This window comes from Apodemus sylvaticus, chromosome 3, assembly GCF_947179515.1.
Source record: "Apodemus sylvaticus chromosome 3, mApoSyl1.1, whole genome shotgun sequence".
In the NCBI taxonomy this organism is placed as follows: Eukaryota; Metazoa; Chordata; class Mammalia; order Rodentia; family Muridae; genus Apodemus; species Apodemus sylvaticus.
The window spans coordinates 46,805,611-46,875,320 of NC_067474.1; the positions used below are offsets into that span (position 1 = coordinate 46,805,611).

The 69,710-nt window shown below is 45.8% G+C and overlaps 2 protein-coding genes across 2 annotated transcripts in view; one reads left to right on the forward strand and one right to left on the reverse strand.

Annotated features, from left to right (window-relative positions):
* The first annotated feature begins 10,673 nt into the window (after positions 1 to 10,673).
* LOC127680622 (gamma-aminobutyric acid receptor subunit rho-1) lies at positions 10,674 to 41,334 on the forward strand. Its single transcript, XM_052176213.1, has 10 exons — positions 10,674 to 10,911; positions 23,568 to 23,621; positions 25,558 to 25,664; positions 28,136 to 28,203; positions 29,172 to 29,395; positions 33,491 to 33,573; positions 34,515 to 34,655; positions 36,973 to 37,125; positions 38,507 to 38,703; positions 40,552 to 41,334. Exons 1-10 carry the CDS (start codon positions 10,790 to 10,792, stop codon positions 40,843 to 40,845), a joined length of 1,443 nt encoding a protein of 480 aa, XP_052032173.1. The 5' UTR covers positions 10,674 to 10,789; the 3' UTR covers positions 40,846 to 41,334.
* Positions 41,335 to 53,192: 11,858 nt separating this feature from the next.
* Pm20d2 (peptidase M20 domain containing 2) overlaps positions 53,193 to 69,710 on the reverse strand; it is a 17,600-nt gene continuing 1,082 nt past the window's right edge. Inside the window, exons 2-7 of the mRNA XM_052176207.1 lie at positions 68,011 to 68,159; positions 63,108 to 63,250; positions 60,987 to 61,141; positions 58,424 to 58,559; positions 54,042 to 54,149; positions 53,193 to 53,836 (exon numbers count right to left, since the gene is read on the reverse strand). Coding sequence (XP_052032167.1) covers positions 53,682 to 53,836; positions 54,042 to 54,149; positions 58,424 to 58,559; positions 60,987 to 61,141; positions 63,108 to 63,250; positions 68,011 to 68,159 — 846 coding nt within the window. The 3' untranslated portion in view covers positions 53,193 to 53,681. The remainder of the gene's footprint in view (positions 53,837 to 54,041; positions 54,150 to 58,423; positions 58,560 to 60,986; positions 61,142 to 63,107; positions 63,251 to 68,010; positions 68,160 to 69,710) is intronic.

Sequence of the window (69,710 nt, forward strand, 5' to 3'; positions counted from 1 at the left end):
ATACCCCAAACCTTATACAGTACATGAGTCATATCTTTGTTGTATCTATTTGCCTGCCGGATCTCCAATCTTACTTTAACCAAGACTTAATGTCTAAAAAGATCCTGTAGGTACAAGGGAAAATATGTAGGCACCCAGGGAACCATGGAGCTGGCCTGGCCTAGCTAGCGACCTTGAGAGGCATGCATCACAGGGGTTTCATGTGTGCATTCATACATGAACACACAGACACATAGACACACACAGTCATAGACATATACACACACAAACACTCACACAACAAAGCATAACAAAACCAAACCCCCTAACAGGCAAGCAAACAATAAGCCTGCTCTCTTCTGCCTCTGGCTCTTTCTCTCCCTCTTCCCCCCCTTCCCTCTCATCCTCCTTCCTTCCTCTCCCTCCCCTCTTATAAATGCACACAAGAACATTCGTCTTGTAAACAAAATAATTTAATAGATTTCTTCCCTTGTATTATTAAGTCATCATCATCATCATAAAAATCGAAATGTAAAATGTAGCGCGTGAAGTACAGTTCAGCCTTCCTCCCACACACCATGAGACTGCTCTGCACACAGCAGGACTCTATGGGGTGTAACAAGTGGGAAACTGATCAGGACTGTGGTAAGCAGACTAGGCTAATTTTCAGAATTGTTATTAGCACATATTAGTTGTATAAAATGGTAGGATGTAAAACCCTGCTAAGAAGTTTGGTAAGGCAGAGCAGGTTGAGACTCAGTGGGCACACACCTGAGCCTTAGGTGACTCCTGGGCTGGAATATGTGCCATGCTCCTCACACGAAGGAAACGTGTCCTATGGTCAGGCAGGCCCAAAACAGAGGTCTCCATGCTAGTGAGGTACCTAGAGGTCCGAGGGCTTAGCTGCAAAAGGAATTTAATCTCAGGCCCGCCCCAAGAAGTGAGTATGACTTAATGCATTCATTTTCCACCATGAACAACTAATAAACAACCATGTTTAGAACCATGGACTGTCTCTCTTACAGAGATCTGCCATAGAGAGCCATGGAGAAGGCATTCGACTGCAGAACCTCAGCCTGATCTCCTGTAGAAGGCCTCACTGTGCTCCCAGCTACAACTGCCACCAAGCCTGCCTCTGCCAAGCTAAGGACAATCGCCCATGGGACAAGCCACCCATGGGAAAGCTCCCCTTTACCCCCAGTCCCAGGCCTCAGGCCCTGGCTCCGTTCCCATCCCTTCCACCACTCCCAGTGGTGCCTGGGCGTCCCAGAGTCTGAGAACCCCACGACCCTGACCTCATCGCAGGCCTGGGGACCCCTGAACCAACTCTGGTTTTCCCTCATCTCAGACTGTGCTTTCCCACTTTCGGTGTCTCTGCGCTTCCCTCCAGTCCTGCGTGGGGTAAGCGCAAACTCCCCACATTCCGCCTCCCCAAGCGGCCGTGCCCACATAAAATAATGGGTTTCAGGGTGACGTTTTCTACATGTGCATAGCATGTTTTGATCCTGTCCCCGCTCCATGACCGTTCTCATCCTCTGCGCTCTTCTCCTGGCTCTCTTGCTCTTCCCAAAATCCCTCTCACACTTTCATGGGTTTTTTTGTTTGTTTGTTTTGCTTTGTTTTAAATCTAGATTCCTTTTCATGTGCCAATTGTCCTTCTGAGTTGGTCTCATTTCACTCAACATGAACTCTGGTTCCACCCCCTTTCCTGAAAACAGCATGGTCTCCTTCCTACTTAGGGCTGAGTTACACGTGTGTATGTGCGTAGTAGGTGTGTGACAGTTTATCCAGTCGGGAAGCACTGATGAGGATTTAAGCTGACTCCATATGGAATTCCACACCCCGGTCCCGTTAGAATCTCTAGGCGTCATATGGCTACTGTCACAATACTTCTGGGCGCGCCGGCATCTCACACCCAGCGTATGTATGGTGACTTTGATTTCCTTCTAGTACGGATCAGAGTCATTTGGGGGACCATAGGACTCAGTATGGAGGTTCAAAAATAGCAGCAGTTCTCTGAGCTCTTGCAATTGCAGAAATCCGCCAGGGCCCAAGGCAGAAAGGGCTCCAACAAGCCTCTCTCCTCTCATTTCTGTGAGGGGAGCCTCCTAGTGGAGGAAGAGGCCTTATTGGGAAATCTCCACAGATGGTATAAGCCTGTCCTTCCTGTAGACTGTTCTGGCTCAAACTTGTCTTCAAGCTGACTGACTCAGTCTGGTTTCTCTCAGTGTCTTACTGAGTTGCTCTGCTTGGCCTCATACTAACTCTGGTAATTTGTTCTAATCTTCTGGCTCCTTCTCCTTCTCTGGCTTATTCTGTTGTCACCTGTGCCTAGCCTGTTCTCTGTCTGCAACCTGTCTCAGGAAACCTGCTTCCTTCTTCCTTTTCTCTCTGTCTTCCTCTCTGAAGTAGCTTCCCTCTCCTCTCTCTTCTCCTGAGAGTCAGGCTTATCCTAGTCTGTCAAATCTTTCTCTGATTTGTCACCGTGTCTCCCACTCAATTACCTCAGAAGAATAGAAATTACATTAACATTTCAGTCTTCCCGAAGACCTCAAAGCATGTGCAGTTAGGGCAGAATTGCATTCAGCTGATTAGGAGGGGTGGCCGGATACTCGGGTAAGGGACTTAGTACCCTCCCTGCCTTTCTTCTGTGAGGGGAGGTAAGTGGTCAACTATCCAGCTATGATAATCATATTGTTTGTTTGCCAGCCGCCCCAGCAGAATTCCTGAAGATGGTACCAGTCACCTGGAGGATGTCCTGTATGACGGAGGTGTGTGTGTAGGGTGTGTGCAGTGCCTGTGGAGGCCAGAGCGTAAGGCTCAATACTTTCCGTTGTGACTCTTCACCTTATTACTATTATTTTTTAAATCGGGTATCCCGTTGACCCTGGCATGGCTAAACTGGTTAGTGAGCTCTAGGAATCCACTTGTCTAAACTGTCTCCCCAGTGCCCAGGTTCTATACCCACTACCAGGCCTAGGCCTTGTGTGAACCCTGGACACTCAGATTCAGGGCCCTGGGCTCATGCAGCAGGCACTGCAGCAAGGGACTCATCTACGAAGCCCTAGGAAGTTTCTAATCTAGCATCCAAGAATCTCTTCTCGCTCACACTCCCCGAAGATGTGTGGCATCATCCTAGATATTTGGGTGCATTCAGTCCCAGAACATCTCCCCCTCTGTCGCTCATTCTTGAAATCGGCAAGGCATGGCAGCTCACCAACCACACTGTGCCCACACTGAGCCCGCACTGAGCCCGCACTGAGTCCGCACTGAGCCCACACTGAGCCCGCACTGAGGTCGCACTGAGCCCGCACTGAGCTCTGGAGGCGTCACACCCTCGGCCTCTATTTCTGTACTTTGAATGGTTGTCAGGAGTGCTGACATTTAGTTCGATTGGGTCTTTCCTTAAGTCCATCCAAGCTCATTATTCTCCATAGAAGCCTCTTTCAGTTTGCTTAGCAAAATTGAGCCACATGGCATTGAACAATTCCAAATTTGCCTCTGTCATTTTTTTTTCCCCCTGAGACAGGGTTTCTCTGTGTAGCCCTGGCTGTCCTGGAACTCACTCTGTAGACCAGGCTGGCCTCGAACTCAGAAATCCTCCTGCCTCTGCCTTCCAGCGTGCTGGGATTACAGGCGTGCGCCACCACCACCCGGCTTGCCTCTGTCAAATTTATCCTTAGTTATCAGAAGGATTCCTGGACTGAACTTTAGAAATTGTCTATTGTTCGATATCCTAATGAGACAAGGAAACCAAGGCCCAGAAACTCTGTCGAATTTGCCTCTAGTATGTAACATTCAGGAGAATTCCTTTTTTTGGAGGGGGGGGTCTCAAAATAACCCTACCACATATTTATATATGACATATTTATATATTTAGAAATTATACATATATTATATATGTATATACAGGGACACTATATATGTTCACTTCCTAAATACATAAATACGGCTGCTCAGTCTGTATAATATTACCTGTAAGTGTGTTTTCCAGGTTAATCATTTGATATTGAGAACCATTGGTGTGCTGTTTCCTGAAGAAGACTATTTTTATTATTCCCAGCATTCCTTGCTTGGCTGTAGTTCTTTGTGTAGGGTTAAGGCTCACTATCACCCACCCACTGTGTCACAGAAAATTCCCTGATCCTCTGGCTCCTACAGTCTGTCTTAGGGTTTCATTGCTGTGAAGAGACACCATGATGAAGGCAGCTCTTACAAAGGACAGTGTCAGAAGTCCAGTCCCTTATCTCCATGATGGAAGTCTTGGCAGCATGCTGGCTGACATGGTGCTGGAGAGGGAGCTGAGAGCTCTACATTTTGATCTGAAAGCAGTGGAAGGAAACTGTCACTGGGTGTAGCTTGAACTTATATCAGACCCTCCCCGTCCCTTTCTCCAACATGGCCCCATCTATTCCAGGGCCATACCTTCTAGTAGTGCCATTCTCCATGGGCCAAGCATTCAAACACATGAGTCTGTGGGGGCCATTCCTGTTCAAACCACCACACAGTCCTTCCACCTCCTCTTCCAAAAGGATCCCTGGGTCTTACGTACAGAGTATTTCAGAGATGTATGAGTTAGGACTGGACGCCACACTCTGCATTTTGATTGGTTGTGGTTTTCTGTAGTGGTCTCTGTCGCAAAGAGAATTTTTCTTGATAAAGGATGAGGACTACACTTATCTATATATCTAAGGACAAATACTTAAATCATAGTTAGGGATTCTGCTGGTTTAGTAGAGCAGCAGAAGTAGGTTTTTCTCTAATATCCATGACTTCATGAGGCCTTAGAGTTTGGCTGCGTTTCCAGGACCAGGTATGATTTCACTCTTGCTGAGCTGGTCTGAAGTCCAGTGGAAGAGCTGTTGGTTACTACTACGGTGTGTGTGCCGCTACTGCACCCCTGGTGTTCTCATGCCATACTGGTTGGTACTGCAGTTCATAGGCATCAGAGTTGGGCAGGACTCTTCCTCCTTTGGAAACTTCATGTTGCCTTCTGGTCCTCAAGGAGGAGGCTTTACAATAGTTCCAGCTCAGGAGCTCTGTGTTTCTGTGTCTGAACAGACGTGACGTACCTTCTACTCTACAGGGCAACCAAGGGCAATAGCAGTAGTCTGTAATGTTTGGAGACTCTCTCAGAGAACCCTGACTAATAGCTCCACAGAAGCCTTCTCATGCCTGATGCTGGGGGTTTGGTTGATAGACTTTAGCTCTTGAAGGAAGCATTATCAGCCCAAACTATGTATTTATATACAGATTTAAGTGTAAATTAAATAGTATAACTCCTTATGACTTTCTCAGACTTTTTACTGTTTTTTTTTTTTTTTTTTTTACCCTTTCCTGTATTTATCTCCCTTTCCTTCCCTAGTTAGACACCCACTCCCATTTTGCCCAGTCAGATCACGTGTGCCCCAGGATGCCCCTCTTTATTGCCTGATCACCAACAAAGGTCCCCTTTTCTTTTTACTTTTCTGGTTTCTGCAGTTATTACAAGAAAGACACTCATATTTGAAGATATTGAGCTAGAAGTCACAGATGACAGAGAACATTTGATATTTGTCTTTCTGGGTCTGGGTTACCTCACTTAATATGATCTTTTCTAGTTCCATTAATTTCTTTGCAAAATTCATGATTTCATCTTTCTTTACAGTGGAATAGTATGACACACTGTATTATACTACAGTGTGGGTTCCTAGGAGAGATAAGGGATGATAGACCATTGCTTTCCCTCAGACATTTCTCAGAGAGCACGGCAGGAGTGGGACCTCTCCCTACCTGAATGAGGCTCGGACCTACTCACTTCCATAGAGACAAAAGCCACATCTCCATAGAGACAGATTGGCTACTGTTGCCCCCCAGAGAACTGGCTTCTCAGAATCATCTACAGGCAGTCTGCTAATGTAGCTGACACACTTGGAAGGTCCCTACCTCTGCTGCAGTTCCTCCCCCTTGCCCTCTCTCTTTCTTTCTCTCTCCCCTGACTCGAGCTATATGAGCCAGCCCCACTATTTCAGCAAACAAGCCTCTCTCTAAAACAGTCTCTCAGGTCATTCGTACTCACCCCCTCCTGAAACCCTGCTCCCCAGCTCCTCCTGTTCCTGAGCCCTCTGGCTGATCAGGGCAGGGGACCCACACTGCACCCCACACTGCATTGTCATTATCCATTCATCTTTGAAGGGCATTTAGGTTGTTATTAATAGGGCAGCAACAAACATGGCCAAGTCAATATCTGTGAGTAGGATAGCAAGTACTTTGGGTGTGTGCCAAGGAGTGTTATAGCTAGATCAGATGGTAGAATTATTTTTAGCTTTGTGAGGATTCTCCACACTGATTTCCACCAACAGAGAATGAGGGTTTCCTTTCCCCCCATATCCCCTCCTGTATTTGTTGTCAGTTGTTTTGCTGATCTTTGCCATTCAAACTGGGATAAGATGAAATCTCAGTTTTTTTTTTTTTATTTAAATTTCCCTAATTGCTAGAGATGCTGAATATGTTTTGGATATTTTTAGCCACTTTTTTTTCTTATTTTGAGAACTTTCTGTTCATACCCCAGGCCCATTTTTTAATGGGTCCTTCCTTCTTTCCTTCTTTCCTTCCTTCCTTCCTTCTTCCTTCCTTCCTTTCTTTCCTCCCTCCTTCCCTCCCTCCCTCCCTTCTTTCTTTCTTTCTTTCTTTCTTTCTTTCTTTCTTTCTTTCTTTCTTTCTTTCTTTCTTTCTTTCTTTCTTTCTTTCTTTCTTTCTTCCTTCCTTCCTTCCTTCCTTCCTTCCTTCCTTCCTTCCTTCCTTTCTTCTTTCTTTGTTTCTTTGTTTCTTTCTTTCTTTCTCTCTTTCTTTCTGTTCTTTATATATTCTGGATATCAATCCTCTGTCAGATGTAGAGTTGACAAAGATTCTCTCCAACTCTGTGGACTTCCTCTTCACTGGGGTGATTCTTATTTCCTTAGCTGTGCAGAGTTTTTAGTTTCAATGCAAAGTTGTTGACTTTAATTATTGGGCAAATGAGAGCTTTTCACAAGTCCTTTCCTACACCTATGTCATGAAAGGTATTGCCTGTGTTTTGTTCTAGAAGTTTTGGTGTTTCAAGTTTCAGGCTTAGGTCTTTGATCTATTTGCAGTTTGTTTTCATACAAGATGATAGATTTGTGTCTGATTTTGTCCTGGGTGTGGCATCTATCTCCCCGGCAGTATTTGCTGACGATGCTTTCTTTTCTTCAGCACACGTTCTTGGCATCTTTGGTAAATATTAAATGGCTGAAGTCATGTGTACTCATGTTTGGGCCTTCAGTTCTGTTCCATTGGTCTACATGTCTGTTTTTGCGCCAGGACCATATTATTGTTATTACTGTGGGTCTGTAACATAGCTTAAGATATGGAATGGTGGGATAGGAAAGATGCCTCAGTGGTAAGAGCACTGGCTGCCCTTTCAGAGGTCCTGAGTTCAATTCCCAGCAACAATAAGTTAGCTTCAATCTTCTCATTGTTATATGTCTGTGATGTTTCAAGTGGGAATGGCCCCCATAGGATCCTATGTTTGATTTCACGCTTTTCAGTTGGTAGAAATGTTTGGGAAGTGGCCTTGTTGGAGGAGGCATGTCAGTTCAGGAAGGCTTGAGGTTTCAAAAGTTCACACCATTCCCATTTAGTTCTCTCTCTCTCTCTCTCTCTCTCTCTCTCTCTCTCTCTCTCTCTATATATATATATATATATATATATATATATATATGCCTTATGCTTATGATTCAGTTTTAAGGTCTCAGCTATAGCTTCAGTGATACGCCCACGTGCCTGCTGCCATGATCTCTGTGGTGATGGTCACGGACTCTAACCCTCTGCAACCATGATCCCCAAATTAAATACTCCCTTTTGTAAGTTCCCTTGATCATGATGTTTTGTCACAGTAATAGAAAAATAACTCAGATGGTATTTGTTCATGCTGTTGGCCTCTGTTGGTTTAATTTTAGTTGTTTGGATGAATCTAAAAAAAGTATCCATTTCTTTTAGGGTTTCCAACTTAATGGAATACAGGTTTTAAAGGCATCTCCTTATAATACTTTGAATGCCGTTGGTCTCTCTTGTAATGGCTCCCTGTTCATTTCTGATTTTCTTAGTTTGGTTTCTTTCTTTCTTTTGGCTAGTTAGGACAAAGGTCTGTAGATCTTGTTTATCTTCTCAAAGAACTAGCATTAGGTTCCTTGATTCTTTGTTTTGTTTTGTTTTTTCTATCTCATTGATTTATCTTCTGATTTTTATTTTATTTATGTCTGTTGACTGTCTTGGATTTGGTTTTTTACTTGTTTTTCCAAATTTTTGAGGTGCATCATTAAGTCATTTACGCTCTTTCTGATTTTTTTTTTAAATATAGGCACTTAGAACTATAAATTTCTCTCATAGGCCTGCTTTCAAAATCAAGAGATCTTGTTGTGTTGTGTTTTCTTCTTCATTAAGTTCTAGAATTTTTTTTTATTTCTTTTTAAATTTCTTTTTGACCCATTCATCATTTACTAATGAGTTGTTTAAACTCCACAAGTTTGTATTTATTAGAGATTTGTTTGTTGTTGATTTTAAGTTTTATTACACTGTGGTTAGATAGTACATAGAATTATTTAAATCTTTTGAATTCATAGGTTTTGTTTTGTGTTCTTGGATATGGTCTATTTAGAGAGTCTTCTATAAGCTAGTTAATGGAATGTATATTTTTTGGTGTTTGGATGGAATATTCTGTATCTGTTAGGTCCATATTATGTATGATGCCATTTAATTCTGTTTCTTTGTTTATTTTTTTGTCTAGATGACCTGTCTAGTGGAGAAAGTGGGATACTGAAATCACTTATTATTAATGACTAGTTTTAATCTGTGTCTTTAAAACCAGTAGTACATTTTTTAAATATTAAAACTGGGTGTGTCAGAATCTGGTGCATTTATGTTTAGGATTGTCATGTCTTCTTAGTTAACTACTCCCTTGATGAGAATGAAGTATTTCTCTTTATCCCTTCTGATTAATTTTAATTTGAAGTCTATTTTGTCAGATATTAGGCTAACAATACCTGCTTGCTTTCTGGTTCCGTTTTATCAGAGCATATTTGTTTATTCTTTAAGGCAGTTTCTATCTGGAAAGCTATGTTCTTTATGCTCTACTGACTGAGTAAGCAGGCCCCACATTAGGCGCCACCTGTTGTGGGAAATATTAAAAATGATCCTGCCAACTTTCCACACTCCTGCTTCTCTCAACCCACCGACTCCCCGACGGGGCCTGACCATGCTCCTGTGCTCCAGCCAGCCTCCGCATTATCTAGCTCTCTTGTCCCTGAAAGCTGCTAGTTCCCTCTCCGCCATCTGCTGTCCCACATTTCAGTAACCAAGTAAAGCAAAACTCTTGAAGCTTATAATTAACCAATCAGATTTATGTATCAATACATTCTCAATTTACAAGATGCCAATACAATAATTTCAGAGCCAATTGATAATCATAAAAGCTTTATCCCAATTATTCCAACCTTATGATATCATAACTACCTGTGGCTGGTTAAAGCCACGTTGGTTCATGTCTACCACCATCTTCCTTTCTTCCCTCTCTCTCCCTGATGCTCTTTGTCTCTGCAACTCTTCGACCCGCCTCCCTTTTCCCTGTCCAATCACAGGCCTCCTGCTGCCCTAATGTAATTGGACAGGAAAACTCCTGCAACACCTACCTCATCCTCTTCTGCCTTCTCATCTTTCTCTTCCTCCTCTAGTTATTCTTTCTTTTCATTTAGCTCCTTGGTTCTTCAATGAAGTCTTGCCATGTAGCCTAGGCTGGTCTCAAATGTAAAATCATCCTGCCTTCCAGAATACTGAAAGTATAGCTATACACAGCAACACCTGGCCTAAGCCCTATCTCTTTGAGTCTATCCATCTAGAGACAGGAAGATCAGGAGTTCAAAACCAACCTTGGCTATATAGAGAGGGTTCAAGTCTAGCCCAGGTTGCCTGGGTTTCGGGTTGCCTTTCCAGCAGGGGAGTGCTAAGAATTCTAAGTCCGTTTGTTGACACAGTCTGAACGTCTCAACTGTCTGAGCTCAGCTTGGAGGAGCCAATAATTTGGAGTCCTGGATGTAGTCCTACTTCCATGGGACTCTGACCCTGTCCTGTGACGGAGATAGACCTGGGCCTATAGATTCTGTGCCAAGGTTTCTGAGCAGATATCAAAGGAGACATACTACTTGACTGCGGTTTATTCATGTCCAGGCATTTCCAAATGGAAAAGTATAATAAGGCTGGTACAGGAGTATTGCAACTAACAAGGGCTTTAGCTTTTTCTTTACACTCTGTGGGGGAGGCTTTTCCCCATGTGACCTCTTAACCAGCTGCTCACAGGTATCAACCCCAAGGTTACAGAAGCCATGGGCAACTAGAAGCATCTAGGAGCATCAATAGATCAGGGGAGGAACAAAGCAAGCGGACAGACAGACAGACAGACAGAGTCTCTGCCTTTTTGCAATTACTTCCTTCTTTCTATTCAGTCAACTTGAAAATACAAACCCTCACCCACCACATTTGATGATGAACTAATTTAGACAAGCCCCAGGAACTGTCTCGCGGGACATAGGAATTCAACCTCAGTTTAGAAAATCCCTGACATCTGACGCAGGAGGATTTGCGGGGTTAGTGGAAATTGCTTTCTCCCGCTGGCCAGATTACAGACTGCGGCTTCAGTTTTGCAGGGTAAACATCCTTCTAATAACAAACACAGCAATGATGCCTTAAGGGAGGACGGACGGCAGCTCCTCACCGGCTCCTCACGGCTTCTCGGGAGAACTGTTTGATTTGGAAATCTATGTTGGCTGTCCAGAATATGAATTTTGGCGTATTCCTTCTGTGGTGGGGATGGATTCTGGCTGCTGAGAGCACAGTGCACTGGCCAGGAAGAGAAGTTCATGAGACATCTAGGAAAGGCAGGTGAGTGGCATGCGAGGCAAAGGCCTTGGGGACAGTATGGACAGCAGGTTCTCCATGGTCGTGTCTTAGCGGCAGCCTTTCTGGATCTGGGTGGAAACACCTCCTCCCCTCTCCTTCCTTCTCTTCCTCTTTCAGGAAGCTGGAATGCTGTTTTCCTTTGTAATAGTACTACACATGATAGTATTAGCATATTTTCTTAAATTTGTTGTTTATTATCTAAAACAATATTCTGGAAAAGAGATTATTATACATTTTCTGAAAACCAAGGATGACTGATATCTGCACAAATTCTCAAGGGACTGATGGAAGTTTTGATCTGCGGGAATGAGTCACAAAAAATGAATTACAAAACTAATTCCATGTTTTGTTTTTAAAACAGTCTTCTTTGGGATGTACTGCTAGCAGCATCAGTTGGTTGTCCAACTGCAACCTGGGAGGGCTTGGGGTGGTAGTGCTGCCTCTGCTGTAGCTGCCTCAGGGGTGGAGCTCAGGCAGCGGGGGGCCTGGCCTTTGGCCTCACCTGGCTCCAAGGCCTCCTGAGCTTGGTTGCATCTTTCACACAGACCCACCCAGCATCAGTCAGTAAACCAGGCACTGGAGACAGTCAGGCTCCTCACTCCGTCAGTGCTGAGGTCATCAGCATTTCCAGCTGAACCTAAGTTTTCCTTCTATTCGGATGTAAATATGCAGAGTAAGAAAGACCTGCTAACGTGAGGGAAGTGCTTTTCCCGAAAGTCTGGATCCAGGAGACCCCTGTCTTGTTCATCTGTGCTCCCTCCTGAGGTCAGAGTCCTCCCCTAAGCAGATGCGCTCACGTCTCTAGTTTCTGTCTGCTTCTACACTGTCACTAGACTAGGTTCTCAGACATCCAGTGGTCACAGCGAGCCTGGGGTACTGAGGAGGACCGCTGTGCCCAGCAGGGAGGGTCAGAAATTGCTTGGGCAAATGAAATTTGTGCAGTGATGTACCCTCAAAATGCAGCGATTTTTTGACCCAAATGTGCTCGTGGGAATTAAAACCAACTAACACTGCCAATTGACCCCCAAACCGTCAGGCTGTTCCCCAAGACACCATTAGAATAGCAGCCTGTTTAGAGAAGTCATAAAGACTGGGTAGACTCTTTTAGAAAGTTAATTTTAATTAATTAAATTTAAATTAACTTTAAAGATGAAAGTATTTTAAACCGATTGTTAAACGGTATAGAGCATTATATAGACATAAATGTGGAATAATTAAATCAGACTAGTTAATGTGTGTGTCACCTCAGATACTCAGGGTTTCTTTTTTATATTTTATTTATTTTCTTTATGTATAATGGGTATTTTGTCTGTATATCTGTGTGTCTGTGTGTCTGTGTGTGCTCAGTGCCACAGGGGTGAGAAGAAGGCATTGGATCCCCTAGGATTGGGGTTAAAGACAGCTGTGTGCTGCCATGTTGGAGGCCCGTGCGTTTGACCACTGAGCCATCCCTCCAGCTCCCTTGGGGGTCTGTTTTGGTGAGAAAACACAAGTGAACGCTGGCGGCTCTCCAACCCACGGCACACTGTGCTGCAGTCAGCTTGCTGACAGGATTTCAGCACGAGCTTGTCCTCCCTTCACCCAGCATCTCCAAACCCAGCCTTGAGCAACGCCCTTCCGCCGTCTGCTTCTGTGCACTGGGGTCCGTCTGTGAGTGAGATGAGCAGTCAGTGTGAGAAATTGTGCCTGGGAGTGCAGGGTCGCACACCTGTAATGCCAGCACTTGAGAGGTCAAGGCAGGTCATCCTCAAATACACAGCGGGGTGGAGGCCAGTCTGGGCTCATGAAACCCAGTCTCAAAGCCAACCAAGAGGATGGGGTGGAGGGGGAGAGAGTGGGAGTGGGCTGGAGCATGAGGGAGACAAGAAGAAATAAATTGGTTCTATATGCTGTGGAGATCGCTTCCTGGCATTTAAAAGCAGGGAATTAGATTCAGGTCAGATTTTGGGCCTATGAGGGAGGCTGAGAATATTTGGCTTAGGTATTTGTCTGGTGTTTAGCTTCTTAACTTAGGATAACACCTGCAGGTTTGTTCCTGTTGTCACAAACAGCAGTCCCCTTTTGTAACGACTGTCCTGTTAAAGCCACACCACATCCTCTTCACTTGTCCTCATGGACACTGCGGTTGGTACCGTACCGTGGCTGAACAGTGCCCTGGTGAATGTGGAGATGCAGACATCTGGTCAGAGCACTGGATTCAAAACCTTTGCTTGTAACCTCTGAAGAGTGGCAGCGTGGCAGGTCATTCCGCATTCACAGCTTGCTCACACTCGCCTTCCCGGTTCCCACCAGTCACTGGGATGGCTCCTCTAGAGAGAGAAAATGGCAGTCATGGTGTGTCTTCTCCCTGTTTTAAATCCAGCTGTTTGCTTTCTCATTGACTGAATTTCCTGTGAAAGTTTGGTGACAGCCTTCTCAGATGCAGGCCTTGCTCATAGTGTCTTCAAGCCCACAGGTTACTTCTTTGCCCCTAATGTCTCCTCCACCGTGGAGAAGCTGTGGGTTCGATGTAATCTCACTGGTTTGGCTTCTGTTGTGTGAACATTTGAGGTCACATCCAAAATTCTATCACCAAGCTCAGGGGCCCGAGTTCTCCTTGTTGTCTCTCAGTAGTTTCATAATTCTGGGCCTTACACCTAAGTCTTTAACCCATTCTGAGTTCATCCTTGTATCCAGTGTGAGGCAAGAATCCATATTATTCTTCTGCATGTGGATATCCAGTTGTCCTGACACTCATTATGGAGCAGACTGTCACTTTTCTGTTGCGTGTTCTCTGGGCCTTAGCTGACTGGAAAGGCGGAGGCTCAGGCGGAACTACTGCTTCAGGGGAGAGCAGAGGTCATAAGGACTGGATTTTCTGCTGCCATTATAAAGGCGATTGCTTTACTGGCTTCTGTTTTGAACAGTTCCTCACTAGAGTGCAGAAACAAGCTTTTATGTCTCCTCTAGGTTTACTCCTTCCTTCCTCCCTCCCTTCCTTCCTTCCTTCCTTCCTTCCTTCCTTCCTTCCTTCCTTCCTTCCTTCCTTCCTTCCTCCCCCCTCTCATTTCTAGTAGTTTTGAGTGGACTCTGGGTCATAGGAACATGTTATCATCAAGCAATCGCAGCTCTAGCTAAGAACTAACACATACTTAGCTCATGAACAGAAATCATGAATGTTCATCTTAGTCTTATTTCTACAGAGTGAAATAGACTTTTTAAAAAGTTATTTTCAAACTTTTTCATTTTTTATATTGGAAGACACACATGGCACTGTTTTTATTCTGTGAATGTATTTTTGCAACTTTATTGTATCTAATATAATTTTGCCTACCCTACATATTTACTTATTTTAAACCCACAGAATGATCATTTAGTTGACTGAATAATAATGTATAATATGCATAATATACTACTTTTTAAGCATTTTCCTTTATTTATTAACATTTGGTTTCTTCCTATTTATTATTACATATATACTTTAAAAGATGTATTGTTTATTTTTTTGTGTACAAATTATTTGCCTGTATGTATGTATATATGTATATATGTGTATGTGTGTATGTGTATATATATATATATATGTGTGTGTGTGTGTGTGTGTGTATGATCACCACATGTATATACTGTCCATAGAGATCAGGGAATGTATTGAAGATTGTGAGTTACCATATGAGATCTAGGAATCATTGGGTGCCAAACCTGGATTCCCTGCAAGGGCAGCAAATGTTCCTAACCACTGAGCCATTTCTTTAGCCTCTACTATTACAAATATTATACATGGTTGCTTAGTTAGGATAGACTCTTGAAAGTGTCCTGGATCAACCAGGTGTGCCTCAAGAAGCAGAGGCAGGAGGATCGTTGTAAGTTCAAGGCCAGCCTGGTCTATATAGTGAGTTCCAGGACAGCCAGAGCTATATAGTGAGACATTGTTGCAGAATAGGAACAACAACAAAATAATAAAATAAAGACAGTGTCCTGGATCAACTAATATGCAGACACTTAGAACTCTAGGTGTAGGTTTGGAGATGTTTGAGTGAGGAAAGTCTCTTGTTGCTTAGAGGCGTCTGAGGGGCTGAGTTCTATCCCTGGGTCCTGCAGGGTAAAGGAGGAGAAACAACTAATGTCTACAAGTTGTCCTCCAACTTCCATATGTGCACTATTGCGAGTACACCCACCACACACACACACACACACACACACACAAATAAATAAATGTAATAAAAACTAAAATCCTAGGTAGATTTGATTACATTTCTTTACAAACGGAAAGTGGACCAATTTATATCCCATCATCCAAGTTGAATTTTGCTTTTATGTAGTTTAAGCTTTTAAAAGACATGCCACCGAGATTTGAAGTCTCTCTGCAGGCGCGTCCCAATGTGCTCACTTCCCTGTAGCACATAGGACTCAGAGCAGAGTTCCTAGAATGGACAGAGTCCTAGATGCACACAGTATCTCAGTTGGTCGTGGAAGGCTGGAAGCATGTGCTGCAGCCCTCGGGATGCGAGTCCAGGCTCTGCAGCATGAGCTCATCCTGCCGGAAGCCAGAGTCTGACAGTTCTATCACTTCCGGCCAGACTAAAGTCCACACTTCCTGTGGAGCAAAGGAAACCCAGCTGCCTTCAGCAGAATTCCATCCCAGAGAGACCACATTTGCTTGCACATCAAGAGTTGCAGTAGATAGGTAGGAAGGGTCCCAGGAGGGAGACAGAAGAGAGAGAAGGTGAGAGATTGTGCGTGGTCTGGGCCAGTAGCGGGAGGAACAGGGGTGGAGAGATGGAACCCTGAGCATTTTAGCATGTCCAGGATTTGCGTGGCATAAGAAAGCAGTTTCAGGTAGATACCCAGCAGGCACTGGGGTGGCTGGTGTGGGAAAGAGGTCACTTCAGGGGCAGGGGAGCAGGGAGAGTGGTGTGAAGAAAGGACACAGCCCCGATTCACTTAGAGGCTGTGGAGAGACTCCTGCACATTTTCAGGCAGGGTTAGGCAGCTCAGGGAGAAATGGGCTTGTGGACACAGATTCAAAGGAGGTGGTCAAGGGGCCCTGAGAGAGAAAACGGCGTGAGATAAGAGTGGGAACGAGGGCAGAAGAAGAGGAACGTTAAAGAACTCAGAGGAAGTGGATATGGTGCTGTATGTAGGCCTGAAATCGCAGCAACTCAGGAGGCTGAGGCAGGAGGATCACAAGTTCACAGGTGGGCTACATAGCAAATTCAAAGTCAGTGCGAACACCTCAGTGAAGGGGGGTTTGGGGGCAGTGGGGTGGCACATGCCTGTGATCCCAGCACTTGGTAGGTAGATCATTTTAACCACATAATGAGTTTGAGGTCAGTCTGGGCTTCTGAGGAAGGGAAAGAGAGGGGCTGGGTATATGTTTCAGTGGAAAAAAATGCTTTCCTAGCTTGCATAAGGCCCTGGGTTCAATGTTCAGTGCCAGCCTTCAGCTCCCCACATGTAACAAAAGGAAGTTGTTTGAGGAAGAAGACTGTGGAGGGAGTGGAACTCAGGACCAGGCAGGTGAGTGTAGAGAGAGTAGAGAGGGGTCAAGGACACTAAGAAGTACTTGGTGGTGTTCACGTGTTTGTTGTAGCAGTTACTAAGTGGGCATTCACCAGCCTCTGGAGGCCTCAGACTGGGGAGCTGTCCTAGAGAGGTGCCGGGGCCTTCCTGAGGATGGACGCGTCAGTGGGGTTTACATCAAGGTAGAGACTCAGAGTTAACACAGGATAGAGGAGCCCCCCCACTCCCACCCCCCCCAGCCCCACCCCCCAGCCCCACCCCCCCTTTAACAGCCCCACCCCCTTTAACAGCCCCACCCCCTTTAACAGCCCTCACAAGAGACAGACGGGTGTAGCAGCGGAGTTCATAGCTCACTACTTCAATCCCTGGGGCAGCAGTGGGGCTGCAACTCTGTGGAGAACTCGGCAAGTTCACCTCTGACAGCACTGTACTACAGGCTCTCACCATGACAGGCATACTCTTGTTGTACGTTTCTAACGCCTAAAACACTTCCTCAGCGAGGGACGGCTCAGTGGCTAGGAGCACTTGCTCCTGTAGAGGACCCAAGTTTGGCTCCTAGAACCTACATGGTCACTCACAACCAATTGTCACTTCAGTTCCAGGTCTGATGCCCTCTTCTGACCTCTGTGGGCATCAGGCACACATGTGGTGCACATACAACCATGCAGATAATCATATACATAAAATGTGTGTGTGTGTGTGTGTGTGAGGCACAGACCAGGCAAACCCATTCTCAGTGGGTGCTTCCTATGGAAGGATAATGACTAGAAGGTCTTTGTGTTAGGACTTCACCAGATTCCTGGGAACAGGTATTAGTGATAGTGGCAGAGAGATGACTTGATCTAATAATTCCAAGAAAAGACGGAGAAATAAGTAAGTGCAGTGGGTTGCCTTTTAGTCTAGCCTTAGCCAAACCTCCCTTCCACGTGCAGACTTCCATGTCAGAGTGGTCACATGTAAAAACAGTCTTGAACCTTCATGGAAACAGACATGTTTGTCTAAGCTATGCCTATACATGTATAAGACATGACTGGATAAGCTAAGTATGTATAGCTATGCATCTATCTCCCACTCTACTCATTCACCCATCTGTGGGAAAGGGAGAAATTTATTTTAAAAATGTAGGGGCTGCCGGGCGGTGGTGGCGCACTCCTGTAATCCCAGCATTCCGGGAGGCAGAGGCAGGCGGATTTCTGAGTTCAAGGCCAGCCTGGTCTACAGAGTGAGTTCCAGGACTGCCAGGGAGGGCTATACAGAGAAACCCTGTCTCTGAAAAAAACCAAATCCAAAAAACCAACCAACCAACCAAACAAGCAAACAAATAAACAAAGAAAACACATAGGGGCTGAAGACATGGCTCAGCATTTATAGCCAAGGTTCAGTTCCCAGTATCCATACTGGGAGTGGTGGCTCCCAATCATCACAGTCATATTGAGGGAAACCATCAATAGCTAATGCCAGTGTAATTGAAAGAGGAGAGCATGTTCCAGCCCCAGCAAGCAGTAGGACTTGCCAGATTCAGTCACAGGGTTCTCACTTTAGCGTCAAGAGTGGGGCCAAGGAGTGGAATGTGGTGGTTGAATAAGAATGGCCCCATAAGCTCATCTACGCTAGGTCATATAAGAAAGGCACCGTGGAATCTTTCTCCATGGCTAAGGACGGCTGCTGAGGCCAGACATGTGTCAGGGGTGTCCCTGCACGGAGGTCGAGGGGCCATTGCATGAAGCGGGGAAGGTGAAGCTTGAGTTGCCTCGGAGACAACAAGATGTTGGAGGCACCAGAGTTGTGGGATGCCTGCCAAGGAAAGCTGTGCATGGGCGTGGAATCAGCCCAAATGAGAGAGGTGTGCTGCAGTCAGCAACGATGAAAAGAGCTGGAGACCTGAAGAGCTCTTTGACATCAGACGTGGAGATATACAATATGGGGTTTGCCCTGCTGGGTTTAGGTCTTGCTATGGTCCAGCATTTTCTCATTATGTTCCTTTTCTTCCCCTTTTGGACTGGCAATGTATATTCTCTGCCATTGTATGTTGGAAGTTTGTGAGCTGCCTTTTGATTTTGATTATTCTTGGGGTTATAGTTAAGAGATTACCATGAGTCTCCAAAAAGACTTTGAGCTTTGGACTTTTAAACAGTGTTGAGACTGTGGTAGATTATGGAGACTTTTGAAACTGGACTGAATGCATTTTGCATTATGATATGGCCGTAAGCCTATGGGGCCAAGGAGTGGAATGTGGTGGTTGAACAAGAATGGCCCCATAAACTCATATATGCTAGGTCATCAGGAAGTGGTACTATTTGAAAGGATTAGAAGGATTAGGAAGTATGACCTTGTTGGAGGAAGTGTGTTACTATGGGCGGGCTTTGAGGTTTCTAAAGCCCTTGCCAGGCTCAGTCTTTCTCTCTCTGCTTGTGCACCAGGATGTACCTCTCAGCTACTTCTCCAGCATCAAACCTACCTGCCACCATGCTATCTGCTGTGGTGATAATGGACTAAGCCTCTGAAACCATAAGCAAGCCCCAATTCAAATTCTTTCTTTAATAAAAGTTGCCTTGGTCATCAGGTCTCTTCAGCAATAGAACAATGGCTGAGGTAATATATAACACAAGAATCAGATTATTCGTTATCAAAATTAAATTAGTAAGGACTTGGTGGAGATAAACTGAGGGAAGATAGAGAATATTTGTTATGTGCAACACGTAGAAACTCCGGGACACTCCAGGAAAGACCACATCCCATGAGCATCGTCATAGTGTAAGATCTGAGCCTATGGGGCAGCTAGATATGCGTCAGAGAGCAGACATAGAGCTTCGAGTGCCTTCCAGTGATACTGCTGCAACAGATTCCAACACACTCAGTGTGACAGATTGAATCTCAATTCATTATTTCTTTTCTTTGTGTGTTGGGAAGGGGTTGAGACAAAATCTTGCCATGCCGCTCAAGCTGTGCTCAAATCCACACCAGTCCTCCGGTCTTGGCATGTCTTGGCCTCCTGAGTGTTGGAATTACAGACTCTACATCAATGCATGGCTCCAATCCTTTTATAGCTAAGGAGACACTTGCCAGGTCAGAAAAACTGGGGTTCAAGGTCAGATGTGCTATTGTTCCAGCTCACCACTTCACCCAAGACCAATGTTCTGTAGCTACCCTGGCATCCAGACACCCATCTAGGGGCTTGGTTGACCCAAGGAGCCACAGAGCAAACCCAGGTATTTGGCCCAGTCTCCCCGCTCTGTGTTCTGCACCAGTGTGGTCAGATTGGCCCACTGGCTGACCCTTGAGAGCAGTGAGTCCCACACCAGGGCTGTTGTCCACCCTGTGCCTCTGTCTGGACACCGTTATGTCCTCTCACCCACATTGTGCCTCTGTAACTGTCACCTTCTCGCAGGACTTTCTTTAGCCATGTGTATAAAAAAAACCCATCCCAGCATCCTCACCCTCCTCCAGAACATATGTCTTGTCTTAACGAGAGTCCACATGCCTGCAAGGCCTGATAGAGTCCTGGCTGTGTCCCTGACAAGGTCCTGTGAGAGTGACGTAATGGTTCTAGGCAACAGGAATCAATCCTGATCTCCGAGCTGGGTGGAACAGTGGTAGGAAGAGAGTCGCTAAACAATAAGACGGCCTGGAATAGAGACTGGCACTGCTACACACCTACCGATGGCCTTGGATAGCTTGATAGCTTCCAGTCTGTATCTCTTGTTCGGCAGAATGGACCATCTGTCATTGTTTTCCTTTTGTCTATTGATGTGATAATGACCACGACCAAAGGACACTTGGAAGTGTTTCCTTCACCCTTACAGTCCGTCATGAAGGGAAGTCCAGGCAGGAACTTGAGCAGAGACCGTGGAGGAACATTGCTTGCTGTCCTGTTCCTCAGAGCTTGCTCAGGTCTCGTTTTAAAAGCTAATAGTTGTTTTTATCATCTTATATGTGTGAGTGTTTTGCCTGCATATGTGTATGAGTACCACGTGTGGACCTGGTACCTGCCACGGTCAGAGGACACAGATGTTTGTGCTCTACCATGTAGGTGCTAAGGATCGAGCCTAAGTCACCTAGAAGAGCAGCAAGAGCTCTTAACTGCTGAGCCATCCCACTCCCAAGGCACTAAACCTGCTCCTTTCTACAACCTTGACTACCTGCCCACGGGTGACATCACCCACAGAGAGATGGGCCTTCCCATGGCAATCATCAGCCAGGAAAATGCCCTACAGACTTGCCTACAGGCAAGAAAACCATATTGTCAACTGAGACTACTCTTCCTAGATGATTCTAGGTTCGAGTCACGTTGACAAAAAAGCCAACCAACACAGTCACTTCCTGGTTATTGGCAGGATTGTGTGGGTCAATGCATGGGTGCCTTGACCGCCGTGAAATTTAGTCTGCTGGCGATGGGTGGTAGATTACTAGGAGCCGTATTGCCAAACTTCTATGGATTTGACATTGAAGGTGAAAGGTTTTCAGTGGAAAAGCACATGTCTGATCTTCACTCCACACTGTTGCTGTGATTGCTAGGGCAGACAGACAAGGGCACAGGAAGGACAGTGTGCTATCCCTTGTTAAGAACCGTGGGATTCAGTTCATATGAGGCAGGGATGGATAGGGCAAGACACAGAACAAGATTTTGAGATGGAGGTTCAGCCAGAACTAGCTGGTTGTTCTGTTCTGACCTCATGCGCATGAGAAGAGGGCACCCTTTTGAATAAATACACCTCTAAGCAAGCCTTAAGTGTCCCCTGAGAGTGGGAAGAAAAGGGAGAATCACAGGTGGTATTGGGGATTCTGGGATACATAAAAGATTTCTTTCCGTGGCTACTAAAAGGCCAAGGAAAGCGGGACTGTTTTCACCAGCCCATCCTTGGCCCTTGTTAAGTTCTCTCCTCTCTGAGGCAATGTGGTCATCAAAACAGCACAGCCCTTCCAGCCCTAATTCTCAAGCCCAGGAGACGGCTCAATGGTAGAGTTCCAGCGCCCACATGACAGGCTGGCCACAGCAGCCACGTCAGGGAGGTTCAGTGAGAGAGACTCTGGCTCAAACAGTAACTCAATTAGGGTGGAGAGAGAGGAGAGCTCACCCAGCAAGACAACGTGGCCAATGCCTCTTCCAAGGCACAAATCCAGATCGCCAGTCCAGCACCTTCCTCTGTGGCTTTAAAAGCTACGCGAGCTCCCAGCCTTGGTTTTCTCACATGTGAACTGGGGCTAATGGTGAGGCCTGTGGACAATGGGCTCTGTTAGGATTTTCATAAAAACTTTGCAGTCATTTCTGAGTTTCTCTCAGCTGCCTTATGTTTACTCCAGTCTCCAGCTTATACATGGTATACGAACAGGAAAAGGTGCTTTAAAGTATTAACAGCAATGGGAAGGATCTGTGTCCCCTAGGCTGGAGTTTAAGCCTTGCAGAGACAACTGTGGGGTATCTCAGAGCTTGGCAGCTCTAAGTTGGTGAGTGGTTTGTATTGCAGGCTAGCCCAAAGGTAAAGTCAGAATAGGCAGCTTGCTTCTATCCCATCTTCTGTGCTCAGCCTCTTTGGTCTCTTTTCATATGCTCTTTTTCACGTAAGAACACGAATTCCTTTCTCATCCCGCTGCCCTGTGCTGACAGCCTACTGCAGCCAGCTATGCCGGGGAGGGGGGGGGGGGGGAGGGGGGAGGGGGGGCTGGGCATGCACAGGCTCTGTCCTTGGTGGCCTATCCCCCTCCCGCCTTTTTTCCAGGTTTCACCCCTTTCTTGCCGAGCTCATGCCTGCCCTGCTCCACTGTGCTACGGATGACATAATCCCCGTTCCTGTCACCAGTGGAGTCCTCGCAGAAAATAGCATTACATTCAGAAGGGCTTAACCAATAATCAAAACCAAGCACTCTTCCCAGAGATGTGGGCAGGGCTCAGGGCCCTAAGCAGGCGTGGCGATGTCCCCAAGAAAGGGGAAGAGCAGGAAGCCATGTGTGCTCGAGGCAGAAGCACAGGCATTGCTTGCTAGTCACCAACCCTGAAGAAAAAGCAAATGGGCAATGAACGCCCCAGTCTGGCTCTCTCCTTCACTCCTGCTGTGCCCGCTTGGCCACATCCCTGCTCAGAGGCAAGAACACCAGAGAGGGCACAGCTCACTGGCATCGTTGTTGGCCACAGTTTCAGAGTGGGTCCAAGTCACAGTGCTCACTCTTAAGGCTCAATTCAGGTCCGGATTAATGTGAATTCATGTATGAGTATGTGTGTGTGTGTGTGTGTGTGTGTATGTGTGCATGAGTGTGCATAAGTATATAAATGTATGTGAATGTGTATGAGTGCATTCTGCATGTATCTGTGTGAGTGCATGAGTGTGCATAAGTATATAAATGTATGTGAATGTGTATGAGTGCATTCTGCATGTATCTGTGTGAGTGCATGAGTGTGCAAGAGTGTGCATGAGTGTGGGAATGCATGTGTGTTCCTGCTTGTGAGTGTGCATAGCTGTGTGTAAGTGTTTATGAGTGTGTGTATGAGTGTGAATACACAGGAATGAGTGAGGGTGCATGAATGTGTGTGAGTATATAAGTGTGAATGTATAAGGTGTGAGTGTGTGGGTGTCCATGAATGTGTGAGTGTAGAGGTGTGAGGGTGCATGAATGTGTGTGAGTATATAAGTGTGAATGTATAAGGTGTGAGTGTGTGGGTGTCCATGAATGTGTGAGTGTAGAGGTGTGAGGGTGCATGAATGTGTGTGAGCATATAAGTGTGAATGTATAAGGTGTGAGTGTGTGGGTGTCCATGTGTAGAGGTGTGAGGGTGCATGAATTGTGTGCATATATATGAGTGTGTGTGGATAAGTGTTTATTTGACTGTGTGAATGTAAATGAATGTGTGTGTGTGCGCGTGCGCGCGCGCGCGCGCGCAGCGCGCATGCGTGGGGTTGCGGGGGAAGTGGTTAAGTCAGATCTCTGTAAATCAGGCCTTCTAAATAATTAATCCCTGTTCCCTGCTCCTGTGAGTACTTGGAAAATGCTCATCAGACCAGATTAATGCGTTGAGCCTTCTTCCCTCCCCGCCCGCAGTTTAGTCTGTCTAGATTTGAAGTGTGCACAGAGACGCCAGGGTGCTTTGCTGATATGAATCCCTAGACAGTCTCTGCAACTCCTTTATTTTTTTGTTTCCACAGCAGACCTCAGAGACAGAGACGAGGAGCGCACGACGATGCCCACAAGCAAGGCAGGTATGGCCCACTGATTGGCACCCTCAGCCCTGCCCCCACGAGGACCGGGAAGCAGCGGGCACTCCCCTGCCTGTGCCCCTGCTCTGTCCTCTGCTCAGCAAGTGCGGTGCTTCCCCGCGTGTCCCAGTCAACCTTCACACCCCACAGTCTGCTCTACTTCAGTCAGCGACCCTGCTTTCAGGGAACAAGCTGATTGCCTAACAGTATAAAGCAGCCATGTTCCGAAGAGAGGCGGGAGCCCTGGTTTCCTGACCTCCTGTTTCTCACGAACACTAGAGGTTCTTTCAGGGAAGAACTTGAGGCTGAGAGCTGGGTGGAGCACGCCATGGAACTGTATTGAAGGGGTGGAGGAAAACAGCCCCGAGCCAGCCACGGGGAGGAAAATGCACCTGAGCAGGGCTCGAAAGTGTCCCCGCCTGCTTCCAACAATCTCAGCCTAGACCTGTGTATCAGACACACAAGGGTCCGTGAGGTTCAGTGATCTAATGAGCCCCGCCCCCCCCTCAGGTGCGGGAGCATCTGCACTGGGGGTGGGGTGGGGGAGACAAATTGGGAGATCTCTCTGAAGGACTGGTCAGATGGGACATTCTGCAGGGGGAATAAAGGAAACAGGGGCCTCCATGTGTGAAAATAATAAACCAGGAATATTATTAAATGAGGAGGAAGCAGGATGAAGGAGCATTTGTAGGACATTAATTGTATAAGGAAGGAAAATAATACTATATTTTAGTACTTACATATTTCTATAACAAACTCTGGGCAGACAGGCAAGGAACCAATAAGACAAGTATCTGTGGATGGGGTAGGTCAGTAAAATCAGCTGCTTGTTTAGTTGTTTTTTTTTTTTTTTTAATATTTTATGTGTACAATGTTTGCCTGAATGTGTCTGCGCACAATGCGCATGCAGTACCTAGGAAGGCCAGAAGAGGGCATCAGATCCTCTGATAGAGAGTTACAGACTTGTAAGTCATCATGTGGGTACTGGGAATAGAACTCGGGTCCTTTGAAAGAGCAGCCAGTGTTCTTTACCACTGAACCATTTCTCCAGTTACTGTATTGAGAGAGAGAGAGAGAGAGAGAGAGAGAGAGAGAGAGAGAGAGAGAGAGAGGAGAGGGAGAGGGAGAGGGAGAGGGAGAGGGAGAGGGAGAGGGAGAGGGAGAGGGAGAGGGAGAGGGAGAGGGAGAGGGAGAGGGAGAGGGAGAGGGAGAGGGAGAGGGAGAGGGAGAAAGGGAGAGGGAGAGGGAGAGGGAGAGGGAGAAAGGGAGAGGGAGAGGGAGAGGGAGAGGGAGGGAGAGGCGGGGGATGTTGTCAACTACTGAAAATACATTATACACACGTAGGAACAAACAAAAACAGGTAAAAGTGTCCCTACAAGCAATCCAGCAGCGTGCCCACCTCTGCAGAATGAGCACAGAAGATCAAGGTGTGGAGCTCAGCCACACACATATGTTTCTCCTCCAGTCAACCCCTGCCCCCTCCCAAATTTCCAAGGCATTTAGAAGGAGTCTGGCTTGCCACTGAGACCAGGTCCAGCAGGCCTCAGTTTGGGTGATGTGTTAAATTGCTAAGAACTTTTCCCCTTCAATGCTATCTCTGGAACCCAGGGCCACGCCTATGCTGGGCCAGCACTCCTACCCTTGAGCCACTCCCCCAGCCTTGGAAACCTTTAAAAATACCAGTTTCAGGTCCCGCCCCCACTCCCGTTCCAGGACATGGGGGGGGTTGGCATCGTTATTTGAGGAGCCCCTCCATGTGTCTAGGGACCCCAATCTTGGAACTTTTATCTGGAAAGTTGGGGAAAGGAAGAGGGAAGGCAGAGTGCATTTGAGGAGATATGTACATAGCACACGCTATCAAAGCCACCAAGAGCAAGCAGAGGCTTGCTCGACAACTCCAGCCAGCACGTGTGACCAGCCTGCTTTCCCTTCGCGGCAGCCCAATTTTGAAACGGAGCTCCGACATAACCAAGTCACCCCTCACCAAGTCAGAACAGCTGCTGAGGATAGATGACCATGATTTCAGCATGAGGCCTGGCTTTGGAGGTACGAAATGTGCGCCCGAGGGGTGGGGAGGGGTCTCTTCTTCCCGGGGGCTCTTTGTCTCTCTGTACACCCAGATCTGCTTGTCATAGCTGCCTTGGCTGGGCTTGGTGGGCTGAGCACCTTCTGAGCATCTGTCCTGCATGCCCTGGCTCTGCTGTGCACTGCAAGAGCCCTGCTGACTTGGTGAGGCACCCCGGCCAGCTGCCCCAGGGCAGTGCTCTGAGAAGGCTCACTGGGGGGTCCGTAAAACGGGGCCACCATGGCACAGCTGGGCAGATGCAGCCAGGGCTGCCTCCTGAGCTTGCTCTGAAATCCCAACGCGACAACCTCAAGCTGGAGTTGTTCTCAATTTGAGTTGGCAGAGGGCCTCCACCTACAAACCACAGTCCTGTCTGCTGGGTTTAATGCAATGAGAACAGGTTGAGGATTCACTCCAGAGCGCAAAGCCCTCTGAGGTGCGCGCATTTATTTATTTGTTTGTTTGTTGTTTGTTTGTTTAGGGAGTGGGGTGGTGTACACACAGGTGGATGTCAGGGACAATTTGGTGGACTTTCTTTCCACCATGTGGCTTCTGGGAACCCAGCTCAGTGGTTTCGAGTTAGGCACTGGGCATCCTCACCTCCTGAGCCATCTCGTTGACCTAGGTTTGGTTTCTTTCTTTCTGGGAAAAATATTTTTTATGGCTGTATGTATTTTTTATGTGTGTATGAATGTGTTCGTGTGTTTGCAAATACATGTATGTAAGTGTGTCTGTCCACACATGCAGAGACCAGAGGAAACCCTCAGGAATGCTGTCTGCCTCCTTTGAGACAGTCTCTCACTGTCCCAAAGTTCACCAATTAGGTCAGACAGCCTGGCCAGTGGGCTCCAGGAATCCCCCTGCCTCTGCCTCCCCAGTGCTGGGATACACAACATCACACACAGTATTTCTACATGGGTTGAACTCAGGTCTTCATGCTGGCAAGGCCAGAAGTACTTCCTGACTGAGCTGTCCCTCCAGCCTCTAGAAATCATTCACGTCTTTCATGTTTTTCTAGTCATGGATCCCCCCCCCCCCAGACCAACCCCCAAGGTCTAGGAAGGTCTTTGGTCTCTTTGCCATATGCAGCTATTGGATGTGATCCTGCCTCCTCATGTCTTGCTAACTGGAACACTCCCTACATATAACCCACACCCCGAAAGTGTGCCCTCTCATTCTCTGTCAGTACTAAGTTTATGTGACCTGGGCATAACGATGGAAATGTGATGTTTTGACTTAAGGCCGATTGGCGCGTTGTGTCTTTCCTAAAAAGCTTCTTTACCATGTAACAAAGATACAGCTGAGTGGGCAGGAGAGTGACCTGAATGTGAGCAGTGTTTCCAAGAAGAACGGAGGTGCAGACAGAGACAGTCATCAAGCAGCTGCAAGCTAAAGAGCATGCTGGCTGCTCCCGAGACCAGACCTGACCCAACCGAGGTCTTTGCCACAGTTTCAAAGAAACACACGGAACCAGAAAGAAAGGACTATAGTAACGTCATTATTCTGAGGCTGGAAAGATGGCTTAGTGGTTAGGAACACTGGCACTTCTTCTAGAGGACCCAGGTTCAATTCCCAGTCACAGGGAAGCTCATAATGGTCTATAACTCCAGTCTTACAGGATCAGATGCCCTTTTCTGGCTTCAATAGGCACTAGGCACCTGCAGAAAGAACCCTACACACACAAAAATAATTTAGCCATGTCATATTGCAAAGGGCAAAGCATTTTTATTACTTGTTTTGGTTGGGATGTTCCAAGGAGCCAACCCTTGAAACTGTTCTTTTACTTCTTTGCCTGTCTGTGGGCATGACCACACCTTCAAACGTTTGACTCTGACATGACCTATGCACCTCTGCCTGCTTCTTCCATAGTTCAAGTAAAAAGGAAGAATGTTCAGCTGGGTGTGGTGGTGCACTTTTATTTGTTTGTTTGTTTGGTTTTTTGAGACAGGGTTTCTCTGTGTAGCCCTGGCTGGCCAGGAATTCACTCTGTAGACCAGACTGGCCTCAAACTCAGAAATCTGTCTGCCTCTGCCTCCCAATTGCTGGGATTAAAGGCGTGCACCACCACCGCCCGGCAGATGGTGCACTTTTATAATCCTAGCACTTTGGAGGCTGGGGCAGGTGGATTGAGAGTTTTGAGGTCAGCCTGGGCTACATAGCAAGGCTTTGTCATAGGCGCTCCCAGAGACTGAACTGGCAGTCAGGGAGCCTGCCTGGGTGTGACCTGGGTCCTCTGCATACATGTTATGGTTGTGTAGCCTGTTGTTCTTGTGGGACCCCAAACAGTGGGAGCAGGCTCTGTCTCTGACGTCTGCCTGCTTTGGGACCTTTTCCTCCTCCTGGGTTGCCTCATGTGATATATGACAGAAAAATAAATTTTTTAAAAGAAGCTACAAAGGGAAGGAGGGGGCGAGTGGGCAAGTGAGCGAACGTTCTGCCGCGCCCTCCCCAGGCCCGGCCATTCCTGTGGGCGTGGACGTGCAGGTGGAGAGCCTGGACAGCATCTCTGAGGTCGACATGGTGAGTGCTTCTCTGATCAGGGCTCTGGGCAGTGGGGAGGCTCGAGGGGACCTGTCTGGGCAGACACTCAGCTCAATTCCGTCATAACCTCGTAACCCCTTGGTAGGTGGGCCCTGTCACACTCACCTTACAGGTGTCATTTGTTCCCAGTTGGCGTCAGGTGATGCGCTTGGCCTTGATCCTCCAACATGGGCGCCCTGTGAGATGCAGGCCCAGATTGCAGCCAGGCCCACTGTGCTCCTGCAGAGCCTGTGTCTCGCTCTGGACACCTGAACAGTGGGAATTTCCCTTTTGCTTTTCAGTGGGTTCCAATTAAAAGAAAATGTCACCAGTGAGGCATTGTGGTGCGTGTCTTCAAGTCAGCACCCAAGAGGTGGAGGAAGGGTTATCTTGGGTTTGAGACTAGCCTGGTCTATTGTAGAGAAAATTCCATACTAGCTTGGGCTACATACACAGTGAGACTGTATCTCAAAAATTAAAAAAGGCAGAAGGTGGGGAGCACTCTAAAAGTTAGGAAACTTTTTTAAGCTCTACCTTGGCCTGAAAAAAGAATCCTAGCCCACTGTACATTTGGGGGCTGCTCCCAGAAAACATCAAGACAGAGAAGAACAGTGAGACAGGGAGGCAAGAGAAAAGCACTGTGTTCTCTAGCAAGCCTCCCCCCACAGCATCCTCCAGGAAGCAGTGAAGAACGCAGCTCAGGCCGGCCCTACCCAGGGCCTGGGAACGGGACTAATCTCCAGCCCAGGCGCCCACAGCACTGACTCGGGCATTCCAGCCTGAGTCACTGGTGTCAGCGAGTCCGCTGCCGCGGAGGTGAATGGTGAGGCGGGTGGAGTTCAGGGAAGGTCAGCTCTAGGCCTCCTCCTTCTCCAGGCAATGCTCAGCCTGGCTTCAGTGTCGTTCCCCCTGGTGATGGCTCCCCAGAGGGGAGGTTTCTGTACCTGTGCTCTGTCTCGCACACGCAGGACTTCACCATGACCCTGTATCTGAGGCACTACTGGAAGGACGAGAGGCTGTCCTTCCCCAGCTCCAACAACCTCAGCATGACCTTCGATGGCAGACTCGTAAAGAAGATATGGGTCCCCGACATGTTCTTTGTGCACTCCAAGCGCTCCTTCATCCACGACACCACCACGGACAACGTCATGCTGCGGGTCCAGCCGGACGGCAAAGTGTTGTACAGCCTCAGGTACAGGCCCAGGGCGGTGGGGCTGAGAGGCCCCAGCTGGGCCTAAGTTTTTAAAATTGACTTTAATTAAAACCTTCTTATTTTGTATTCTATGAATAGGTGTTTTGGTTGCATGCGTGCCTGTACACCATGTGTGCACCTGCAAAGGCCAGAAGAAGGTACCAGAACCCCTAGACCTAAAGTTGCAGACTGTTGTGAGCTGCCACGTGGGTGCTGGGAGTAAAATTCAGGTTCTCAGCAAGAGCAGACGGTGCTTTTAAACCGCTGAATTGCTCTCCAGCCTGAAAGCTTGCCTTACTGAAAAAAACAAAACAAACAAAAACCAAAAACCAAACCACCAACAACAAAAAACATTTTGTTTTACTAGTAAGAGTCAAGGAAATAAAAAAATAAACTTGTTTTCAGAGCCTCAGACACACAGCTTCCTCTCTCTGATTTCCATGTTTGGGGTATTCTTTAGAACTTACGTTTAAATAGATGTTTTTTCTCTTGCCAACATAGTTTCCATCAGGAAATACCATGGGACAGTGTCATTCTGAGCATCACTTTTACATTGTTAAAAATAAAATCTAGGGTTGGGGTGTAGCTCAGTGGTAGAATATTTGCCAAGTATGAGGCCCTGAGCCCCACCACCACTCAAAGAAGAAAAATGAAAAGGAAGGAAGGGGAAGGGAGCTAAAGGGAGAGGGGAGGATGGAGGGGAGGGAGGGGGAGGGAGAGAGACAAGGAGGAAGGGAGAAAGACAGGGAGGGAGGGAGAAAGACAGGGAGGGAGGGAGACAGGGAGGGAAGGAGGGAAGGAGGAAGGGAAGGAGGGAGAGAGAGAGAGAAAGAGAGAGAGAGAGAGAGAGAGAGAGAGAGAGAGAGAGAGAGAGAGAGAGAAAGCTCAAATCTCTCCTGTGGGCTCAGATGCTTTGGGAGTGTTTAATTGCCAGTGGAAGCCCCCATGCACCAGCCCTTAGTGCAAGGACAGCTGTAGAAGCTGGTGGCCCTCCCCTCCCCTCCCCTCCCCTCCCCTCCCCTCCTCTTCCCTCCTCTTCCCTCCCCTCCCCTCCCTGCAGTGGAGCAAGCTCAACTCTCACCAAAGGGAGTGGCCCTGGTTGGAATTGGCTCCTGTATACCATATGGATGCTGAGTTTCAGGTTGACATACTTTGCTTTGGGCTCACATGTCAAAGAATGGCAAAGACAAACTCACATACTAACATCAAAGTTGAATTCCTGTCCAAGTGTCCCAGGGACATCTGTAACAATCTTACTGTCTTCATCCTGGCTGGGATCTAAGCGGTGTCCCAGGCACATCTGTAATGATCCCTTAGATCCTGGCTTGCACCTAAGCAGTGCAGATACAAGATTTCCATCTCCTTGATTGGAAACCCATCTGTAGGAGGTCCTCAGAGAGGTCATGGATTGTCAGTTTCTTCTCTAGCAATATCAGGCTCCTTCTCTCTGGAATCCTCATTTCTGAGGATCTTAAGATACCTCATTTCAAGATAAGATTCTCCAATAAACCAGTACAGTGCTACAGTCCTAAAGAATTGCAAAGAACCAGAGCATAACACCTATAACCTCTGATGTACTAGTAAATGTTTTGCCACTGCTTGCCACAAGTTTTGTATGTGTGTAAAATATATATTATTATATATGATATAGTATATATGATACAGTATATGTGATATAGTATATATGATATGTGCTGATATATGATATTACACATCACATATCACATATTTATTACATACTACATATTATGTATCAATATGCTACATATCATGCTACATTAGTATATGCTATATATTATATACTACATAGTATATACTATACACTATATGCTAATGTACTGTTATGTTACATATTACATGTTCTATGTCATACATTATGCTATATATTATATTACATTTGAGTAATATGCATATATTGCACACATATAAACATATATACATCTATATGTGTATGTATACATGTAAGTTGTTATAAATATTGTTAATATAAAGGATGCTGTGATGGTTAGTTTTAATCAACATGACATGATTTAGAATCATCTGGAAAGAGTCTCAGTGAGGACTTGTCTGGATAAGGTTGGTCTGTGGGGGATTTTCTTAACTATGTTAAAGGTAAGGAAAGACCAACTCACTGTGGTGAGCACCTTTCCCTGGGGCAGGGGTCTTGAACTGAATAAAAAGAGAAGGCTATCTGAGCCCTAGCCCACGGGCATTTGATTATTGGTCATTGCTGCTCTAGGTTCCTTCCGTAGAGGCTGGAGCTAATCCGTGCCTGGGAGCCAGATAAGCCCTGTCCCCTGAGCTGCTTTGTCAGGGTGCCTTACCACAGCAACGGGAGACAGAACAGACAGGCAGGTGGACAGCACGCTGTTTACAAGTGAAATAACATACGTGTAATGCTCTTTACTTATAATTTCCAAGGATTTTAACTTGAACATGACGTCCTACTGCTTTCCTATGAAACCCTTTCCCAGTTTTTACAATTCTACCATAAAGAACAGTTCTGCAAAGTGAAACCACAGTAAAAATCTGGAAGCATCTGCTTGCTCAGACGGCACATGAACACAGACCGACGCTTTTACTGGTGTTGATAAGCAAGAAGTGAGATCCAGAGAACTGTGTAGGGTTTTACTCACTTGTTCAAGATGTGCACACCCTACTCACTGATTTGGGTAACAGCTCTCAAATACTGAAAGAACATTTCATGAATATTCATGTTATTCTCAATGCAATGGCTTTAAGTACACACACTTAGTTTTTCTCTTTGTTTACTTGTTTTTATTTTTAACATCTTCTTTCTATACAATGTATTCTTTCTCTGCTCCCAGCTCCTCTCAGATCCACCCCCACCCCCACTCCCCCACCCCACCTTCCTAGCATCCCAACGTCATGTACTTTCTCTCTCTAAAAACAAAACAAAACACAAGACCCATAAAAATCAAAACAAACAAACAAAATCCAATAAGAGAGAAACTACCAAAACAAAGCAAAAGCGCATAAAACCACTCTCTGAGGTGTGGCCGACATGCTCAGTGACACGGCCTTTGGAGAAAATAGATTTTCCTTTCCCAGCAGTTATCAACTGCAAGTAGCTTCTTGACTGGGGGTCGGCATGCTGCCCTCTTCCCCCCCCCTCTCTGGGATTGTTGTCTGGTTTGAACTTGGCCAGGTCTTGTGTATGTTTTCACAGTCTCTGTGAATTCATAGGTAGATCAGTTCTGTTAAGTCTGAAAATAGTTTCTTTGGCACCTCAGCATCTTACAGTCTTGTCTGCATCGGTGCCTGAGCCTTGAGGAGAAGGTTTGACAAAGACACTTCACTTAGGGCTCCGTGCTCCAGGTCTCTCACTCTCTGCACCTTGTTTGTGGGACTCTTTTAGTTCCTGTCTACCGCAGGCTTCTCTGATGGTGGCTGGGTGAGGCAGTGATCATGGGAATCGCAGACTGTCATCATGGGTCACTCATTGCTGTTTCCTTAGCATAATACAGTAGTAGGTTTCTCCCTAGGCCTGTGGGCCTATCTAGTCTCAGGTTCTTGACCATTTAGCAGTGTCAGATAGGGGTTCACTGTTCTGTGATGTTTCTGCAACACAGACAAAGTAGATGCCACCCCAGCAGGAGCGCAGCAAACAGTAAAGTGTGGAAACATCTTAAAAAGCTGTGAGTTTTGAGTAGTTATCCAAATATTTGGATACTTCTATTTTGAGAATACTTTTTTCTTCGAACACTAATTTAAATTAAAAGTCTCTCTCTCTCTCTCTCTCTCTCTCTCTCTCTCTCTCTCTCTCTCTTTCTCTCTCTCTCTCTCTCTCTCTGTGTGTGTGTGTTACAATGTTATTTTCACTGACAACATTGTATCTCTAGATATGTGGAATGTGCAGGTGTTAGCCAGAGATACTTACTGATTCGCCTTGGACAGATCCCAATGCCAAACATAAATGCTTGAGATGACTCCGAAGACCATGTTGTGCCTAAGGATCTTTGCTGATGCCAACACACTTAGGAACTGGGGAAAGGAAGCAGGGCCTATTCTCTGTGCTTCACCACTCGGCATCTGTCTCCAGCAGGCGCTGAGAACTTGTCCTTTTGTTTCTAGAGTTACAGTAACAGCGATGTGCAACATGGACTTCAGCAGGTTTCCCCTGGACACACAGACTTGCTCCCTGGAAATTGAAAGCTGTGAGTAGATGCCCCCGGGGTACCAGCATGTCTAAACACCTCTCTCAGTAGCAGGTCAAAGTTCTCCTAAGACCTCCACTTTGCTCTTCCTGCCTCTCACCTCCTGGGATCAGGCTCTCCGGGAGGACCTAGGATAATCTCCTCTACCTAAAGCCTGCTGGTTGAAAATGCTAGTCACGACTATAAAACACCTTCACAGATTAGTGTCTCTTTGGATACCTGTGTACCAAAGCTGAACCAGTTGACACAAAATGTCCTATTGCACGGTCAAGGCTTAGAGAGCCCTTGGAAGAACAGGTTAGGTTACACATGCGCAGATGCTACTGGCAGCTCCCAGGAGTTTCACCTTGGTTAAGTTCAGCAGCTTATGCAGTTGAACTCGGTGGCCTCACCTGAACGGGGCATGGAGCACTCTTGGCAGCCTCTCAGAGAGTGATGGCCACAGTCAGTTCCACCTTATTTTGAGGAAATGGGCACAATTGGTCTGAGGAGAAGCCCTTCTCCATACATGCTGCCTGAGAGGGAGTCATGATCTGGCCATTGGAGATGGATCGTTACCCTTTGCAAGAGAAGGAAGAGCTGGCTGGGCTCTAGTATGCACGGCCGAGTTGTAAGGCAAGCTGAACTCTTGCCTATATCTAACTGTCTCTGCCTTACAAACAGCACTGTCATTTGGTTTAACCTGGTGGTTGCAGCGGGATTGTGAGGTGAGGTTTCTTGTGGGAACCGTCAGCCTTTAAGCTTCAGAATCTTTCTCTGATAAGTCGTGAGAAACAGGGAAGACCTTGAGTTGTCTTCCATATTATTTAGATTGAACTTTGCTATCTTACCACAAGCCAAGTCATCTGCATGGGGGCGGAGAACCCAGAGGCCACACAGCCCCACAGGCAGGCTTGTCTCCTCTGCAGCCCTGTGCCTGACACTGGATCTCTCCTTCCCAGATGCGTACACAGAGGACGACCTCATGCTGTACTGGAAAAAAGGCAATGACTCCTTAAAGACAGATGAGAGGATCTCCCTCTCTCAGTTCCTCATTCAAGAATTCCACACCACCACAAAACTAGCCTTCTACAGCAGTACAGGTGAGCTTGGAGCACGGGTGGAGTGCCAGGGAGGTTTCTTCTTGGCTAGAGGGCTCAGGCTCTAGGAAGTGTATGATTTGGTTGTCACATCAAGTGTTCAAAGGTTTGAAACAGAACACTTAAACCCTTTAAGACCAGACCTAAATGAAGTCTAGTAGGTGGTATGCATCAGGTAGGGGTGACTTAATTCATTTGAGATAAGGTCTCACTTCATTATCCATGCTGCCCTGAACTCACTATACACTGTGTAGCCAAGCTGGGGAACTCGTTATATTATAAACTCATGTAGCCAAGCTTGGAACTCATTATGTTATATACTATGTAGCCAGGCTGGGAACTCATTATGTTATATACTATGTAGCCAGGCTGGGAACTCATTATGTTATATACTATGTAGCCAGGCTGGGAACTCATTATGTTATATACTATGTAGCCAGGCTGGGAACTCATTATGTTATATACTATGTAGCCAGGCTGGGAACTCATTATGTTATATACTATGTAGCCAGGCTGGGAACTCATTATGTTATATACTATGTAGCCAGGCTGGGAACTCATTATGTTATATACTATGTAGCCAGGCTGGGAACTCATTATGTTATATACTATGTAGCCAGGCTGGGAACTCATTATGTTATATACTATGTAGCCAGGCTGGGAACTCATTATGTTATATACTATGTAGCCAGGCTGGGAACTCATTATGTTATATACTATGTAGCCAGGCTGGGAACTCATTATATACTGTAATGTAGGCAGGTCAGTGAACTCATTATACACTATGCAGCTACACTGGCCTGAACTCATTGTATACTATGCGTCTAGTCTGGCCCTCTGGCTCAGAATCACCAGTTGTAGGGTTAGAGGTGTGTTCCAAGACCACTAGCTTTGTAGGTCATCTTTGACCCACCAATGTATCAGAGACGACTGCCGAGGAAATACTAGTTAAGGCTCAAATGTAAGCCAGGTGAGTAGGTTTGTTTGAGACGACTGCCTTGGTTAAGTTGGCACTGCAGCCCTGAAATGCTCACCGGAGCCTGTCCTCTACAGCTACAAATAAGTTCCGGTTCAGACTGCTGCTCCCTGCTCATTATGCGGGCCTGGCCGTGGCTTTATGAGTCAAAGGTCTGTACAGGCCTTGTCACCTCCCGTTGCCGCAGACTATGCTCTGAGGTCTTCCCCAGCTGCTGGCCTATGCTGCTAGACAGCTAAGGGTTAACGTTCTCCATCCCCTGCCTCTGTTTTGACCAGTCACCTTTCAGAAGGTTTTGCAGTTTCTCTTGCTGGACTTTTGCCTTGTAAGCACATCCCAGACTTTCTAATCCGTTAGCACTAATACTCCAGTTTGGTACGGCAGTTCAGCTCACCCCTGTAACATCAGTCTTCTGAAAGTCTCTCTGCAATCACATGCTGACACCAAAGGGCATGTGCCATGCGGTGCACTCACCCAGGATATCAGGTCCTGAGTTAGAGTTGCCAAGTCCCCATTTAGTCTCAGTCCTGGGCATCCTCCTCCCACGCGCTCCTTTTCACAGAGGTGGAGTCCAGCTTAATGGACCTCTGGTTGTTACTGTATGCCTAGATAAAATATACTGTGCTTATACCTCAAGACACAGTTCTTCCCATGAAGAAAACCATGAAGGGAGACAGGCATGGGTTATTCACCATCATCCCAGCCCTTGCAAGATAGAGGCAGGAGGATCAGGAGTTCAAAGCCAGTCTCAGCTTTATACTGAGTTTGAGGCTGGTCAGAGCAACCTAAAACCCTTTCTCAAAATAAGAAAAATTAAAAACGAAAAGAAATAAAAGGAGTTGTCAGTGAGTGCTTCTAGAGCTTCGCTATGCACACAAACCTCAAGAAAGATTCTGCCTCAGTGGGTCTGGGCTATGGCTTAGGAGTCTGGAGAAAGAGAAGGGAGGGGAAGAGGGAGAAAGGGGAGGGATCAAGCTCTGAGCCTTGTGCAGGCTGTCAGGGACTCTATGCATGAGCTATATCTGAGCTTCTAAGAAACTCCCTTCTAACAGTGAGGTTGATGAGCCCCAGGCTATGTTTTGAGAAAACAGACTTTAAATGACTTTCTCGGGGGTTCCCTTTGTGTTTATGAAGGGGACAAAGATTTCTCGTAATGGGTTCACACATAAGTCGGGGGTCATCACATGACACCACCACTGCCCCCTCCCCCCCATTAGTGGTACAGTTCCAGCCGGAGCAGGAAGAGGTGTCTTAGGCAATGTTTACAGTTCTCTAAATAAAACTTGTTTCCTGAAGGAGCCACGCCATTGTGTTACATGCTCTCCCTTCTCCCCATGTCCCCAGGCTGGTACAACCGTCTGTACATCAACTTCACGCTGCGTCGTCACATCTTCTTCTTCTTGCTTCAAACCTACTTCCCTGCCACCCTCATGGTCATGCTGTCCTGGGTGTCCTTCTGGATTGACCGCAGAGCTGTGCCTGCCCGAGTCCCCTTAGGTAAGGTCTATCTCAAGTGTATATTACAGGTGTTTGGAAATACTGATCATTCCCTCCATCCTTCACCTCTTCACAGCAGAATTTGGAAATGCTTCAAGGTTCGAGCAGCATCCCACAATCTAAGTGCCACATGGAATTGGGCCAGACTCCCATGGTTGGCCATCACTTGTAGTCCTCTAAGCCCTATCCTAAGGGTTTCCAGTCTTTGGGTGATTTCCATGCTGGTCTATATAATGCATTCTATAACAGTGTTTCTCAAGGGGTGGCCCAAAGGACCTTTGCAATAGAATCCTTGAGGGAGATTGTTAAAAATGAATGCTGAGTAAGACAGAATTCCTGGGTAAGGACCTGCATTGTGTGTGTGTGTGTGTGAGGGGGGCGTTAAGAAGATAAGGTTTCCCTGTGTATCCCTGGATGTTCTGGAACTCACTCTGTTGACCAGCTGGCTTCAAAGGCAGAGATCTGCACGCCTCCACCTCCTGAGTGCTGGGATCAAGGTGTGTGCCACACTGTTCAGCCAGGATCTGCATTTTCAATATGTCCCTCACTTCCTTACACAGCACCCTGCCAACTCTTCTCATGCCACACACTGAGCTCACAGACATTACTGCTGTGGAGACAGCTCAGGCTGCAAGTGACAGGGCAGCCCCACCGGGCTTCAATGAAACAGTCTGGAGTTGGCCCTTAGGATGACCCTAATCCTCCATGATTTGATGTTTTCCAACAAATGTTCTGAGCTTAATTTGAAATCCTGGGTAATTTCCCACAGACAGATGCCCTGTTCTCTAGCAGTTAGCTGTCACACGCCAACAAGTACTGTGCTGAATGCATGTGCACTTTCATATTAAAAATCTGTCTCCTATAAAGAAAACTGGTAGAACTGATGTCGAGACACTCAATGTCGTTCTGGACAGGCACACCGATCCAGCACGGGGTGGCTGTAGGCGGAAGGGACGGCTGAGAGTTATAGGAATTTTATGGCACAAAGGTTAAGATAAACCTCATGCTTCACCCCGTGATTGATTATATCCATGTCTCCTTTCTTGAAACAATGGAAAGAAATACCTGCATGCTAAAATGTCTGGAGCTTTCTGTAGAAAGGATGGGATCTGGTGCTACGATGCGAATGCCAGGAGTACAGAGGGGGGAGTGCAGATGAGGGGCAGAGGGCCTGGAGAGATTCCTGACAGCCAGTTCCTGAGAGACAGGAGGATGTTCATAAGAAGGGGGCAGGTGCTAAATGTCTAGGCCAAGAGAGAACAAGAGGCAGGGCCACGGAGGGCCACGGAGGGCCACGGAGGGCCACGGAGGGCCACGGAGGGATGAGCCTACAGTGTCTGGGGAAGGCGAGCACACAGTTATTTCTCTCCGTTTGTGGCAGGCATCACCACAGTGCTGACCATGTCCACCATCATCACGGGCGTGAACGCCTCCATGCCCCGAGTGTCCTACATCAAAGCCGTGGACATCTACCTCTGGGTGAGCTTCGTGTTCGTGTTCCTCTCAGTGTTGGAGTACGCAGCAGTCAACTACCTGACCACAGTGCAGGAGCGGAAGGAACGGAAGCTTCGGGAGAAGGTGACTTCACCATGACATATGCTGGGCTAGCTTTGAGCCTGTGGGCAGGTCCAGCCCTTCCTGTAAAATGCAGCTGTGATACCCTCTCCTCAGCCTACTTCCAGTCACGGTCACGAGCGAATGAAATGATGTATGCCTTAATATTTGACATTTACATCTTTTTTCCCCTTTAAACAAATTTTATGTGCATTGGTGTTTTGCCTGCATGTGTGTTTGTGTGAAAGTGTCAAGTCCCCTGCAACTGATGTTACATGTGGGTGCTGGGAATTGAACCAGGGTCCTCTGGAAGAGCAGCCCTGCTCCTGACCTCTGAGCATCTCACCAGCCTCTTACAGCTTTCATTCAATGAAGAAATTCATTCAACATCTACCTCCCAGCAGCCACGAAACCAAATTAAGACATAGTTCATTTAATTGTGCTTCTGTTTAGAATGTATTGATGTGCTTCTCAGCCTATGGGTCGCCAGGGATTTCCTAAGACCATCAAAAAACACAGATATTTACATTACAACTCATAAAAGTAGCAAAATTACAGTTATAAAGTAGAATGAAAATAATTTTATGGGTGGGGTCACCACAGTATGAGGAACTGTATTAAAGGGTCACAGCCTTAGAAAGGTTGAGAATCTCTAGTTTGGGGGAGAGAATTCCAGGTGGGAACTAAATGATATTTTATCATTTGTGGAACCTATTGTTAACAAATATGGCCGGGCGGCGGCGGTGGCAGCACATGTCTGTGATCCCAGCACTTGGGAGGCAGAGGCAGGCGGATTTCTGAGTTTGAGACCAGCCTGGTCTACAGAGTGAGTTCCAGGACAGCCAGGGCTATACAGAGAAACCCTGTCTCGAAAAAACCAAATCCAAAAAACCAAAACAAACAAACAAAACAAAAACAAATATGAAGGAGGCCTAAGGGACTCCTCCAGAGGCAACCATAACCTGTGCTAGGAAGTTTTTCTTTTATATCTTCCTTCATTTCTTAAGTTATCTTTCCTCCCACCCTCCATTTATCCCAGACTGCAACTCAGAGCCTGCCTTAGTTAGGGTTTTACTGCTGTGAACAGACACCATGACCAAGGCAACTCTTATAAGGACAAGATCTAATTGGGGCTGGCTTACAGGTTCAGAGGTTCAGTCCGTTATCATCATGGCAAGAGCACAGCAGCATCCAGGCAGGCATGGTGCAGGCAGAAGAGTTCTACGTCTTCATCTGAAGACCACTAGGAGAAGACTGGCTTCCAGACAGCTAGGATGAGGGTCTTAAAGCCCATACCCACAGTGACACACTTCCCCCAACAAGGTACACCTACTCTAACAAGGTCACACCTCCAAATAGTGCCACGCCCTGGGCCAAACATATTCAACTGCCACAGAGCCAGTCTCTCTCTCTCTCTCTCTCTCTCTCTCTCTCTCTCTCTCTCTCTCTCTCTCTCTCTCTCTCTCTCTCTCTCTCTCTCTCTCTTTGAGACAGGGTTTTTCTGTGTAGCCCCAGCTGTCCTGGAACTCACTCTGTAGACGAGGCTGGTCTCGAACTCAGAAATCCGCCTGCCTCTGCCGCCCAAGTACTGGGATTAAAGGCATGTGTCACCACCCGGCCAGAGCCTCTCTCTTTCAGCAATACCTTACCATCTATTACTTGCACAGTGATGTCTTGCAATCCCCATCCTCATGATCAACACTGAATGATATCATCTGTTAAACATTTTTTATCAAGGGTTTGGTGCCCAGTGTGGTGTCAGCAACCTATAATCCAGCCAATCAAGAGGCTAGTGGGTTACACCCTTCATGCACAGAGATTTTGTAGGCTTCTGCGAGACGGTCCTCAGCTCACATACCCATGTGTTCACAGATCTCCTGCACCTGTGGGCTGCCCCAGCCTCGGGCGGTGATGCTGGACGGCAGCTACAGTGACGGAGAGGTGAACGACCTGGGCGGGTACATGCCTGAGAACGGAGAGAAGCCGGACCGGATGATGGTACAGCTGACCCTGGCCTCCGAGAGGGGCTCTCCGCAGAGGAAAAGCCAGAGGGGCAGCTACGTGAGCATGAGGATCAACACCCACGCCATTGATAAATACTCCAGGATCATTTTTCCAGCCGCTTACATTTTATTCAATCTGATATACTGGTCAATTTTCTCTTAGATGCCTGTAATTGTGTGTGTGTGTCTCAGCATGCACGACAGAAGAGGCTGTGAAATGAAAATTAGGGTTCTACCTGGGTTCTCACTGTCCCCTCTTCAGCTCTCCAAAGCTGCACCGACAAGGCACCTCTTTTTGCGCTCATTAAGTATCACGTGTATATGCAGCATTATACTAGGTGTTTCAGGAAGCTGCCATGAGAGGAACTGATGTTAGCTGCTCCCAGATCCCAGGAAGAGCACAGAGGCCACATCTGAACATGCTGCATCTCGGGAGCCCTGGATGCTGTTCACACTGAGGGCTTTCTTCACCAGTGGACTATGTTCCTTAGACTAGGTGGATCTGGGAAGTACCTGAACACAACTCATTTGCATTGGGCCCACAGGCACCTAAACCCGTTCTGATGAAAGGCCATGCTTCAGTGTGTCTCTGTACCTGCTCTGTGCCCCATATTTAAAAGATCTCCTCCTCCTTCCTCCTCCTCCTCCTCCTCCTCCTTTCTTCTTCTTCTTCTTCTTCTTCTTCTTCTTCTTCTTCTTCTTCTTCTTCTTCTTCTTCTTCTTCTTCTTCTTCTTCTTCTTCTTCTTCCTCTTCTTCTTCCTCTTCTTCTTTTTCTTCCTCTTCTTCTTCTTCTTCTTCTTCTTCTTCTTCTTCTTCTTCTTCTTCTTCTTCTTCTTCTTCTTCTTCTTCTTCTTCTTCTTCTTCTTCTTCTTCTTCTTCTTCTTCTTCCTCTTCTTCTTCTTCCTCTTCTTCTTCTTCCTCTTCTTCTTCTTCATCCTCCTCCTCCTCTTCCTCCTCCTCCTCCTTCTTCTTCCTCTTCCTCTTCTTTTTTTTTTTACAAGATGTATGTGTCTCTCCTTATCAGAAATGCTCTTAAATTGCTGAAATTTCCCTAGCAGAGAAATTTTGACAATAGGGATACGTGTATCATGTTGTCTGTTTTGTGGAGAGAAATTTTGACAATAGGGATACGTGTATCATTTTGTTTGTTTTGTAGAGGCGACTAGGCTAGAGAACCTTGTCCCTTTCCCTGTCTTCTAGTCACTGTTCCCTACCTCTCTACCGCGGAGCAGGTGCTTTCTTCAAAATTAAAGTCTTTTCTCAGTAGCATATCATCACTGACCGAGGAGCTTGAAGAGGTATTAATTTCTTCTGCATAATCAGCATTTCAAGAAAACTTGAGGCTGCTCCTAACTCATGAGATTGAGAAGCAAACTGCTTCTCAAGAGAAAATAACGTTAAAAAGCAAAAGAAACAGGCAGACATCTTCATTGCCTTTCGGTGAGTGCCAGTGCTGACTGGGAACTAGAAAGCAGCCATCTTCTAGACTGAGCATCCCAGAGACCGGATAAGGTGGCCCGGTAGCAACTGATGTCAGCCATGGGATGTAATCTGATGTATTGTTTTAAAATAGAAGCCTTCATATTATTTATCTAGAAGATAAATAGCAAATCCAACCAAACCTGCCCAAACAATATTTAACAGTATACTATTTTCTCTAAGCTACGTCTTTCACTCAGAGAGACAGCTATCTCTTCAGCATCTACCACATCTCAGCAGCCACTGAGCCATCTTAACTAAGTCCTGGCCCATTTAGCTGTGGTTGTGTTCAGACTTTAGTGAATCCCAGGAGAAACATAAATGATAATTTAACATTGTGGAACATACTGCTAATAAATGGAGGTGGTCTAAGAAACCTGTCCAGGGGCAACTGTCCTCTGTGCTAAGAAGCCTACCTTCATATATGTCCTTATAGCCCCATCATTTCAAGGTTAACTTGATGGAGCAATACTAAATAATATATATACGGCTATTCTTTATTCTCATCGTAAAAAGAACTATTCACAAATTCCTACTAAGAAGACAGTCTCTCATTTCCCCCAATAAAAGGTCATCAAAAGCTTTCATCAAACTCAAATAGTAGACTTAGAGGGATGAATTAAGTAATTAATTAACATTGATTTTCAAAATGACTATTTGTTTTGCCAAGGATGGTTTGCTATGCACTTAGGAAGTAGAAATGGGTGGATCTGGAATTCAAAGTCTTAGCTATAGCAGATTGGAGGCAAGCCTGGGCTATAAGGTTTAAAAGGGTTGAATTTTCATTTTTATTTGATGAAAGAGTTACCATTAAGGTCAGCATCGTTGCCACTGTCAGCTTCCTCATCGCTAGGGCCACTGAGCAGTCTAGGATTTCAGAGCATGGGACTAAACCCCTATGTGCTGTTTGGGGTCGTCCACCATTTGAGCCAGTGTGCAGACCGCTCTACCAGCCTGCTAGCCTGCTATATTGAAGGCCACAGACTGGATGGCTTAATGGACAGAGATTTATTTTCTCACGGTTCTAGAGACTGATGTCCAAGGTCAAGGTGCAGGCAGATGTGGTTTCCCCAGAGGCCTCGCTTGCTGACTTCCCAAAAGCCATCTTCTTGCTGCACCCTTGCCTTCTTCCCTCAGCCTCTACGTGTCTAGATCCCTTTCCCCCAGTTACACTGCTCAGGGCCCACATCCATGGCCTCGCTTAACCTTAGCTACTTCTTTGAAAGCCTTGTCGTAAAACCATTTGCTCTTTCACAATCTCCTCCAAGTTGCAACTCTTCTTAGTGGGAAGCTCCTTAGGACTTAGGATGTGCTTAAAGAAGGTGATGCCGTCCATCTCACAGGGAAGAAGCCCGTTCAGGTTACGCTCAGGAAGCAAATAACTCAAAAGTTTCAGGAAGTCCCTGAAATTGACTGATGAGCTATCACCCTCCACCACCAAGTATGAACAAGCAGTAAACCTGCTGTGAGTCCCTTTCAGGTAACCCAAACTGTCTGGAAGAGGCAAAGGCCAGCCACACTGCCTACAAGGGACCGTTTACAACCCATCTAGCTGCCTGCAAGTCATGCCGTGAGCTCCAGATTTCCAGCTATTGGGAGCTGTCACCATGATGGGGTGGGCTTTGGTAATGCAGCTGTCTCTGAGTCATTTCTACACCTCTAAATAACCCCAATAAAACTCACTGGTTCACCATGTTGGACATTGGTGGTATCTGTACTTTGGTCTGTCATTTATCTTCTATCTGGAGTGGGTACATGCTTGTTCACATATGTACAGGAACACACACAACACCATCATGTACATTTCCATAATACATGCCCATGGAAATATATTTGCATCAGAGTAATCTAATACTATATAGTTATGCTATATTATTTAGGGAATGACAAGAAAACAAATCTGGGGACTGGAGAGAGAGAGTTCCGTGGGTAAGAGCTCTGCTGCTCAAGTTTGAAGAAATGGGTTGAAATCAGCAGTGCCCACCCAAAATGGTGTGTGCACCCATGTGCATGTCTGCAATGTTAGTGTTGTGGTGTGTGTGTATGTGTGTTTGTGTGTGTGTATGTATGTGTGTGTATATGTGTATGTGCACATGTGCAGGTGTATGTGTGTATACATGTATAGGTATATATGTGTGTGTGCACATGTGCAGGTATATGTGTGTATACATGTGTAGGTATGTATATATGAGTGTGTGCATGTGTGTAGGTGTGTGTATGTCCATGTGTGAATGTGCATGTGTATGTGCATGTGTGTGCGTGTATAGGTGTATGTGTGTATGAATGAGTGTGTGTATATGCATGTGCCCATGTGTGTGTACATGTGTATGAGTATCTGTATGTGCATGTGTGAGTGTGTGTGTAGGAGACAGGAGGACTTCTGGTGTTTGCTGGCTACTAGCTTAGCTCTAGATTAAGAAAGAGACCCTGACTCAAAGGAATAGGTAGACAGAAATGGAGCAGTACATCTGATATTCTCCTCCGGTCTTTGAGTACACATGCAAGCATGTGAAGCCACCACATGCATATACGCACATACTCACACACATGAAAAAAAATGCCTGTATCTGTTCAATACGAATGCATGTTATTACTGACAAATTTTGATTCAATGTTACTTGTATACATGGGTGAGAACCTATAGATATGGAGGCCAGCCCCATTTAGTAATAAGCAATAAGAATCCATTTAAACTCTATTTGTGTGTGTCTGTGTGTGTGTGTGTGTCTGTGTCAGAGTGCAGAGGCCAGACATTAACACCAGGATGTCTTACCCCAATCACTTCCCACCTTATGTTTTGGAGACAGAGTCTCTCACAGAACTTCAAGCTTGCTTTGGCTACACTGGCTGGCTAGGGTGGCCCTGGAATTCTCCTGTCTCTGGGCTCAGCACTGAGTCACATGAGGTTCTGTTATACTCAGCGTGCCTCTGGGTCCTGGGAATCTGAACTCAGGGCCTCAGGCTTGCAGCAATCTATGATCTACTGTGCTATCCATCTCTCCATCCCTTCAAACTCTTTATTCCCCTTTACTGAAAATAGATTCAGCCGGGCGGTGGTGGCACACGCCTTTAATCCCAGCACTTGGGAGGCAGAGGGAGGAGGATTTCTGAGTTCGAGGCCAGCCTGGTCTACAGAGTGAGTTCCAAGACAGCCAGAGCTACACAAAGAAACCCTGTCTCGAAAAAAACAAAAAACAAAACAAAACAAAACAAAAACAAAAACAAAAAAACCAAAAAAACAAAAAAAAGAAAAAAGAAAAAAAAGAAAATAGATTATTTTCTCAACCGACATATCCTGATGACAGTTTCCTCTCCCTCGACTCCTCCCAGTTCCCCTCCCATCCACTTCCCCTTCTCTCCAGATCCACAACTTTTCTGTCTCTCACTAGGAAAGAACAGGAACCAAACACAACAAAATAAAATATAGTAAGATAAAATAAAAACCATCCCCTCAAGGCTGGACAAGGTATCTCACAGAAAGAAAAGAATCCCAAGAGCAGGCACAAGAGTCAGAGACCCACTCGTTCACACACCCAGAAATCCCATCAGAATACTACGCTTCCAGCTTGGTATTCTATCTACACAGAGGACCTGGTGCAGTGATCCCTGTGCTCGCTGCTTCAGGGCACAGACCCTTGTCAGCACTGTGCCCGCTGCTTCAGGCTCTGGGAGCTCATATGTGCCTGCCTTAGTTGATTCAGAGGACCTTGTATCCTCCATCTCCTCTGGCTCTTATACTCTGTCTCCTCTTCTAGGGGTTCCCGGAGCTCTGAGGGGAGGGATTTGATGGGGACATCCCATTTAGACCAGTGTGTTCCTTCTCTCTGTCTGCCTCGTGTCTGGCTCTGGGTCACTGTGTTGGTTCCCCTCTGCTGCCGGAGGAAGCTTCTCTGACGAAGGCTGAGCAAGGCAGTGATCTGTGAGTGCAGCAGAATGTCACGAGGGGTCATTTTTTGTTACTGTTTTTGTTTTGTTTTGTTTTGGGCCAGTAGTATTTGGCTTTATCCTAGGTCTCTGGGTTATCTAGTCTCTAGTGCTTGGTTACCCAAGCAGTGATGGATATGCGTTCCTTCTTGTGGAGTGGGACATTGGTTGGTTACTCCCACGAGTTCAGTGCCACCATTGACCTTAACGTGTCTTGCAGCAGGACAGACTGCACGACAAAGGTTTTCTGGCTGGACCGGTGTCCACGTTTCTCTTTTGGTAGCCTACAGAGTACCTTCTCTCATCACAGACACCAGAACATAGGGGTGAAGGCTCCATGTAGGCGCCAGCTCAATTTCATGTTCAATGAGTTGTACGGGTGTTGTCCTCAGCGAGGAGCCCGTCCCACAACACTGTCAGTGTGCAGAGAACAACCCATTGTGTGGGCAACAGCCTGGGTTGTTTCAGGATTTCCACGGGACCTCCTGGACCAACAACTGAATTAAATGCAACCCAGTTGTGGTATTGGAAGCCTTATTTGATGGCAGGAGATGGCCAGTCAGGACTGTCTTCCCCATTATTAGGAGACCCCATTAGGTCCGCTTTCATATTTTTTAGGAAGTTTCCACTGCACTAGGTTTCTGTAACATCCCTCAAATGTCCCTCAATCCAAGACGTCTCTCCCTCCCAACCTGATGCTCCCTGTCCCCCTTTCTCCCTCCAACCCTCCAGTCCACCCATAAAATGTATTTTATTTCCATTTCCCAGGGAGATCTGTGTGAGCTCCTAGGCCTTTCCTCTATACTTAACCTCTGTGGGTCTAGGGATTGTAGGTTGGCTGTTACTTATTTAATGCCTGTTTTTATTTATTTATTAAATGGTTTATTTAAATATTTTATTTATTAAATGTTGTCCTTTATAAGAGTTGCCTTGGTCATGGTGTCTGTCCGCAGCAGTAAAACCTTAACTAAGATAATGCCTAAGAACCACATACACATTTTTGATCCATTTGGACTTGAGTTTTGTCAAGGGTGATAAATTTGAATTCTTCTGTGTGGAGACATCCAATAAGACCAGCAACATTGGTTGAAGATTCTTTTTTTGCAGTGTATATTTCTGACTTCTTTATCAAACTTCAGGTGTTCAAATCATAGTAGAAAACCTTTCCAAACCTAAAGACTTCTTAAAATTCATATTATATAAATAGAACATTTGCACAGAAAGGAAAAGACCCAACTCTATGATCTGGGTGAGTAAGAAAACAGTATATAACCTTTTTTTTTTTTTTAAGTACTTCTTAACAGGAAGACAAGCAACATACTAGCAATATCACAAATCAGTACATTATTTCATAGAATTTTTACAAATACCTTTCAGGTCAGTTTTGCAATAAAAAAAGCACTGAGAGATTAAAAATAGTTATATCTATCAATTTCCATTTCAAACTAGTTATAACTATCAATATAATGAAGCTCAGAATCTTCCCCAAAGATACAATATCAGTCAACAGAAAGAACAGAATCAATACTCAGAACTTGAATCTGCAGGTTCATGACTCAGACACGCGCATAGAAAATATCTTTTAGGTATACCGATTCATAGCACAGACTACATCATCATAAAATCTCATTAAAACCAAGTCTCAGACTGCCGCCTGGTCACCATCCCTTCCTGTGCACCATTTTTATGTTACAGGAGCAGGAAGACACATTGTCCATCACCAGACGCTCGCCTGACAGCACACTTGACTAACTGGGCCATTTCCCGTCCTCTTGATAATCAAACTGCTCAGAAGAGCTGTCTACACTTCGTCCTCATTTCTTCTCCTGGATGCTGTTGGTGCAGAGCTGACAACCTGGTCTCCGCCACTCAGTCTCCTAACTCAACGTTGTTCTAGGTGCTGATTCTCTGCTTCAGGAATCGCTGCACCGGAGTTCTTCCTCAGTGGCTGCTCCCTCCCTGTTTCTGCTGTGTTTCAGAACACTTTCCTGGCTCTGATCTTCTGATGGTTGCTCAGCCCAGACAGAAGCTCTATAATCACTCTTTTGCAGACATATTTAAGCACTGGGTGTTTTCATCCTGGGAAAACTATGGAACTAGAAAATATCATCCTGAGTGAGGTAACCCAATCACAAAGAACACACTGGTATGGGCTCACTGATAAATGGATATTAGCCCAGAAGCTTGGAATACCCAAGATACAATTCACAGACCACATGAAGCTCAAGAAGAAGGAAGAACAAAGTGTGGATACTCTGGTCCTTCTTAGAAGGGAGAACAAAATACCCACAGGAGGAGATAGAGAGACAAAGTGTAGAGCAGAGACTGAGGGAAAGACCATCTAGAGACTGCCCCTCCTAGGGATCCATCCCATATATAGTTACAAAACCCAGACACTATTGTGGATGCCAACAAGTGCTTGCTGACAGAAGCCTGATATGGCTGTCTCCTGGGAGGCTCTGCCAGAGCCTGACAAATACTGAGGCAGATGCTCGCAGCCATCCATTAAACTGAGCACAAGGTCCCCAATGAGGTCCCCAATGGAGGAGTTAGAGAAAGGACTGAAGAAGCAGAAGGGGTTTGCAACCCCATAAGAGGAACAACAATACCAAGCAGACTCCCCAGAGCTCCCAGGGACTAAACCACCAACCAAAGAGCACACATGGAGGGACCCATGGTTCTAGCTGCGTATGTAGCAGAGGATGGCCTTGTTGGGCATCGATGTGAGGTCATGTGAAGGCTCGATGCCCTAGTGTAGGGGAATTTGCGGGCAGGGAGGCAGGAGTGGGTGGGTGGATGGGGGAACACTGTCATAGAAGCGGGAGAGGGGAGATGGGATGGGGGCTTGGGAGGAACACTGGGAAAGGGGATAACGTTTGAAATGTAAACAAAGAAAAATTAAAAAAAAAAGAAAGAAAGAAAGCAAAGGGGAAGCCAGACACAGCCTTTTGAAGTGACCGGTTGAGCAGAGAGATCTTAGAAATGAGCAGGTGCTGGGATAGAGTAGACATACTCAGGGAACAGCAAGTATGGAGGACCTGAGGCAGCAACCTGCTCTGCTTGTTTGGTGAAATATCAGGAGCGTGTCGTAGCTAGAAAATGCTAAGTAAACAGAGGATGGTGGACACTCAGTCAGCAATGGAACCAGAGGCCAGATCCAGCGAGAGCTCGCAGGCTCTTGTAAGGACCCTGCGTTCTCTTCTCTACAAGAAGCCACTGGAAGATTTTGACAGAATGAAGTGATCTGTTTAGGTTTTAGATGACGACCTTGGTTGTTGGACAGACCTGAAGGGAACACGAGTGGAAACAGAGACTACCCTCAGAACTCAAGTGGGGACCCTTGCTTGTGCTGAGGTGGTGGCTGTGGGGGTCAGAAGTGGCTCAGGATCATCCTGAGGGTGGAGCCAACGGCTCATGAATGACTCCATGTTCACAGTAGAAGAATCAGACACGTTGAGACGAGCCAGGGTTCTGCCCTGAACACCTAGGAGGAGGAGGTGGTCACCGACCAAGATGGGAAAGATTAAAGAAAGAGATTTTTAATGCAGATCTCCATTTTGAGCAGAGTGAATGGAATGCTGGGAAGCATTAAACACAAGGGAAACACAAGGGACACGCCCACTAGCGGTGTGCAACCTTGTACTTGGGAGGTTAGGCTTTATTTTCTGAAATTGCTATTTTTAGATATATATGCCATTAAAAATAACTGCTATTAGATAAACACACAGAAATTTTAGATTTTTCTACAAACTTTAATATACACCTATTAAAACACTACAAAATAATTATTATCACGATAGCAGAGATTGCTTTTGAAAATACTAACCTCTTACATACCTGAGCATGACCACCCTCAGCTGTGTCACTAGCCCACAAGAGGCCTGAGGTGGTAGCTAAGCCCTTTATACAATCTTACAGATGACTGGAGATTGCTAACGGGCACAGAGACCACAGTTACCATCTAGTCACTGATGGCGTGGGACATGCTTCAGGAGATTGCCTCAGGTGAAAAGTGAGAAATCAGAACACAAAAACCATCGGAAAGGTCTTTCCACCCTTTAAAAAATATTATAAAGTGAGACAACTATTCTTCCAAAAGGGACCTCATATCAATTTTTTTCTGGTTAAACAGACTGAAATGATTCATGTATTTTAAAATATTCTAGAAGCCTTTCCTCACAAGTTCCCAAGGCAGTTTTCAGGCGCCCCCTCCACCCTGGTGTGATCTGTATGAACTAAATGCTGGGAGGATGCAGCAGCAAGTGCAGGTCCTTCAGTCCTCTTCAGTGTTCTGCAGATGTCCACTCGTGCAAAGCTGAGACTGCACAGTTTAAAGACAGCAGCGACAATGGAATCGCGCTGCTTGACACTGCAGACACCTTTCTTCACGTTTATACATCCTCAGAAAAACGTGCACTGTCTACTTTATCCCAATGTTCATGTCACAAAGAGACGTGGTTAAAAAAAAGAAGAAGAAAAATTTCCTGTGTAGTTCATCCAATAAGGAGAATTTGTCAAGACTAAATATCAACTCAAAAAATTTGAGGCAAGCTAAAATATTAGCTGCAGTCATTGAACACACAACAACTTACTAGTTAACAGTCCATGCTGACTGACACAAAATCCTCCAGAATTCCAACTGTGAGTGGCATGGCCCACGTGAGAACTGCACGACTGGCCTAACGTGCGCAGGTCAGTCAAACCTCGGTCACTCTGAAACACTGGGCACAGTTTCCTTCAAGCTATGTGCACAGGGACGTGTGAAACATAAAGGAATTTTATAGCTCTATTAGGGTTCCATCTCTCTCTTCCCCCTCCCTATATGTATGTATATATATGTGTATATATATATATAATATGTATAAAATATAGATTACATTATATATATATGCAAATATTTCCAAACATTTTTAAAATCTAAAATCTGAAACACCACCGGCCTCAGGCATTTAGGGAAAAGGAAACGTAACTTTTACACATACACTGTACGGGTCCCATATTCAAGCTTCCTTAGAATTAAGTTAGTAAAGAAATACAAATTTCAGACTGTAATTACATTTAAACCATTAGTGTAGCTTCCTCGTTCTAGAGTGTATTGACTTAACACCTCCCCCATGTGACACTTAGGGAAAGGCATGTGTAAGGATGACATGGTGTCCGTGCCACAGGATGGTAAACCACTCGACAAAACAGCAAGCGAGGCCCAGTGTACTCAACAGCAGCAGCCGCTAACAAGAAACACACACACAGAGAAAACAGAGCCTTCCCTTCCTTACCTACCTAAACCTGACGTCATTTATACATGAGTAAAACTGAATTTTACTTAAAAAGAACAAAAGGAAGGCAGACACAGGACACACAGATGAGCAGCTGTGACGATTCTCAGAGGCCGGGATGCATCAGTAACAACAGCTGTTCTAGGATGGTCTCAAGACTTTAGCGAATGAAACCAATGCTCTGGCCCTGTCTGGGGATGCAGCTCAGTGCTGGAGCTCTCTGGTCTTGCTTGTGTGAAGTCCTGGTCTCAATATCCAGCCCTGCAAAACCAAAACTAAACCAACGAGCAAAAGACCTATCCCTTAGGATGTGAGTGAGGAACTCACCAAACTGCTATTTAGGAAGGAGACTTAGTCCATCAATAAAAAACACATCCCTGACACGTCTTACTTTCCGATTAAGCTTTCAGTGGTACCCCCTCTTTATACAGAATTCCTAGCTGATGTGATGAACTCAGCTGTGACTATCCAGACACAGGGCCTTGTGTGGAAGGATCCAGTTCTCAGGGTCATTATGCAACGGCAGAAAGGGTGGTGTACCCAGAGGCAAGCCTGAGGACTTGTGGGGCAGGGTGAAGGGAACTGAAATAGGCTTCTGTCTCAAAGGACAGAGCAGAGAGGGGAAGAGCACAGACCACTCTGTCAGGGAGCCCCCCATCTACACCTTCAAGTGTTTCCAAATCAGGGCTTGAGGCTTTACCCAGAAAATCTGACAGAATAAAAATCAGAAACTGCTTGATCGACTGGGCCCGAGAGCTTTTTTCCCTGAAGGGCCAGACAGTAAATACTTTATGCTTTGTGGAAATGGTGGCTTTTGTTTTTTGTTTTAACCTCTAAAAAATGCAAAAGCTATTCTTAGTCTACTAGCTGCACAAAAGCAAGCAAATTAGGGAATAGCAAGTTAGGGAACAGAGCAATTCTCTGATGTTAGCCCTCCAAACACAGCCCCTCTCCCAATTCTAAAATACACATCAGATAGGAATCCGAGGCTGGAAGGGTCGCAGATGGTTAACCTTCCAAGTGACAGCTGGTGTCACTCAGGAAAAGTGACTTGCTTCCACCATAGAAGCCAACTTTGCCTCCCTGTGTCCTTCCACTTCCGATTCTGGACCGCCTCCCCAAATGCCCCGCCCCAGAGCTGCTGTGCTGTGCTCCCAGCATCTGAGAGGCAGCAGCCACAGAACTGTAGCTAGGGGAGAGCGGGGAGGAGGCGGGCAGAAGGGAAAACTTGTCTCAAACTCAGCCCCACCAAAGACAAAGAAACTCACACTAAAGTAAGAATCGTGAGGGGCTGTTGATTTTCTGTGACTCCCTCCCCAGCTCCTCGCCAGGGTCTGACTGTGATTTTACTGACAACCACTGAAATGCTTCAGGTTTCCAGCTGGAATCCTGGCTGTCCTGCATAAGGACTCTCTCCTGCGGTTCTACAAATGCTGGAGCAAGCGGAGAAGGCAAAAGAGAAAGTTCAGAGAAACCGCAGGAAGTTTAACTAAGTCTCAGTAGGAACTACAGGGCCTCCTTTCCAAGGCCACACGTTCATATTACTACTGGGCCACAGGGCTTTGGGGCTCTCCTGAGGCTGCTGGGTGGTGGGGACCGTGCAGGACACTGGAGAGCAGAGCACACCCAGCCTGGACTCCCTGGCCAACTCCTGTAACATGACAGAAGCCACCCTGCCCTGCTGGAAAGGCTGACCGTGCCTTTCTGTCATTTCTTCCTGTCGCTGTCCACTGGTTCTATGCCACTTCTTGGAGTAATTGTAATTACATGTAAATAAAAAACATTCTCTCTCTCCCTCCCCCCCTCCCCCCGGTGTTACAAGTAAAGCTAATTCTTCGTACTGGTGATTCTAGGAGTGTCCCACAAGCAAATGTTTATTATAAGTTTTTCTTTAGACCCAAACAGATACAGTTAGGCTTAAAATAAATCCTGCCCCCCCCCCCACTTAAACTACTGAGAAGACATTCACCGCTCTGAACTACAGAGTTCATGAGTGTTACCTTCTGAAACCTGTGGGGCTTATAACACTATATAACAGATACATTTACAAACATTACCAAATGTTCCACAGTCAGATCTCACCTGGCTTAATAGATGGTGTTACACATCAATGCCTATGGCCAACTCCACTAAACCTAGACACGAGCTAGTGTCTTCGCTATATCCTGTCCTCATCACCAGGACTGAGAAAGAAGCAAGCTCTCTTTCATTGAGAAACACTAGAGGTAAAAACAAACAAACAAACAAAACAACAACAACAACAACAAAACCAAACCAAGCAAAACTTAACGTTTCCTGATCAGTCCCTAGGTTTTCCTTCTATGCTGGCGTGTTTAAAAGCTGTTCTTCCTGAAGCTTCGATTTAAACTCCTTTCTGATTCCTTCCAGCAGCTCGGGCTTAAAGATGACGTCCAGCGCGGTCATTGCCAGAGCCTTGGCTGTACGCAGAGCGTACGGCTGAGCCTCGTGTGATCCTAAAAGGTGAAGAAGACAGATCGAAACACCTCACTATATATTAAAGTTCATTTATTAGTTCCTCGGGTTATCTCTCAGTATCTAAACTGCCTCTCCAGCCTCTGAGCACAGTACAGTGCTTTCTGAAGCGATTGTACCAGAGAACGGGCTAACGAGCACTCAGCAGGAGGAGGAAGAGAACCCGGGTACCCAGCGCACGCTCACCCGCTGCTTCCGTGTACTGCTCCGTGTGATTCAAGGCATCAGTCCCAATGTAAAAGTACGGATGAATCCCAGGGACCACAAAACTGACATTTCCAAAATCAGTAGAGCCTTGAAACACAAAAAGGAAGAAAGGGGTGGTTGGGTAAATATTCTGAATGTGAAGTTATAACGAGAATCCTGGGCTCGGTCGCGGTTCTTAGGGCGCGCTTCGGGAGAGCTGTCTGCTGCTGCACCCGTCTGTACTGGCTAAGCTGCTCTAACAAAGCCATCTCCAGACCTGTCCCTGCCCAGCCCCACAGCCAGCCCCACTAGCAGGCCACGGAGAACCTCCTGTCCCAGGGCTATAGGCCCCTCTGACTGTGAAGGACTGGTTCCTTGAGACTTGATGCTGGTCCTTCCCTCTTCTCACTCCATATTCTCAGATGTTCCTCTATTTTTTTTTTTCAAATTAGCAACCCAAAGTGCGTTCTTAGTTCTCCTCCAACCCTCTTGCATATAATCCTATCGCCCCCCTGATAGTTCTTCCTTGATATCTTACGTAGACTCAACACAGCTAGAATCAGATCTACTATCCTCGTGTTCTGCTGCATGCCACCTCGCACACAGCTCAGAATCAAGCTTCCCTCCAGGCCCCTCTCTAACCTGACCTCACGCCGACAGCTCCACTAATCCTCTACACCCACGGCTCTGACATCCACCACCGCGCTCTGCAGCGATGGGGCTTCAGCATATACCCCTATTTTGCTTTTCAATTTCTTTCTTCTTTTCTTTTTTAAGGCAAGATATTACGTGGCCCCGGATAGCCTTAAACTCAGTATGTGATGACCTTGAAGCTCTGATCTTCCTGCCTCTCTCTCCAAGCCCTGGAATTACACTGGGTGCCACGATACTTGGGTTATGCAATGCTGGGGGAGGAGCCCAGGGCTTCAGGCATGCCAGGGACTGAGCGACCCACTGAGCCACGCCCAGCCCTGCTGCTTCCCTGTCCAGCTCCCTGAACAAGCCTGGGAAGGTCAGTGTCTCTATGGAGATGACTCAGTCAGCTATGGTCAGTATCTCTATGGAGCGGCTCATGGTCAGCACAATAGTAGCAAGTCACGCGTCAGTCTCAGTTTACTTCCTATTGGCTTATTTGGCTAATGTCTCCTTACCAATACGTAGTCAAGAAATAGTATTTTAAATTGCCATATGTCCGGCTTGTCACAAAAGAGAAGTTAACATTTGTTGTCTAAATCATAATACAAGCAAAGCGTTATGCTAATTCACTGGCTACTTGGTGAATCCTGATAGGTTAAACCTGTACCCGGAAGTCACCCACACAAGGGGAAATGTAAGGGAAGGAAATCAACACGGGCAGCTGACGGCAACAGCCATTCCTTTGCCTAAAACTCTAAGAACTCTTGTACATCCTCACTTACTTTAAAAGTTTTACGTTTTTGTCCTTTTGTTTGTTAAGAAAGGATCTTGATATGTAGAACAGGATAGTCTTGAACTTGTGATTCCCCTGCCTCAACTTCCTGAGTCCTGGGATTGTACTTGTGTACACCTGAGCACACTCAGGTTTCCCGTTTATACTTGAAGAGTTCTCTTTTGACTTGGGAAGAAACCAAGTCTTACAGGCATTTAATGTCTCATAGCTACAAGTTAGGTGGCAAAGGCTAGGATTTGGGGCACTGTAAAATACACTGCTTCTGTACTACACGCTAGCGCTAGGTGGGGTGCAGCATATTGGGAGGTCGTCTTGTGTTGACTGAGCTCACTGAGAAGCTGGCTCTGGAAACATGGTTGCCACTCCCCCACCCCTTTTCAGACCCGAGTGTGTTTGTCTAACGTGTCCTCCAAGTGTCCTTGTCTGAGGATGTGCTGAGTCTCCTGTGACAGAAGGACAGCCTGAGTACAGGCGGATTTTACACTCCAGCATAGTTACATGGTCAACCATTCCCAAGAGATGCTATTGTTTATCCATATATAAACACTGCTGCAGTGGGGACAGCATCTGGGAGCTCAGCCACGGAAGCCCAGCTGTGGAGAGAAAGCTAAAGTGCAGACTCTAGCTGGCTGCCTCAACTTTGGGTGTCAGTTTCTGCTAGGATGTGAGGACTGATCGGATGACATTATCTACTTGTTCTTTTATTTGGAAACTATCAGAGAGTCCCCTATCCTACAGGCCCCAGTGGTGACATCTTACAAAACTATGACCCTGTGCAAACCAGAATGCTAACATTAATGCAGTCCCTGCCGTGGGCATATAGCTTGGAAGGCAGCTGGCCAGGAGCACACATGAAGCCCAGGTCTGATCCCAGGCCTGCATAAACCAAACATGGCTCCCCGTGCCTATAATCCCAGCACTCAGGAGTGGAGGTCGCCCACTCAGTTCAAGGTCACCCTCAAGATACAAGTTCAAGAGTAGCCTGGCTTACATAAGAGCCTGTCTCAAAACATGTTTCGAGTGTGTGTCTGTGTGGGTGTGTACACGGAAGGACAGGTAGACATGTATTCCACTGACTTTACTCAGCATTCTGCAGTTTTAATCAGATCCAGGGAAGGTTTCAACATCTGCAGAGACCACACATATCTGATCACTGCAGCTGTAGTTCACGTGCTGCAGACGTCAGCACTGAATTCTCTACTAACCCTCAGCCTTCCACCTCAATCCTTGTATCAGCCATGTCCTAGGAGGGGTCTCTGAACAGTGTCCTGGGAGGGGTCTCTGAACAGTGTCCTGGGAGGGGTCGCTGAACTCTTACCCTTTTTTCTGAACCTTGCTGCATTTACTTATTTTTTCTTTTTAATCTACTTCAGTTTTCTCATAAAAATCTTTTGTTTGCATCCATTTTCTGTTTTCATTTAAAGCTAATCTTCTTTCTCCTCCCCTCCCCCTCTCCCTCCTCTTCCTTCTTTTTTTCTGAGACAGGATCTCACTATGTAGTAGCCCTAGCTGTCCTTGCACTCACAAAGATCCACCTGCCTCTGCCTTCCTAGTGCTGGGATTAAAGGCATGCTATGGTATGCACAACCACACACACACACACACACACACACAGAGCATGCATGCACACACACATACATCATGTACTCATATACACATAATAGTAAACAAAAACTTTAAAAATAGGGGATGGAGAGTTGGCTAAGTGCCTAAGAGTACTTACCGCTCTTGCAGAAGACCTGGGATTTTATTCCCAGCACCCATATAGAAGTTCATAATTATCTGAACTCTAGTTCCAAGGGATCTCATGACTCCTTCTGGGCTCTGCCCACACATGGTGTACATACAAACATTCACACACACCTTAACTCTAGTAAGCTGGATGTGGTGGCACATACCTGTACTCCCAAAACTTGAGAGCCTCGAGCAGGAGGATCACAAGGCAAAGGCCAGCCTAGACGATGTATGAGAAGACCTGGTCTCAATAAATAAATAAATCCCAAATACAGCTAGACTGTAAGATGGGTTACTTCTTAGAATCTGAAAATGCACTAGATCACTAAATACTTAACAACGTGCTTACTGTGATAAACTGAAGTGAATTAAAATCCTATCTCCCATTTTAGTAGCTTATTTAAAGATTAGAAGTAAAGGCTGGGGAGATATAGCTTAGTGGTGGAGCACTTGCTAAGCATACATAAGGCTGTGGGTTTGATCCATCCCAGCATCACAAGAAAAAAATAGAATTAAATGTAAACACTAGAAATATTTAGAACTCTCTTAGCAGACTGACCACTTATTTAAAAAAAAAAAAAAAGGCGGGTTGGGGATTTAGCTCAGTGGTAGAGTGTTTGCCTAGAAAGCGTAAGGCCCTGGGTTCGGTCCTCAGCCCTGTTAAAAAAAAATTAAAAAAAAAAAAGGCTACTATTGTGACACTCTACACTCAAAGAGAATTCAGTAGCTTTCTCAATAACCCAAGTGTGAAGGAATATCATTAAAAATACCATTAGTGAGATGGAGGTAGCCCAGCAGTTTAGAGCATTTGCTACCTATAAACGCAAGTTCCAGAGAACACAATGCCCTGTGCTGGCCTCCAAGGGCGCTGGGAAAGCGGACAGTATGCATACACAGAGGCAAAATCCTCATACACATTTCTAAAAATGCATCAGGGTTGGCAGCGCTCACTCAACATGCACGGAGCCTGGTGCAGTCCCCAGCATCTAATAAACCCCAGGTGGTGGCATGGATCTATAATCCCTGCATCTGGGAAGCAGAGGCAGGAGGGCCAGGATCAAGGTCATTGTCAGCTATGTGTAGGTTTTGAGGCCAGTCTGGGTTACATCAAGACCCCTCTTGAAAGACAAGGTGCCAGTTCCCCTTGCCTCTTAAGACAGTCAAATATAAATTGGCATTTCTCTTGCTAAAACAGCTCGGTCTAGGACAGCTTGGTTACCTGAAGGGCCGTTCGACACTGCAACTTCTGAAATGAATTCTATTCCCAGCTTCTTTCCGTTCTCCACATACGCACTGCACAGTGTTTTATTGGGAATGACATTGTAATAATCGTGTGATTCGCTTTCAATTTCTACCTAATAAAAAGGTTACAAAACAAGCTTGAGATTAAAAAACTCAAATCCACTGAGTCCAAAACAGTGATGGTTTCTTACAGGAAATGGATTTAGGATGGGCACTTTCCATCCCAGACATAAACTCTCACAAACCTCTTACCTTAAATAAATAAATAAATAAATAAATAAATAAATAAATAAATAACGCCAGGCGGTAGTGACGCACACCTGTAATCCCAGCACTCTGGGAGGCAGAGGCAGGCGGATTTCTGAGTTCGAGGCCAGCCTGGTCTACAGAGTGAGTTCCAGAACAGCCAGGGCTACACAGAGAAACCCTGTCTTGAAAAAAACAAAATCGAAAAATCCAAAAAAAAAAAGAGCATTATAAAGTTAGAGTTCCTAACTTCTATCCTGGCCACCAAGCATCGACTTCAGTCACCTAACACGGCATGGCGGTGCCCAGAAACTTCCTTTTTAGAACCTGAACCTCCAAGTCATTCTGCTGCCAGGCCGGTGGTGCAGAACGGCTCTGGCGGATATGGCTCTAGAGTTCAGTCTCCAAAAGGGAAAAGTTCATTCATACAAGTCGACCCGCTTAGCACAGAACTGTCCCTGACATCTCTCAGCCTTGTTTCAAAGGGATCCTCAGAGAATACACACATTTCAGTAAGGTAGCCTTGCTTATTGGTGTGACATGAAGACCCAGAAGCAGTCTCCATGTGACTGTGTAAGTGCACTTAACAGTTTTTGTTTTCAATAAGCAAAAGTTCATCATTAAACAGCAGAGATCAAACTTCTTCTATTTTTTTGGCAACATCTAAGGTAGGAATAATGGCAAACATTTTATAAATCGGCCAAAATATAAACTAGTGAAAGGCTACTTAAATATAGCTTTAAATCCAACAATGAGCTCTGCATCTGTTTGTGCACACGTGCGTGCATGTGGTAGGCAGGAGACCAAGCTCAGGGGACGGTGCCCAGGGGCCAGTCCTCTGCCCGAGTCTGGCCCCCCAGCGCTGGGATTACGAGTGCACTGCACCACACCTGCCTTTTTAAAATGGGCTGTGGAGATCAAACCCAGGTCCTCGGCTTGCAAAGCAAGTGCTTTGCTGATAGAGCCATCTCTCCAGTTCCTAAGCCCTAGCTCAGTGACTACGCAGAGATAGTAGCTCATAAGAGTTCATGTGTCTAACTTATAAATGTTTAGATGATTTCTAGTTATAAGGAAGTAAGTGTTTAGTCCCCTGGGCTGTGGGTGCGTTATAGCCGTACACTCGGTCTCTTTGCAAGTGGCCTAAGAGGACATGTCATTACTCTTCCCCACGTCTTGTGCACCTATTTACCTATTCGCCATACAAGATGAACATTTGTGCATTCTTGTCTTTCCAACCACATCACTTGCCTCTGAGATCTCTTTATTGTTCACGTGTTTGGAAGTATGACAGTCCTTCAAAGCTCAGTTGGGTCTGCAGAACCCTCTCCTCCCATCCCACCAACTGGGAACTGAACTCAGGATCCTGTGTTCGCCAGGCTAAGCTACAGACCCCACCTGGAAACTGTCTTAACTGCTCTGCTCTGCCCAACGCTGTTCATTCTACTCTTAAGACAAAAGGTGCACACTGTGAGGATAACTGCTGAGACGCACTACCACGCACTGCCGCGTGAGTAACTGCTGCACCAAGGACAGAACAGAGGGAGGCTAGGCTGCCATCTCCTCACAGATGCTACTTCATCTGACCCTCCCAAGAAACCTAGGAGAGATGATATTATTGTCCCCATTTTTCCAGTGAGAAACAGAGCCCCAGAGATACTATGTTTCTAATGGCCGGGAGACACAGGTCTTGTCTGACTGAAAGCAACATCTAAGATCTTGTCTCCCCATCCAGACACTACAGTATTTGAACTTTATGTGACGATGAACCTCATCCCATGTCGCAGCACACAAGGCTGATAATGAAATGTTTCTGACTTCACCACAAACTCTCCTTTGCTCTGAGTCTGTCTTGACTCCCATCCCAGCAAGCCATACACACATTTATATCACACCCTTGCCAATGACATATGCAGATACGGTCACAAAATGCCCTTTATGGGAACTATGCAAAGTGAGGTAAAAAGGCAGGACTAGCACAGTGTTATGCTAAGTACTCCTGCTGTGGTTTGGGCAGGGTGACCTACAGTAATCTCTATCACAGACACTGAAGAGATATGTCAGAATTAAAGGCTTTCACATTCAACACTCATTAAAGGATTTCATTAACCAACCTCTTCTGCAGATTCAAGACATGACCAGTGAGGGCAAGGCAGAGACAGGTTCCCTGTGCCACCACAAGCACAAACTAAGAATCACCACAAGAAAAAAGAACCAAGGTAGTGTCTAATGCAGCAACAGGAACAGCCACAGCCCGCACATAACTGAGATCATAATTAACTATGAAAAGCTCTTACTGTGCAGCCTGTAGCCAAAGCCGCAGCTCTGAAGCAGTCTTCTGCCTTTTTGGTCAGAACTTGAAGCTCTTTCATCGAGGGCGCACGGAAGTAATAGACTAATTCGGAGTAAGAGGGGATGATATTTGGCTTCACGCCACCGTTTTTTATTATGCCTGTAAAAAGAACCAAAATCCTGAAGTTAAATTTGGTGATTTCTTTAAAGAATGTTTTACAGCCAGTATAAAAGGGAAAATAATTTCTTAATAGCTTCACTGATAAACAGATTTTGACAACACTGTCACAGAGAGGTGCTATTTCCCAGCTAATGAGGGAAAACTGTCTATATGTACTTTATTCTAAGGGAGCCATTTAATGTTAAGGATATTATCCTCAGCTTGTGTTAAGGATAAAGTTGGACAACAGAACATTTGCCGAACATGGGTGAGATATTGGGTGTAATTCCCACAACTGGAAAGAAGAAGAAGAAAGGAGGTGAGGAAGGAGAGATTACAATCCAGATTATACAGAAACCCAGAATCATATAACCACAAAACCAAACAGCATCTTAAACTTCCTGAAGGCAATTCATCCATAGGTTTTATTAGAGTTGTGCAATTTAAAAAAACAAAGTATGGCACAATCTTACAACAGCATGAGACTCTGTAACTATCATCACATTTGAAAAACCCTATGAATCTTTTAAATGACACGTGGTGGTGGAGAAATAATTTTCATACCAATTAGAGACTACTTCCATGGCTTCTCAGACCTTTGGTTACAATCATGTCTAGAAGCAAAAGCAAAACAAAGACCCCTAAGTGCTGTAAACTATCAAAACACACATGTTTGTTTGGGATCACACAAAATGAAGGTTTATTTGTTTCTATTAATAGCTAAAAGAGATACAAAACAATCTAGTCACAGCCAGTTGTGCAGCTCTATAATCTCAGCACTTAAGAGGAGGAGACAGGAGGATCATGAGTTCAAGACAATCCTTGGCTACATAGCCTGGGCTACAAAATACCTCATCTTAAATAAAGGAGAACGGAGGGGGTGGGGGGGGGGAGGAAGAGGAAGAGGAGGAGAGGAGAAAAAGAAAAGAAAACCTGAATTCCCAATCATCTAATTAAATGTTTTCCACTCCTATCCCTTCTGAGGAAATTAGAGCAAGCAACAAGACAGGCCAGGCCTGCAACCTTGGCACTCAGGAGGCTGACACAAAAGCACAGCATGGATTTGAGGGCAGACTGGACCACGTAGTGAGAACCCATCCCAAACCACCTGCCACTCCAACCAGAAAAGAAAATTAAGACAAGAAGCTTGCAAAAGTATAATTACAAACAGATTTCAGCATAAAGCAAAATTGAGTATTCTTTAGACTTAAGTAGTGATTAAAGCATGATTTCCTAGATCATACAGAATAAACCAAAAGAAGAAAGGAAGGAAGGAAAGAAAGAAGGGAAGAAAGGAGGGAGGGTGTGTGTGTGGAAAGGACAACGTAAATCGGTGTCATGGCTTATGTATCTAATCCCAGACAGGGTAGGAGGAAGTGTGTACCCGTCAGAGAAGACCGTGCTACTATATTTCTATACACAGAATTTTAAAAGAGTGTACTAGCCCCTGAGTAAGTAAAACTAGTAACCAACACTTCTTTTTTTTTTGAGAAAGAGCCTCATGTATCCCAGGTTGCCCTCACATTTACAGGTGGCTGAGGATGATCATGAACTTCTGACTCCAAGTACAGGAATTACAGGTGTGTGACACATCAGGCTTTACACAGTGCTGGGAATCAAATCCAGCACACAGTGCATTCAAGGTGAGCATTCTACTAAAGGAACACATCCTGCAGAGCCGTGTGTGTGTGTGTGTGTGTGTGTGTGTGTGTGTGCATGAAAATGTGTTTTGCTTTGTTTGTTTAGTTTCTCAAGACAGGGTTTCTCTGTGTAGCCCTGGCTGTCCTGGAACTTACTCTGTAGACCAGGCTCTGCCTCTGCCTCCCAAGTGCCGGAATTAAAGACTTGAGACACCACCACCTAGCTACCAACCCTCAATTTAAAAAAAAAAATCTAGTATTAAATAATTTTACTGCACTGAAATATAATAAGCACTGTTTACCATACAAATATTCAGTGTGCATACCATGAACTCTCCAGGTTGGCTTCATCTGCTGTCTTAACGCAGAGAGGTTGTTGTAGGCAAGGACTGCGGCGTCCAAGGCGTTCACACCCTCCCAAGGGTAAGCGGCCGCATGAGACGCTTTTCCGTAGTATTTCACAGTCACACTAGGAGATGAAACCAAAGAAATCGCTGGAAATTAATTTCTCCGGTATTACTAAAACAAGAAAATCCAATTAGTTGTGTGTGTGCTTATGTGTTTATGTGTGAATATGCACATGTGAATGCAGAGCTGGGAAGGAGTGTGAGGTGTCCCCACATGTGCACACGCGTGTGCACACATGGGTGGGTGCAAGTTTGTACATGTGAACACAATGCCTGAAGGGGTCAGAAGAGTGAATCAGAACTCCGCATCTGGAGTTACAAGATGTTGGGAGCTACCTGGTATGTGTGTGGGAACCAAACAAGTTCTCTGGCAGAGCAGTGCCAGTTCTTCCCCACAGAGCCATCTGTGAGCCCCCATATTGGACGCTGTATTTGAAAAGCATCTGTAGTGAAAGCACAGGAACATGGGCATGAGAGTGTAGTTCCGTGGGGGTGTCTGCTTACCATGTGGAAGGCTCTGCGCTCCATTTCTAGAGAGATGGGGGAAAAAAAAGAAAGAAAAGAAAAATCCAAACACGGAGATAAAGTAGATGGCCCAATAACGTAGTTCAAGCAAATACACAACAGTGTATTAGGTGTTGGAATCATAAACATGTCTGTAGCCTTTATACAGTATTACGTGTGACAGTTCTGTATCGGAAACTGCAAGAACTCAGGTAAGCCTGTCTTCTAAAGGTCTGCTGGGAGTGGCGCTCACTCGGTTAATCCCTGCACTCAGACAGCAGAGGCAAGTAGATCTCTGAGCTGAGGCTAACTGTAGGAAATTCCAGGCCAGTTAGGATTACATAGTCTGAGGAAAAGTGACAAGAGGGAAGGTCGAGGAAAGAGAAAATAATTTAAATACCTTAGGACAATGTTTGAAAATCTAATAATCACAATTTTGTAAGGTATCCTAATGTCAGCTATTTCTGATCAAATTTTTCTTAATGTTACAAAAAGGTTATTATCAGTAATATTTTTAACTTTGTGAGTTATTATTCTACTACATAAATAGCTATCAAGGACTGTCGAGATGGCGCAGCAGGTAGATACTGGGCTCTCAGCATGAAAACCTGAGTTGGATCCCTGGGACTCATAAGGTAGAAAGAGATATCAATTCCCACAAGACATTCTCTGGCTACCACACCCAGACCATGGAACACATCTGTGCATGTACACACACACACACACACACACACACACACCTACACACACACACACACCTACACACACACACACACACACACACACAAAATAAAAAAATTAAAAGGTTGTCAAATGCTTAGACTATATTAAACACAAAGTTTAAAACCATAGTTAAAGAACAGTAAATAAGAAAAAGAAATATTAATGGATCTTTTATATCAATAGTAGTATTTTAACTCAAAGGTCTGTTTTGGATAAAGTAGCAGTTTGTTTAACTGATGTATAATTGTTTTTAAGACAAACTGTTAGCAGGGCGGTGGTGGCGTATGCCTGTAATCCTAGCACTCTGGGAGGCAGAGGCAGGCGGATTTCTGAGTTTGAGGCCAGCCTGGTCTACAGAGTGAGTTCCAGGACAGCCAGGGCTACACAGAGAAACCCTGTCTCAAAAAAACCAAAATCAAAAAAAAAAAAAAAAAAAAAAAAGACAACAGTTAAAGAGGTGGGGGTGGGGTGGGAGGGGTGGGGGTGGGAGAGGGTAGCACTAGTAAGGAGGCTCTGCAGGCAAAGTGTTTGCCAAACAGGTCTGACACCCTGAAACCTGAGTTTGACCCTCGGAACCCGTGTATCAGTACAAGGAGAACCAACTCCACCAGTGTGCTCTCACTGCAACCTGTGTACAAAGGCATACATGCCCCTCATCATATACATACATGCCCCCTCATCATATACATACATGCCCCCTCATCATATACATACACGCTAATGATACATAAATGCCTTTAATTCCAACACTCAGGAGGCAGGGGCAGGTAGAGCTTTACAAATTCAAGGCCAGCCTAGACCGCATACTGAGTTCCAGGCTGGCCAGGGCTACAGAGTAAGACCTACATAGTAAGTGTGTGTGTGAGTGTGTGTGTGTGTGTGTGTGTGTGTGTGTGTGTGTGTGAGTGTGTGTGTGTGTGTGTGTGTGTAGATATCATCAGAGTTCAGCTGGTAGAATGTTTGCCTATCATATATGAAGCCTTGGCCTCAATCCTAACTCCATATACAACTGGGCATAGTGGTGTATTCCTGTAATTCCAGTACTGGGGAAGCAAAAGGATCACAAGATCATCTTCAGCTACATAGCAAATCTGAGGCTAGCCTGGGATATATGAGATTGTTTAAATCAACAAGCAAACAAACCAATCTGGGCTGGACACACAGTTCAGAGGGCAGAGTGCTTACCCAGCATGCATAAAGTCTTAGGCTCACACACTCCCCAACACCACAGAAACAAGACAAGGACACAGACACACACACACAATCCCTGCAATCCCAGTACTGCAGTAGTAGAGGCAAGTGGTTTGAGGACAACCTCAACTACATAGTGAGTTCCAGGCAAGCCTGTGCTATATGCCAGACCTTAACTGAGGGGGTGGGGCATGTGGAACCAATTGGGTTGACTTTAAGATCAAGACAAATATATGATCAAGGTCTAAATATAATCCTAACAGTCTCGGAAGCCTGTCTGCAGCTTGCCGGCCTCTTCCAGCCAGAAGTACTGGCAGAGATTTGTAACTTCTAATATTTTCCGAAGGTACAGAGATAAAATTATATCTGCCTCTCCCCCACGCCCCATACAAAGTGAATCGTTTCTATTCTTACAGTCACAGTTCCAAGTTGGTAAGAATGAAGATACCGCTGGGCAGTGCTATCCCAATACTTTAATCCCAGTACTCTGGAGACAAAGATTGGCAGGTCTTTGTGAGTTCGAGGCCAGCCTGCTCTACAGAGTGAGTTCCAGGACAGCTAAGGCTATGCAAAGACACCCTGTCTCGAAAAGCATAAATAAATAAATAGATAGATAGATAGATCAATCGATCGATAGATGGATGGATGGATGGATGAATGGATGGATGGATGGATGGATGAATGGAATGAAGGAAGAAAGGAAGATACAATTAAAAACTACCCTCTGATAGCAAGGTATGCTGGGGCTCAGAGAAGTAAAATTTCTGAGCCCAACTACACCGCAGGGACAGCTCTATCATCACACCCCGGAGTCCCAGCTACTACAGAATTCACTGACAGCCCAGCAGTGACTCCTGGGGACTGGACCACTAACCAGACCACAGCTGTCTCTACTCTCACTGTCTCTACTCTCCTTTGTGGTTAAACAGTCATACCAGTTCAAGGATACATCCTTCTAGATGCAAAAGAGGACCCTCCTCCAGGTCCATAGAACTAAGTCCAGCATGGAGCCGGGCAGTGGTGGCGCATGCCTTTAATCCCAGAACTTGGGAGGAAGAGGCAGGTGGATTTCTGATTTCCAGGCCAGCCTGGTCTACAGAGTAAGTTCCAGGACAGCCAGGGCTACACAGAGAAACTCTGTCTCAGAAAACAAGCAAACAAACAAACAAACAAACAAACAAAACAAAACAAAAGAACAGCATGGAGAAGTGCTCTCTTTTGCAGCCTTAAAACTGTCCCTTGTAAAGATAATTCCTTATCAAATCCAGAAACCAGACTAAGTTCAAAAGAGAACACAAGTGTCTGATCCCCTTTTAATAGTTCAGTTATGAGCATAATAACAAACCATGATCAGAAGAGAGGTTGTAAAGCAAACCTCACATCATTATGTCCAGTTCCCAGGGCCTCTGTGCAGTCTACGCTGGCCTCAGTTCCTCAAGTCTTAGTCTCCTGAGTCATGTGAATACGGGTGAGTAGCTCACCCACGCCCAGTTCATTTTACATTTTAAATGTGTGAATGCAGAGGCTTAGCTGCTCGCTTTCCTTTCCTTTTCCAAACTATGTCTGGGGTGTGTGTGTGTGTGTGTATGTGTGTGTGTCTGTGTGTGTGTGTCTGTGTGTGCGTGTGTGTCTGTGTGTGTGTATCTGTGTGTGTGTATCTGTGTGTGTGTCTGTGTGTGTGTATCTGTGTGTGTGTCTGTGTGTGTGTATCTGTGTGTGTATCTGTGTGTGTGTCTGTGTGTGTGTCTGTGTGTGTGTCTGTGTGTGCGTGCGTGTGTGTCTGTGTGTGTGTATCTGTGTGTGTGTCTGTGTGTGTGTCTGTGTGTGTCTGTGTGTGTGTGTGTCTGTGTATGTGTGTGTATCTGTGTGTGTGTGTCTGTGTGTACGTGCGTGTGTGTCTGTGTGTGTGTCTGTGTGTGTGTCTGTGTGTGTGTGTCTGTGTGTGTGTTTGTGTGTGTCTGTGTGTGTATCTGTGTGTCTGTGTGTGTGTGTGTGTGTGTGTGTGCGCGTGTGTGTCTGTGTGTGTGTATCTGTGTGTGTATGTCTGTGTGTGTGTGTCTGTGTGTGTCTGTGTATCTGTGTGTGTGTCTGTGTGTGTGTCTGTGTGTGTCTGTGTGTGTGTGTATCTGTGTGTGTGTCTGTGTGTGTGTATCTGTGTGTGCGTGCGTGTATGTCTGTGTGTGTGTGTGTGTGTCTGTGTGTGTGTCTGTGTGTGTGTATTTGTGCGAGCGAGCAATTGGACACCTGTGGAGATCAGAGGACAACTCTGCCCTCTCTGATTTGATGTTCTTCTGAGGATGGAACTGGGGTCGTTAGGCTTGCATGACAGAGTGCTTTTGCCCTAGCTTTGATTACTCTTCAGTCCGGTGCCCACTAAGAAATTCTCTTCAGTGGGATCACTTACTCATGCTCGGCCACATCCGGGAGGTAGGCGGCGTTCTCTTGAGACGGGTGAGCCATGAAAGCAACATCAAGGTTCTCAAAAGCACCAGCTTCAATTAGATCGACTTTGCCACCGCCATCTTCTTCTGCAGGGGTTCCCAGGACAATCACCTACAAGCAAATGCAGATGTTAGCGGAGATTCCTAGCAGGAAAACACTAAATTTTTTTTTTAAAGTGTGCGTGCAAAAAATAAATAAATAAATAAATAAAATGGGGCTGGAGAGATGGCTCAGTGGTTAAGAGCACTGACAGCTCTTCTGAAGGTACTGAGTTCAAATCCCAGTAACCACATGGTGGCTCACAACCATCCGTAATGAGATCTGATACCCTCTTCTGGTGTGTCTGAAGACAGCTACTGTGTACTTACATATAATAAAGAAATACATCTTTAAAAAGTGTGTGTGCATTCAGAATATATACTTAAGTCCTCAAACCCTAAAAAGAAGTCACAGTCTGACATTTAAACCATGAATTAAAATATATGATGCAGAATCACAAAATTCAATTTGTATTGTTCCAGTAATCTGTTACAAATGCATGCCAGAAATGCTACAGGAAAATCTCCCCAATTTTATACTCAACTTAAAGTAAGTTATAACAAAGACCAAAAACAAGTAGAATTCTATGTACTTCAACCTTCGACAGGACTTAGCTGTTAAAGTTTCTCCATGGCTAAGCCTGTCTGTAACAGGTACAATTAGTCATACGCTCTGCTGCTGAGGACCTTGCAAGTGGCCTGTGTGTTACCCTCACAAGAAGCCTGTGAGGTGGTAAGTAGTCTGCGCCATTTCAGGCAGGCTGTGGGCTTCCCGGGTTACAGAGCGACTCTTCAGAGCTACAGTTATCTTACATAGCTCCCCTGGCCTTCTGGTCGGAACTCTGAGTCCTCACTGAGAAACGGCTTTAAAAGTCTTAACTCATTCACCTTCCATTGACGAACATTAAACAATCTCAGTGCCATAGTTAGAAACCGCCAACTATTACACAAACTTACTAATTCGACTCCACCAGTTCAACCAGGAAGATTTAAGGGTCACCAAACACCTAATCAAACAAAAGAGAACTTTACAGAATAAACATTTTACTTTGATATTTAAGCTTAACTTCTTCAAGCAATTTTTAAAAAGCAAAGACAAATCATCTCCATAAATTTAATGTATTGTTAAGTTCATGTATAAAATACAATGAAACAAGATGGAGTTTTTTTTTTTTAAGGCTTTGTTTGCAAAGGGAATCCATTCATATTCATTTTTTTAGTAAGAGAGGGCCGAGGCACATTGTTGAGAACAACCACTTGAAATTAGAAATCGGTATACTTCTCAAAGTCTGGCTTTATTTATTTGTAAATTTCTAAAGTATCTTAAATTGGGCTGCTTTTGGAGGAGGGGGTAAGGCAGGATCTCTATGTAATCCGGGCTGTCCTGGAGCTCATGAAGACTAGGCTGACCTCGAACTCACAGAGCTCAGCCTGACATGTGTCACCACTCCTGGCCGTCCCTTACTCTGAATCTAATGGGCTCATTGCCAACTACTGAGACCTTAGTTCTAAGTCTGTCCAGGGTCTCGAGCCCTCCTCCTCAAACAAAACAAAAACCCAGAGGCCTAAAAGAGAAGGTAGCTAACAGGAAAAGGGCCACAAGAGCTGAACTGTTGTAGAGGAT

Coding starts and splice junctions, on each gene's coding strand:
- LOC127680622 (XM_052176213.1), top strand. CDS start 10,790: ATGTTGGCTGTCCAGAATATGAATTTTGGCGTATTCCTTCTGTGGTGG. Junction 23,622..25,557: donor GATGCCCACAAGCAAGGCAG/GTATGGCCCACT, acceptor CCTTCGCGGCAG/CCCAATTTTGAAACGGAGCT. Junction 38,704..40,551: donor AACGGAAGCTTCGGGAGAAG/GTGACTTCACCA, acceptor ATGTGTTCACAG/ATCTCCTGCACCTGTGGGCT.